Source organism: Bicyclus anynana, chromosome 12, assembly GCF_947172395.1.
Source record: "Bicyclus anynana chromosome 12, ilBicAnyn1.1, whole genome shotgun sequence".
NCBI classification, from domain to species: Eukaryota; Metazoa; Arthropoda; class Insecta; order Lepidoptera; family Nymphalidae; genus Bicyclus; species Bicyclus anynana.
Genome location: NC_069094.1, coordinates 13526416 through 13598504, shown reverse-complemented (window position 1 = coordinate 13598504; position 72089 = coordinate 13526416). Strand labels below are relative to the sequence as shown.

Sequence of the window (72089 nt, the reverse complement as noted above, 5' to 3'; positions counted from 1 at the left end):
CCAATATCCCGATATGATTTAGGGGTATGAAAAATAGATGTTGACTGATTCTCAGAAAAATTTTGTTCTAAGATCTACCCTATATGTATACACACATGAAAATCGGTCCAGCCATTTCGGAGGAGTTTGCTAACAAACACCGCGACACAAGTTAACCCGTAAGTAATGGAACAAGAACTACGCGGTTGAAACGTCCACTATACTTTAAATTCAAATAATTGAAAAATTTTAAAAAACCTTTTAGGGGGTTTTTTCATGAAATTATCTAGAATAAAGACTTTTATGCCCGAAATTCTTTCTATCATCATATTTGAGCCGGACCAAAGAGAATTGTTTATTTTTAATCCCATACAAACAATCGGATTTCCATGTCCTAATTTTTCCACCAACATTTTTCTCATCAAACAAAGCTACATCAAGTCATCAATATTCTCTTTCAGTGCGCTTTCATTTGAGACCCCACTCGAGTATTGCTGACATTTGGTTATTCTTCCCCATTTTCATCCCCCACAACTTTTAAATGGCTCAATTGATTTTCATCAAACATGTCTAAGAACACTCACCCATAAGTCACCTCTAATATAAAAAAACTAAATTGACTTGATTGAACTTAGAACTCTTTTTGCGTCGGGGATTAAAAATAGCCGTGTCTGGTTAATTATTTTAGAAATAAAGCGAATGAATAAGCAAACAAACTCACTTCGTGTTTACAATATTAGTTAGGAATCCAGAATTTAAAAAGTAATTGAGTCAGGAAGCCAGTTTAGCTTCTACTATTAAACTTTCTCTCGTACACCCCAGTTTTATAATAAACTCGAAAATATGAAAACTACATAAACTGGGTCCATTGAAAAAAGTTTAGCTGCAGCGAAGCTCGTTGAATCGTCCACTTCGAGTTCTTGAGTACAGTTTACGTCATCGATTTTATGTTTGTTCGAAGTTTTGATTTTCCCATTTTCATTCCATTGCAATAACATGAAATTGGACATTACAATTCTGCATTGGAAAATTGTACCTACTTTCGTGGCCTTTAAATTATAAAAAGAATATGCGATATTATAAAAAGTTGGGTAAAAGGCGAAAGTTTGTGTGTATGTTTTCGTCACTTCAAGCAGTGACTACTAAAATTGGTATGGAGGCAAATTATGCTCTGGATTGACTTCGATCTCATATGCTACATTTTTACCCGACTGCGTCACAAGGAGGGTAATGTTTTCGATCGTATGTATGTGTGTATGTTTGTATTTGTGTATGCGTGTATGTATGTCCATACATAAAGAATTTAGTCAGAACTTTATACAAATATTTTGACATCTACTTGTTTTTCTCTTTTCAGTTCATTAAGCAGTCGGGTTTTTTGTTTTTATAATATTTTTTTTTTCCTGGATAAAATGTAGCTTATGCTAATGATAATACCTTAATATTGTCTACAATGTCGAGTTGTGTGTTTAGGAAGTGTAAAATTATAGATAAAATGTACACAAAAACAAAATTGTGCATGTGTGCACTCAGTGGAGTCGAAATTCAGATCACTTTTTGTGCGGTGATTTTTCAGGCACGTAACATATCTGTAGTATAAAATAATCATTGGCTTAGGCTACATCTTAACACTTTCGTTGCGGCACTGATTTTTCTGTACTTTCCTCTGGTGCGGTACGAGGTTCTTTGAACTCATACTAAAACATTATGTAGTGCGGTACGAGGTCCATCGACCTCGTAACTCTTGACCACGCTAGGCATACGAGGTCAATTGACCTCGTACCGCGCGAACGTGTTAATGTAGCGAGTCTTGGTAAGGATGGCCAGCGCTGGCTAGTTTAGATATGATGCTTTTTTGCAACACTGATCCAGCCCGAATAAAAATTCAATCTCAATAAATCTGATTAGAGCTTAATAGAAGCCGTATACTTTACGTGAAAGTTCCCCAGAGATACATTATAGAGAATAAGGCAGGATAAATGCGTGAGGGGGAAGCTTAAAATTGGTTCTCAGATAAATATATTAAGTAAGTGATCTTCGTGAAATTATTACTTTATAAATTGATTTGATCAAATTGAAGTTATCATATCTTTTCGCATTCAAAAATTATTATAAACTTCAAAAGTAATTTATGTATTCTTTATTTAGGCGTGTCTATGTTTCATCATCATCATCCTTAATAGGCTAGTTGACACTTTGTTTTAAATGTTCTTAAATAGTTCATTATTGTGCTAATTACGAGATTTTAATTTTTTTTTAAATATTTTTTTGAGACGTGATTACATGAAAATTTTAGTTTTTATTAATAATTATGTTTTTACAATACGAGATAAAACGCCTGTCGGCCATGACGGATGTTTCAACTGTCATGTCGTCACTATAACAACAGAGCGTTTGACAAAATCATTAGTTAACAATTAGTTTGATGTTTAGTACATCAAGTGTGTTAGTGACGTCACAAAATGAACGACAGCGTTTTTGACGTTTGGAAAATTTGAACAAATACGTGATATTTAAATTAGGTTTTATAAGAAATTATTAACTTTTATTAATTGATATAGATTTCGGATTCTTATTCCATGTACTGCACGCATTGTTTATATTAAATTTGATATGAGTGAACTATCATATTGCTAATGGAGATCCACTGCAGGACCTAGGCCTTCCAAACACTTTGAATTTGATCCGCATACAGCGGTTCTCTGTTAGCCACTTGATGTCTAGTTAGTGTCTAATCGAGACAACGAACCGGCAACGCTTTGTCAGTGCTACGTTCCAGAGCTTTATTGCTAACTAAGCGGTAATAAAAGGCGAAAGATTTGTGCGTTTTGAGCCGTGATAGCCCAGTGGATATGACCTCTGCCTCCGATTACGGAGGGTGTGGGTTCGAATCCGGTCCGGGGTATGCACCTCCAACTTTTCAGTTGTGTGCATTTTAAGAAATTAAATATCACGTGTCTCAATCGGTGAAGGAAAACATCGTGAGGAAACCTGCACACCAGAGTATTTCTTAATTATCTGCATGTGTGAAGTCTGCCAATCCGCATTGGGCCAGCGTGGTGGACTATTGGCCTAACCCCTCTCATTCTGAGAGGAGACTCGAGCTCAGCAGTGAGCCGAATATGGGTTGATGACGACGAAGCGGTAATAAGCAGTGCGTTACGTAGTGCTTTGTTGTCGCCACGGGACACTGTAGTAAACCGGTCACGTGTCTCAGATATTGTTCACACATCATTTTATCTGTTAGATTACGGGCCTGTTAGGAAATCACAAAGCTATACATTCCTACAGGTCGTTTGGTAATGTAACCGGTAAACACAATGATTATTTTAATCTTAAATAGTTCTATGTCATTGGCTACAAAAATTCAGTGAGTGGTTGTAATGCAGTTAATGTCTAATTAGCTAACACTTCGCTATTCGCTACGAGGTCGCCATTGTTATCTTGGGGCCGCAAGGTAGATTAGTTTTAGGATAAGAATAAGGAGCATACAACACACTGTCGGCTGCAAGCGTGTCTGGGCCTGTAGCCGTGGTGCGATACTCTTTCTACTAACGCAAACGCTTCGAACATAATAATTTACAGCCTCAATAGCTCAAATGGTAGTGGTTCGATCCCCGCCCCGTAGGTCTATTGTCGTACCTACTACTAAAACAGTCTTTCCCGACTAATTAGAGGGTAATGGTATTGGTCATATTAAAAAAATAAATAAAAAAGATATGGCAAATATTCTTTTAAAAAAAATTAAAAATGTATGGGAATGACATTTGCTATCGACAGGTCGTGTAATCGAGACATCAGATTTGTCAATACTTCACATTCTTTTTTAAATTAAAGGCCTGGTTTGCTATGTATTTTAGGTATGACGTTTTTTTTTCAGTGTATAGGAGGGAGCTCTGACCCTGTAGAGGGCATTCAAAAAGGCTGATGACGTAAATCTAAGAAAATAATTTGAATTTAACATTGAAATATTTTACGATCTCATTTCCGTTAATCCACCTTTGGGAGGATTAAGCGTTCGTCGGCTGTAAAAATATTCCGCCTGTATCGCGCGGAGGCTGCGGGCGGTTAATTACTCTTGAATATTTATTGGTCGTTTGAATAAATCGCTCGCGGCGGATAAGCCGACAATTTGTGTTTTTTGTGTGCTAGGGCACAAGTTACTTGGTTGTTTTATACTGGAACCTAAGTAGCGTTGTCACAGATATGGAAGGTTGACTGAAGCAACAGTACATACGTATCTAAGGAAGCAAGTGATGGACTTGCCAATGCACAACTTTAAGCAATGTGTTAAAAAACATTTACTTAGTCGAGGTTACTATACTATTGATGAGTTCCTTAATGATAAAGGTGCTTGGAGGCCATTGGATCAGCTTCCACCTTCACAAGTAAACGGAAAGGAAAACTATAAGAAATTGTAATTGTTTTCAATTGTAAAATATAATACTGTATGACTTTTTCATTTCAAAAGAGCAAATGTTGAGTTTCTTGCCGGTATCTTCTTAGCAGAACCAGCCTTCCGAACCGGTGGTAGAAACTTTACAAATAGTCAACTGACGTGTCAAAAGTTCTTGTAAACTAAGCCTACTTGAAATAAATGAATTTTGAATTTGAATTTTTTGAGCAACCTATTACCAATCAATGGGATACGTTCGAATCCACAGAACATAAAACATCTCTACATTTAAACAAAATTTAAGTGTATGTCTGCGATTTAAAGAAAACTGTATTTTCTCAAATGCTTGTAGGTATTTTATAGGACACTAAAACACAAACCAACTTTTATTAATGTTTTGTTCGTTTTGTCAGGGCTAATCTCTGAAACAGCTAAACCTATTTTATTGGAACTTACTTTTATCCTAAAAAAATTCGCGATTCCCTCGAGACTTGTGAAAAACCAAACCAAACCCTCAATATTTCAGCATTAAAAAGAGTTTTGAAAGCTCCACCTAATTCCAAATCTCATAATTGCTTACGGTATTTGCCTGTAGTAGGGGCATATGATATGGCATTATAAAATGACAATAGTTATTTATGCCACTGTCATATAATGGCATTTTAGCACGAGTATTACTATACTTTTTCTACAACCATTGGGCATGGCCTCTTCGATTTTTGTATCAGCGCGGCCTCCTAGATTTTTCTTTTACAAGAAAGCCTGAATTTTTGTGGCCAATGACATGAACTATTTAAAAATAAAAATAATTCATAATGGCACGGTTTACTCGTGTGGTAACCTGTAGGAATGAATAGCTTTTTGATATGGTTTTAGGTTTAGTATTGAGTAGTTTACAAAATGGGAGTAGAAACACTCCCTTAATCTTACAGATAAAATAATGTGTGAACAATATCTGAGACGCGTGACCGGTTTACTACAGTGTCCCGTGGCGGCCACAAACGTAACGCACTGCTTATTACCGCTTAGTTAGCAATAAAGCTCTGGAACGTAACACTGACGAAGCGTTGCCGGTTCGTTGGACAAGCTACAGCAAGGGTTATGTGTTAAAAGTAAATAAATAATTAAATCTAAGAGATAAATGATGTGTGAACAATATCTGAGACGCGTGACCGGTTTACTACAGTGTCCCGTGGCGGCAACAAAGCACTACGTAACGCACTGCTTATTATCGCTTAGTTAGCAATAAGGCTCTGGAACGTAACACTGACGAAGCGTTGCCGGTTCGTTGGACACGCTTCAGCAAGGGTTCTGTGTTTAAAGTAAATAAATACCTAAATCTTACTACGTAACTAGCTGTAGTATTTTCCTTTCAAAGAGCCTTTGAAATAAGTCGATTTAGATGATGTCTGATGATGATGACTAGTTTTAATATAGTTTTAAAATAGATAACTCACACGATTTTAAAGACCATTACTCGAGGCAACCTCCTACCTACATCTGTACTACTCATAGTACGTAAGAACAAAAGAACATAATAGACAAAAATATCTCTAATAGGCAGAAGGTTAGACTGCATCGTCACTTAATATCTAGTGATTAGTTGAATTCGCTCATTTACTCTAGCAGGTAAACAATAAAACAAATAAGCAACGCATTATTTTGCAGGCTACGACGTAGCCAGAGGTTACGGCGTAGTCAGAGTGCTACGAACGTGTAGTTAACTAACGCACCGTGTTTATACGAGAAAATCAAATACAGAATTTTATCTATTTTAAAATACTGTAAACATTATACCCTCACTAACAGTAACTATTAATTTTAAACCTTAAAAACCTGAGTCTTGCACTGTTGCGTACCCACCACACTACTGCGTATTTTAGACAAATACGTGTTAATATAATTATCCAAAACATAGATGTGAAAATGGGAGCCAAATTTTATATCACATGTGTGTCTTTATCGAATATGCCAACAAAAGAAATGATATCCAAGTGGGTGCCAAATTCTTTAGAATACATTAAAGCTCAAGATTTGAATTGGCCAGTTTTTATCAGCAAATAAAATCCTTCAACAGTACGTGTAAGTTTATAACAAAAAAAAATTGAAATCAATATAAATTAATATTAATATATTTATATTACCGAATCATTTCACCGTGGCTAGTTGCCCCAACTGGTGACAGAAGGGCTGGCTCATTTTTTGCGCAAAGGATTAGCCTGGCTGTCCAGCGCGGAAATGCAGCCAGTATTCTTGCCAAAATTCCATGTGGGCAAGATTTGTATAGTTATTAGGATAAGTTAGCTTAAATTCCTTATTTTATTCTTTCTCAATAAAAAAAAATATATTAATAAGGATACTTATATGCAAAAATTAGATATATAATATAAAACAAATATTTTCAAAACTACATAAAAGCCAGTCTATTAAAAATTGTTTATTCGACTTTGATACACCCCCAAAGGTAACGAATACACTCAATATTAAATGCCTTAGCGAGAGCACAGTGCACCCAGGTCGCCCTTATAGTTAATGGACTTGTTATTAAAATTGACGGTAGTTCTAAGTCCACGGGGTTCCAATTTAATTTTCGAGGGTCTTTGCAGCGTGATTTAAGAGAATGCTTGCACCCAAACGGTTTCTACTATATATCACGGATATTTTATTACCGTCCTAATAGCCGGTTATATCACTTACGACACCTCAAGCGACGCTCTATCTCGGAACTAAATGAGCGTATTTTTATAGCAACACTTTAAACCAGTCTTTCTCAAAGTGGGTCATTAAGGCCCGTTAAGGCATAACTAGTATAGGTGTCTATTGAAGGAAAAACTAACAACCAGTACATTATATTTTATATTGCTTGTTTATAGAGAGATTTATGAAATCATTTTTTTAACAAGTTCGGTCGTTTAAATTGTATTTAATTCGACCAAGTTAAAACTAGCTGTTTTGCAGTGAGCGTAGAATAAGGTACATACGTGTAAGTGAAATACCAAAGAACATAGAAAATGCTAAAGCTGACTATTTAGTGAACATGTCTAATAGAAATGGTGAAAAATTATTTTTTCTTATACCTAAGTACTTATCATATTTTTGTAATTTAAAATACGAATAAAAAAGTAATATTACGTAAGAAATCAACCATAATAATTTAAGCCTGTGAAGATCATAGTTTAAATACCTGAAAGGGGTGTGGATTTTCATCCTCCTCCTAACAAGTGAGCCCGCTTCCGTCTTGGACTGCATCATCACTCACCAGGTAAGATTGTAGTCAAGGTGTAACTTGTAAAGAATAAAAAAGAATATTTATCGCGATGGTATCGCGATTCTTCACTGATGTGGCCTTTTAATTAAAGTGGGCGTTAAGCGTCATAACTTTGAGAACCTATGCTTTAGACGGTAATAAAAGCCTATTTACGTCCCCGGCAAGACAAACGCCTGTCCACTAAAGAGCGCTCGTTTCTTAGGATTACTCGCCTTATATTACATGTGACATATTTTTTTTCTAAGCATTGTTACTGGTGCCATAATTCTGAGGCTTTTAGTGGGTTGGGTTTGATATCTTGGGGATTGTGTCCTTTTTGTGTTGAGTTGTTAAGACATACATACAGCCGAAATAGAACTTCGTCTTTGGAAGTCGGTTAAAAGTTTTTTTTTATTGTTTACAAGTTAGCCCTTGACTACAATCTCACCTGATGGTAAGTGATTTTGGCAGTAGGGCAGGAGTTAGGGCAGAGGTTAGGGCAGGGGTAGGGCAGTGGTAGTGTAGGGGTAGTTGAAAATTTACATCGAGTTTCACGCGGACGAAGACGCGGACGTCCGCTAGTTATTAATATATTCGACCTTGCGCATATTATGTGATAAGCCCGCTGCCCATTATTTCCAGCTGGAAATCAGCAATGCTTACTGGCAGTAGAATTAAGCATGGCTGCAATAAATTGCATTTACTTAAAAGAACTTTTTTACAAAAAGCTTTAAGCTCTTCTACAAAACCAGCAAGTACTAGAATAGCATTTCTATAGTTTAAATCTTTGGCAAGACGCTTTAAATGCGGCGTAGTCGATCTCGTATGTTATTTGTAGAAAATAAACTCGACCCGAGGCTAAACAAAAGGTTGTTGTGTTGAACAACCACCGGTCGAGATGGCCGGAAGGCTTCGCGCGTGATAGGACTGCGTAAATAGTGATGTGCCTCAAAACATCGGCAAATTGAAAACTGTCTACGAATGAGTCTGTTGAAAATAATGTGTTATATATTCTCCTGGGTTGCCAGGATGTTGGAATCACTAAATTATATACTTATTTATATCTATATTCTATATTTCAACACCAAAATAAAATGAGTATAACTTAGTATTTAAAAATATAACAGAAATATGTAAAAGGAACGAAATACAAAAGCTACTTGCTAGCAATTTCATTATCTCTATGGAAATTATTTCAAAGCGATGCTGTGACTTCATGAATGACGTTGTAAGGGAGTCTATCAATTTTCCGACAGTTCATTAATAAAAACATATTTGTACCTAAACTTTTAGTATATGTTGCCTCATATAGAGTATAATATCCTGCTGTAGCCGGTATATCTAGTTGAATGAAAACCATTAAAAAGTGTGCTCAAAATTTCTACCTACGCTTGTCAAACAGGGGAAAATATTTCATGGAGAGACACTAATTTGTGTTCTCGCCGCGCGATAATATTCTTAGTGAAAATGTTTAATATACATGCAACCACGTTTTAATTAAAATCTCTGTCGTGCTTAATACTGGACGCTTTAGGACGATGATTACGGCAACTTTAGGAAGTAGGGATGGGTACTGAAGATGGAAATAAACTAGAGAGCTAGTGAGCTGTGTCTTTCATTCTAAATATGAATACCTAATATTTTTCTTTCATAGAAATAATAAAAATAAACCAAGTATAAAGGTCGCACTTATTATGTGTTAGTAACCCATATTTGAGCACGAGTCTTCTCTCAGAATGAGAGGGGTTAGGCTAATAATCCACCACGTTGGCCCAATGCGGATTGACAGACTCACACACGTAGAGAATGTATGCAGGGTTCCTCACCATGTTTTTTTAGGTCATATCTACTACGCTCTCACGGCTTTATATAATTTATGTTTATTATTTAGTTTTGAGAATTGATCAACTGTTTTTAACACTAAAAACAGTTGATCAATTCTCAAAAATGCAAAAATGTACCACCAAGAACGCTACATAAATTGAAGTACCTAGTCATAAACAATATAAAATAGACTATCCGCTCAGAGGTTTCACCCGCGTAGTTCCCGTTCCCGTAAAATACGGGGATATACAACTCTCACAAATAACGTGGCTTTCTAGTGGTAAAAGAATTTTTAAAATCGGTTTAGTAAATCCAGAGATTACTCCTACAATACCACAAACTTTACCTTTTTATAACATTAGTATAGATAAAAATGGTACTCTATTTAAATCGCTCATTCAGAGCGATTCATTCTTTGAATAACTCTTTGGAATGAGTCGTTTTGTCTTGTGCACACCTCTAGACATTACGCTCAGAGAATAATGCGGGGACTTTGTTTAATTATCCCCACTCACAATGGGTTTACCTTGCCCAGGGGAGTAACATCTTTCTGCAACAGGTTTTATTTGCATAATGAGAAATTTTTCAATTAAGTTTTTATTTTTGCAACGATGAAAATATTTTACTTAGTTGGTATACATATTTAACAAACAAACAATGCAGTAGTGTAAATTGCAGGAATAACTACAAATAAAATTAAACAATAAATCACAAATACTGTTTATGTAAATTATTTTTTCTCTCACGGAAACGCAGGTGAAACTGCTAAGCATCGGCTAGTGGTGAATATATCACCCCTATTTTTCCACCCTTAGGCTTTAGGTTTACACCCAAACTTTTCTCAAACTATTATGGGATTAACTTTTGTTCATAAGTCCTCCTATCTTATTAAAAAAAGTTATTAAAATTGAACTACCTACACTATAAAAACTTATGCGTGGTTTAACTTTACAATTTAATGGGTAAACAATCAATCGTCTCCTCTTTTCCTACCCTTAGCCTTCCAAATTTACCTTCCAAACTTATATGGTATCTAATTAAAATTATACCAATTAAAAAAAATATCATAATCGGACTAGTCACTAAAATGTTTACACGTTCATACTTAAAAAAAAATATACACGTCGTTTCGTTTTTCGTCGGTTGAAAACCAACAGAAGCGGCCAATTTGGAAAAAAACCCAAATAGAGCTCATTTTTATTTCAAAGACGAGAACTTGTATTTCACTTTGGCTTCTAAGAATAATTTTAAAAGATTTTTATATAACTTGGTTCTTGTAATGTCGGGAAAAATTTTTAATGACTAAATAGGTACTTAGCCTCGCCAACCAATTTTTTCTTAAGTAACTTTTAAGTGACACTAAGTTTGAGTTTAATCTCATTTCAAATTTTAACTCTGTTTTAAGACTTAAAAATTTGAAATGAGATTATTGTTAAAGGCACTTAATAAGGTAGACAGAGCTTATTCCTAGCCTTGCAGAATATGTAACACCGTTTGGTCATAAACATTAACAAACTCCATATCTTTTTTCTTATAGGATGGGTTTGTTGGACAGTTAAAATAAGCACTATACTGTACTAATAAACGTGATAGCCCCGTGTATATGACCTCTGTCTCCGATTCCAGAGGATGTGAGTTCGAATCCGGTCCGGAGCATGCACCTCCAACATTTCAGTTGTGTGCATTTTAAGAAACTAAATATCACGTCTCAAACGGTGAAGGAAAAACATCGTGAGGAAACCTACCAGAGAATTTTCTTGATTCTCTGCGTGTGTGAAGTCTGCCAATCCGCATTGGGCCAGCGTGGTGTACTATTGGCCTAACCCCTCTCATTCTGAGAAGAGACTGGAGCTCAGCAGTGAGCCGAATATGAGTTGTATGATGATGATTGTACCAATTGCACGTAATAATGATAAATTAATGATGCAAAAATAAAATGCAACTCTACTTTACTGTACCATAGATATCTTGGAATTCACCTGAAGGTACGAGTAGGTCTTTATTCAACGACGAACGACGTGGACGACGTTTTATTCAACGAACGTGGTGGATTCAATGTACCCATTTTCATTATTGTCCAAAGAGAGATAAACATAAAATTACAGACGAAATCAGTTAAAAAGCTTTCGGATTCGTCTCCAGCATTCGCGCAGAAGTAAACGTATTAATCACTCCCTCAGACAAGTGAACGGCGAGATATCGTTAATTTAACACTTAAAACGTTTTTATTCGAGTGGATAATTGCGCGAGGGTGCATTAATGGGCACGTACAGCCCACGAGATTGATGACGCCGGGCTGGAACATTCAAATTGGACCGACGGCCTGCGGTGGTCGGACCAACCTCGTTTTAGGAAGACAGAGTTTGTCAGCCTATGCCCCTACCACAGGTAAGTACGCCAGCCAAATATGGAGCTTGAACCGTGGTGGTTTTGGAAGGTTTGGAAAGTCAAGAACCTCAATTGTCCAAGTATTACACGTAATTCTTTGATATTGTCTTCGGGTTATTATAAGGCATCAATTCTCCAGTAGTTATAGACATTTAGCTTCGTAGCAATCCTTCGCTAGACCCTTAACGTCTTGGGCTATTGGGAACTTGATTTCTCATATAATGACGAGGAAAATATAAAAAAATATTTGAACAATCGAGGTTTTGGTCCCTTGAAACTTGCTACCTTAAAAAACAACTAACTGGGTTGGTAACTGATTAAATTGTTCAAAAGATTGGGGAACGCTTTCTTCACTAGAGGTCGTGCCCATAGCAATTAGTCTATTATAAGGATTATAAACAAGGATGATAATATTTAAAACTTCCTCAATGTTGGTTACACTTTATTTTAATTGTGTTCCAGTACGGAAAACAATAAAAATAAATAAACGGAATTATGACTATGAATATTCCCGTTCTTCTCAAATTAGTTGGAGTGTATACGACAATAGTCCAGCAAGTGAAGATCGATCACCTCTCGGTGATTCGGAGTCCGGACCCTTTTTCAATGAACGCTTGAGGCTATAGTCAGCCTATGTCCTAATTACTCTAATTACTTACTTGTAATAGGACAAAAATAGAGCGAGCTGGCGCTGCTTAAAAGCGGCCTAGGTCCAGCAGCGGATTCATAATGGCTGATGATAATAAATATCAGGCTGACTAACTTTCAGCCTCCCTAACATGAGATGTGTCTCGCCATCGCAGGCTCTCGCTCTCAATAGCCCGCTGAACATTTGAATAGGCGCGAGGAAGTTGGTATTATATAGAATAAACATCCTTGATGTTTTTTCCGACCGCGATTTTCGTGAATAATTTAAGGGGAGTTTGGTTGGTGTGTTTGTGTTTTTCTTTCAATTTTTAGACCCTTTTTTTGAAGTCTACGACTTTGATATTTCCAAGTGGATGCTTTATTAACCATCATGGTTCTTTTGGTTTGCGTAACAAACACCTTTCCCACTTCCTTTCCTCTTGGATTTTTAAAATTTTTCAACATTCACTTCCTTCACTTTCTTTCATTCACTTCCTTTCCTCTTGCATTGTTAAAATTTTTCAACATTGGATGATACTTTATTTTCAACTAGGAAACTATTATCGCAATAGTAGAAAGATGTGGGTTCGATCACTGCTTTTGCAACTTTTCTTCCTAAGCATTTAATTCAACTTTAGAAAAGCCCTCCTGGTGACAGAAGGGCTGGCTTATTTTTTGCGCAAAGGATCAGCCTGGTTTTCCAGCTCGGAAATGCAGCCAGTATTCTTGCCACCATTCCACGTGGGCATGATTTATATAGTTATTAGGTTATGTAAGCTTAAGTTCCCTAGTGTATACTTTAGAAAAACTATTTGTTGTAAGTAAATCACCCTCTAGTGCAAAAGTTCTTGTTTGAAGCACGTCCATTGTGGGACTTGGCCTTGTTCCCGTCAATCTGTGTAGATCTTAAGCTACATGACAACTACTTAGTCCGTTACACAGAGATGCTGTGTGTTTGCACAAAATAGCACAGATCAGGTAATACAATATTATTAGACATAGGTACGAACATTTATTTGAATTTTCATGTGTAAAATTCAATTAAAAACCAATTTTGATGACTTTTTAACCGACTTCCAAAAAGGAGGAGGTTCTACGTTCGGCTGTATGTATGTATCTATGTTTTTTTTAATTTCATATATTTGTAGCAATCAACGCAAAGATGGAGCCAAAAGTGGAAATGCGGGTAGCTAAAAGATAATCAATAATATGCATTTACCCTGACGGTCTCCATGGCGCAATGGTATAGGTACACGATGGATTTGTATATTTTAGCTACCCGCATCCCCGGCTGCGCCGATTGATATTTTCTTAACTGGTCAAGGTCTGGCTGGTGGGAGGCTTCGGCTATGGCTAAACCACCCTACCAGCAAAGACGTACGATACCGAAAAGGGGCGTGATAGTAGTCAAGGGCTAACTTGTAAAGTATAATAAATCCCGCGTTAAAGCTGAAATAATTAAATAGGGAATACAGAAGCGGAAAAGGTATTCCATATCTTCGCAGGGTCCATAACATAACGTCATATTTAGTCAGAACGGCTTGATCTATACTAATATTTTAAAGGGGTAAACTTTTATGTTGTAGAAGGTAATCTCTGAATCTACGGAACCGATTTTAAAAATTATTTTACAACTAGAAAGCCACGTTATTTGTGAGTGTCATAGGATTTCTTTTATCCCCGTATTCCCACGGGTACGGGAACTACGCAGGTAAAACCGCGAGGCGTCTGCTAAAGTGTTTTTCAAATAGCATGGCTACGGTGACAGTTCGTTTCACTCTTGAAAGTTTGCCACGATTCACGATAATAGTACGTATTATGAACGTCACAAGGCCACTAAGACCGTACCCATGCTATCCGAAAAACACTTTATAGTCTGGCAAGTTCGTTGATGACACTCCCAAGATATGCGGTTGACGGGGGTAAAGACTGCGCGGGCGTGAAATCGTGCGTGCGGGGAAATGAGGTGCATCAGTCGTGGGTTTTTCATTCATAGCTACACCCCCCCAGACCCCGCAGATCATTGAGAGTTTTACGAATAAATTTGCCAAGATATAGTTACGAATATTTCAGAACCAGACTCTTTCATGATTGTTCATTCGGTTCGAGCTGCTCGTATGAATATTCAGAGCTGGATACCTACTTATTATTTTGTATTGCAACTCTTTACCCGGGCTGGTGATATTGCACGATATTTGTAATACTTATTGGATGCACGAACCTACGCCGCCGGCTGCAATGTAAGGAAAATACCGGAAAGTGCTCCATAAAAGTGTATTGCTGTTGCAAGGCTGAATATTGAAATTCCTACTTATAGAATGTATCCTCTAATATCGGCTTCCTTACATTGAGAGTATTATCGTTGAATAGGTGTTGGATCCGTGTATTAGGTACTTACGTAGATAGGTAGATAGTCCTAAGGAAACTACGTATCTTGGAACGCAGATATTATTACTTTGGCGAAACTATGTAAAAGGAGACGGTCCAAAATTGTATGGAGCCCAGGATCAGTCATTGTACCCTAGCCGAAATAAAAGAAGATATTTTTTTTAACTATTTTTGATTAAACAAATCTACGAATTTACTTTAATTATTTCGAAATAATATTCAATATCTCCCAAGAAATGCAACGTATTAGTGTTGCATTTCTTGGGAGATAATAGATAAAAGAGGGTAATAATGGCGGATAGATGACGTTTTCAATGCAGTAAACGATTTGACGTTTGCTGTCAATTGTCATGTCCTTATGACTATCATGGCTACGTATCTAATATCTACCTACATTTTTTATTAGTAAAATAGGCCTTGCTTCTAATATCTAAATTTGAGTGCAGAGGCACTATTACTTAGCTCAATAAACAAAAAAATTGTTCGACTTTGAAATTTACCTGGTTTATAGCTGCAGGCTAATTCATTATCTCTGACGTATGTTAGTTGATATTTACGAAATTGAGATTTTATGTAACAAATATCATCCGGTGCTTACCGGTGAATATCATTCTAAATATTATTTACCATAAATCTTTTTGTTACCGATGAATATCATAAAGTACTATGTACGTAAGTAGAAGGTAGGGTAGGTAGAACAGGCATTTTGTCAAAATCAAAATTAATTTATTTCAATTAGGCTTAGTTTACAAGCACTTTTAAAAGGTCAAGATTATGTCATAATTTAGCTTAATCTAATGATAGTAATAATAGTCGAAAATTTTACATTAAAGTGACGAGGGTTCCAAACGCGCCTTGGTCCGAGAAGAGCCCACAACAATCTCATAATTTATAGGCTTAGTTTACAAGCACTGTTGAAAGGTCAAGATTATGTCATAATTTAGCTTAATCTAATGGTAGTAATAATAGTCGAAAATTTTACATTAAAGTGACGAGGGTTCCAAACGCGCCTTGGTCCGAGAAGACTCAGCCAAAGATGTCAATTGATTTGATGTTTATTTTAAAAGGTTGATATTAAAGACCAAAATAGTGAATAGGCCAGCTGGACCACTCAGCCCAACCTACTTGTATATTCAGCGTTACATAAGGTATCTAAGGTCGTCAATGGTGTGACAGCTTTCTTTTTCAGATCTTTTTCTTCCGGATTACAATCCCTACACAATAGGCACTATTAGCTTAACTAAGTCTTTTAAAAGTTGCATATAAGCCCGTTTAGCAGTTTGAGGTTTTACCAGATTAGGATTATGACATTGTAGATAGATATAGGTATTTAAACTATAGGTAAGTATAGTAGTTACATCCTCTTCGATTAGGTAAACCGTTAGTTATAATACAAGTAGGTACCTACGTCCGTATTTCTGGCGTTCAGCACATAGGTAAACTTTGTATATTCTTTACTTTTCTATTAAACTTTATTTTGGTTTCGGCGCGGGATGAGAGGCTGGTGTAGATCTATTTACGCGATACCGTTTTATTTGCGCGGGGGTAAGGTAGCTAAATTGAATTTGGTTTTCACCTGAGGGCGGAAGCCGCCAGTGCCCTTAGTGTAAGATATGCGTGCTTGCAAACGAACGAGTTTTTACTCACCACCCTTTTACCTAATGCCTCGCGTCAGCCCCTTTACCACTGCGCACTCAGGGTAAGTAGCTATGGGCTCTGCGATCGATAAGCAACGTAAGTAGATTCACAAGTAGGTAAATACTATAATCGGAGTCAGGATACGAAAAGGTCTGGTTCATTCTAGTGTTATCCAAAAATTTTGTCCATTAACGACTGAGTGCTCTCGTGCCCATTTTCCTTCCACGATTCATCTTCGAAATGAAATCTGAACTACTTTCTATAAGTGTCCAAGGTTTCCTCTCATCATCAACCCATATTCAGCTCACTGCTGAACTCGAGTCTCCTCTCAGATTGAGAAGGGTTAGGCCAATAGTCCACCACGCTGGCCCAATGCGGATTGGCAGACTTCTCACACGCAGAAAATCAAGAAAATTCTTAGGTATGCAGGTTTCCTCGCGAAGATTTTTAATCTCTTTAAATGAACATAACTAAAAAGTTGGAGGTGCATGCCCCGGACTAGATTCGAACCTTCACCCTCCGGAATAAGAAGCAGAGGTCATATCCACTAGGCTAGGCTCTAAACGCAGGCACTTGGTCCATTATAACATCGCGTTTTATAGTTCAGTGTATAGAAAATGAAACATTTCATGTAGGTACTGATTTTTATGTATCTACCCTATGACTAGAAAGTTTAATCGGGCTATGAATAATTCTCAAGATTTGCTTCTACAAGTAAAGGGGATCGATCAAGCGTTGAGCTGTTTCATTAAAAAAGTTTGCTAATTCTGGAGATTCGACGATAGGTTAACTAAAACGAATAGGGGAAGTTCCCCTCAGAAATAATAGCGTCTCTACAAACACGAGGGGCTTAGCGGAAGTGCCTGATAATCTGTAGCTGAGTGTACAGATTTGGTGCACCCCTCGACTTGTTATAGTGATATTGATGTTTATGCAAGAGTACCTAGTACCTACTTATTTATTTATTTATTTATTTTTATAGGGTACCAACAGATTATGACAATTAAAATCGAGTTTTACAAAAACATAGATTAGTGAAGTTGTTGTGTCATAGACCCATATACAGGGTGATTCGGACTTTAGTGCGGACATTTTTTTTCGTGGTTCTGTATCATTAATAGAACATAAATCTACAAACAGTTCGATACATTTTATGTAATTTTTTTTTTCAATTTATGTCTCAGAAATAACAAAATAATGGACACATTCCCAAACAAACTGCGCAACTGCTGGCGGCACTTTGTAAGACGCCGACAAAGAAATACCGGCAGTAGTCATATCGCTTCGGCTTCGGCTGACGGGGGTGGCAGGGGTGAGGGGATCGAAAAATCCCTGAGGACGCCTGCCGAATTGCCGATGGGCGACCAGTGACAGACAATCTGCCGTCGCTTGCGCATTTAAGTCGAATCATCCTTTAATGCAAAAGTTTGCGTAATAATAATCATCATTTGTATTTCATTATTCCAATCGAAAGTTTATAATTTTTATTATTACTACGCATTATTGATGGTCCTAAGCCCAATAAAGTATGAAGGGAAAATCGATACTCAACTCAAAAGTGACGACCTTTAATTATTATAAAAAATAATAGGTACAAAAATAAACGTAGAAAGGTCAACGGCCCTCGGCGCGGGCGCTCGCTAACCTAGTACCTACCAGCTGATTTTGTAGTTGCCTATTACTGTGCTATTACTTAGTACAGCGATAGGGTGACCCTCAAATTCTGTTTAAATGTTTAAACTTTAGCTAACGATAACTTTGTTATTGTTGAGTTAAAAAAAAAAAGAAAAAATACGTGTTCATTAAATTTTGTTTATGTACAAAATATAAAAATATCCGTACTTGAAAAAATTTCTTCCTGTATAGGTTACCTCAACATGCGTAATTTAGTACTCGAATAGATACATAAAAACAAATAAAAGAATAATAAATAGGTTAATTAGACTAATTAGGGAGAAAACTGTTTTAGATTTGCGTTTGAAAATATAGATATGGATCTATCACACAATTACATTATTAACAGAATTAAACTAATATAACCATAAAAAGAAAAGAAAACAGTATAATCTAAAGATAAAAATAACATTTAAGAGGTATCCCTTTTGTACTGAGTTAAAAAATATTTTTCTAGTTTATTTTTGAAAATAGGCAAAGTGTCACCAGCTATATCAATATTTATTTCCTTAGAATATAGGTATATCAAATGTTACAACAAGATTTTAAGTTTATTCTTGAAGTTTTCATATTAAACTAGGCACCCGGTCATGCTTCGCTCTGACTTGTGCACTTCTTCCATACCCTTAACTACCCTACTCCTACCCTATCCCTACACTATACATATTAAAATTCAAATTATTACGGATAGTTTGTATGGGAGTATAAATTATTTTTAGTTTTTTTAAATTTTTCTCGCCGTAAAAACCATCCTAGAACTTCAACGAACATTTAAAAAAAATGAGGCGTTGTTGAGTTCTGCGCTTACCAACGCATTTTGCGATTCATTTTTATATTATAGATACCAGCGGGTATCCAGCGGTTTTACAGTACCTAAACGTAAACAAAGCCTTTGGCAAACTATCGGTCCCGTAAGGCCGCAACACACATCAACAGTGGGAAGTAGCAAGGGAATTGAGCAGAGACACCGTGCGTCAAACTCCCTGTGCATACTTCATTCGAAACAAAAGGATGTACACAAAAATGATAATACAAATAAAACGCAAAATAATTAAAGAAATGTTTAATAAATTGCTCATTCAGATTCGTCGTCGCTAATTACTCGTAGTTTTTTGCGTCTCCCCCCCGCGCGAGCCGCCTCGTCTTCCCGCTCGCTGTCATCTGAAGCAAACGAGATAACTTTCACATTTCTTTTTTAATTAAGACTAGACACCGGTTCACAGTTTGTCGTGATGATAGCTTATATACAAAGTGAATTGGTGTTCGTTGGTTTCGCTGCAACTTGAAAATTGGTTGATCGATTTGATTTTTATAATATCGTAAATAAAATATACTCGTATATGTTACAGAAATTTTCTTTATAATCCACTTGGCTTACGATGTCATTAAACTCAACCAGGCAAACTTAAAACGATTTTAGAACTAATAACAGGGAACTGCTCAATAAATACACATCTTTCGGTTCTAGGGTGTGTCAGTATCAGTCGTCTGTGAAGAGAAAGAAGGAGGAAGAAGAAACACCGAAACACGATATGCGTAAATGCAGAGGTGTATCTGAACAACGCACAGCATAAATTAGCTCCCCAGCAACACTTAATTTGGCGATCGGTGACCAGGGTGGCCTGCTAAGCTTCTGAAGCGAGCTCAGTTGACTGGAGTGACTCCAGCGGGGACCAGCACCAAACAGACCTATGCACAACTTTAATGCCCAAGTGCAAAAAATACCCAAAAAAGAAATAGAACAGACTAAAACTAGGCAATTAAGTAACTACTAATTTTAAATTTATAAATTCCTAAAAAATCCATGTTGTGTACTGAATTTTTTTTATTAAATTCAAATCGCATCGATTTGCTGCAAACTTCATGATCGTCACGATAAAGTGTAAACGGGCTCTGCAGCGTTAAATTACTGTTGAATCCTTTTCTTTACAAGGGAATCTCCATACTAATTGTAGGCACATTTGTTAAACAAATATAATGAAAAGAAAGAAATTTACCTAAATGGACTTATAATTTTACGTTGGTTATTTTGCGGACGTATTTTGGTGATTTTGAAAAGAAGTATTTGTGTTGAAATTTTTGTATGTAACATGTTGATAAATATAGTTTATAAAGGTACTCAAAATGTTTTGAAATTATTGTGTTTACAGATTTTATAAAACAATAGAATCTAATATCTTGGAATGTAACTGGCCCATTAAATGCACAGTGACGCTTTTTTGGCACTGATTAACTTTCATTTTATTGTTTATTTAAATTAACAGTTTATGTTAGAGAGACCAATATAGCTTTAGTGTATTTAATGATCGTTTGCTATCTACTATTATAAAAACAGTACGCAGAAATAAAAAGAGACGTCTAGGAGTTTTTTCCCCTTTTCTTTTTGCCTTTTTATTATTTATTTACTGATTTAGAAGTTATTTGTAAATGAAATACTCACCACTGTGATGCGGGAGTCCACTCAGTATATCCTCAGTATCAGGCAAATCAGTTTGCAAAGTCTTCTTGGCGAACGACAAAATATCTTCCTCCTCATCATTAACTTCCTCGATCCTCTGCATCTTTCGATTATTGCCTTCATCGGGATCGTTACTTCGACTTCGTTTACGATTCGATGTGTTTCTATTATTCGATACACTTTTATTTGACACATTATCACTTATAACCGGATTATTATCTCGTATTTTACGCAAATTATCGAATAAATCATCGTCATCGCTCGATTCGGCTTTGTCTATTGGCTCTTGACTATTTGCGGATTTTGGAACGACTGTATTTGTAATTGAATTGTCAACGATGAGTTCTTTGTTAATCGCTTTTAAAATTATTTCTCGTCTTTTACGAATGGTTTCATGGTGTAAGTTACTTGGTATTCTCCAGTAGATTTCCTAAAAACAATAATAAGTTATGTTTCTATTATAATACTTTTCTTTTCTTAACCAGAGCACCGAAATTTAAAAAAAAAAAACTTTGTATAAATAAACAAAACATTTAATTAAATGTATGTGACAAGTGTTAATATTACCTGTTCATCACTAGGCGGTGCAATACCAATACTCTTCAATACTTCAAGGAATAAAGCACTATCCATAGCTTCAATAGATTCACTCGATATGGGAACTAGTGCAGTACCTTCTGCTGTAGGATCAAAACCTTCAGCTTCCTGATCCAACGCTACTTCTTCTAGATTTTCTGCTAGCCATCTTAAAGCTTCTGTGAAACCTAAAAAAGATAACTTAGAGTTAGTTTCTTTTTATCACCATGCGAATAATCCGATCCGATCGTAGAACTTTCTTCGTCGTCATCAACCCATATTCGGCTCACTGCTGAGCTCGAGTCTCCTCTCAGAATGAGAGGGGTTAGGCCAATAGTCCACTACGCTGGCCCAATGCGGATTGGCAGACTTCACACACGCAGAGAATTAATATAATTCTCTGGTATGCAGGTTTCCTCACGATGTTTTCCTTCACCGATTGAGACACGTGATATTTAATTTCTTAAAATGCACACAACTGAAAAGTTGGAGGTGCATGCCCCGGACCGGATTCGAACCCACACCCTCCGGAATCGGAGGCAGAGGTCATATCCACTGGGCTATCACAGCTCACTTTCTTCATATAATCCGAAAAACGATATCCAAAAAACGGCTCCTCCGTGTGGAAACTACTACGTAGCACACAGACAGACATATATTCATACACGCAGTAAATCTTTTCTGAATCGAGGGTTAGAAAGGAAAAATCATTGGGCTCTATTTGTTTTTTTTATCGCTAAGTTGATGATTCTGGAATTTCAGACTCAGCGTATTTTTTGTCCGTTCACCGTTAGAATAGCAGCCAAAGCCAAAGCACCTTTTCTATTCCAAAATAAAAAAATACCCTAAAAAGTAGAAAAACACGCTTGCAATGGACGTAAAAACAAATAATATTTATAAAAAAAAGCCTCGTTACCTAATGGGGGAGCGAAAATTGAAAATCGCAATAACGGCATTATTAAAAAGCAAAATACGAGCAAAGTTACCCTCATCGACAGCTTGCACCAGCAGTTTTGCAATTTCATTGGCACTTAGCTCCACACTTTTAGCTCCCTTTTTATTTTTAATTTGTTGTTTTTTCCCAGCGTCCTTTTTGTTGGTTTTCTTCGGTTTGATGTTTATTGTGGGCGGCGGGGCGTCGCTGTCGGAATGTGACGCCTCACTTTCAGACTCTGAAGAACTTTCTACAATACAAATAAATAAAAATCTTCAATGGCTAATTCGGTTGGCATCAGTCTTGATTGAAGTTGACGTGAAAATTGTGCTATATTCTATCCAAATTAGAGACAACCTTCATCCAACTATTTACTGGATGAAAAGTATTTTATATCAATTAAAATATGTCAAAAAAAAAATATATTGCCAATAGTCTCCTTTTCTATATGAAATGAGTTTGGGCAGAACTTAAGAATTTTTTTATTTAATCAGTGAAACGATTTTAATCACCAAGATGTTTTATAGCTCTTGTTAATACAAACAAAATGAATGCAATGATTCACAAAAACAGTAAAAGATTGTTTTACTGTAAAAGATAAAATAAAGATGGTAAAATTTTTCCGAAACAAAAATACATTGAGACTGGAAAGAAAATAGTGCAATACAAGTCACCGGCTAAAGTTCAATTGCTTAGAAACTCGACTCACCGTTCGATTTGTCGTCATCGGCGGTGCTTTTAGCTTTCCTTTGTTTCTTCTTGCGACATTGTTTCCTGTCCTGTACTACGCCGAGCTCTAGCATTCTGTCTACGAAACTGCGCTTAGATCGCTTACGAGGCATTCGGGGTAATATCAGTGCCATTGGATCTAAAAGCAACCAAAATATATTGTAATTGTATCGCTTTTTTAATTTTTTTTCATTTTCTAAATCTATACTATAATATTATAAAACTGAAGAGTTTGTTTGTTTGTTTGTTTGATTGAACGCGCTAATCTCAGGAACTACTAGTCCGATATGAAAAATTCTTTCAGCGTTAGATAGCCCATTTATCGAGGAAGGCTATAGGCTATATATTATCCCTGTATTCTTACGGGAACGGGAACCACGCGGGTGAAACCGCGCGGCGGCAGCTAGTGTTATATAAATCCGTGGGGATTCAGTACATTTGATATTAGCTGACCACATTATCAGTGTTTTTTGGCTTATAATTATTCAGACGGAAGCACACAAAGAGATCATTCATTTTGGGACTTTTTATTAAAATGCCAGTTAACAAAAAAAATGGCACGAATCGTTAGTAGTCATTAGGAGCAATAGTTAAAATGGCACAAATGTTGTATCCTACATGTTGTGTCAAAAGTGCCTCTTATATTATACAGAATGTATAGAAATGACGAATCGTCAAAAATGTATCTTGGTTCAGAGCCATCCGACAACTTTTGTGCCATATTAGCTACTAGCGGACACCGCGCGGTTTCACTCGCGTGGTTCCTGTTCCCGTGGGAATACGGGGATAATATATAGCCTATAGCCTTCCTCGATAAATGGGCTATTTAACACTGAAAGAATTTTTCAAATCGGACCAGTAGTTCTTAAGATTAGCGCGTTCAATCAATCAAACAAACAAACAAACTCTCCAGCTTTATAATATTAGTATAGATTGCTCCATATGGCTAGTTCTAACTAGACGTTTCTTTTTAGTTGGCCGGCACTATAAAAAAGAATCCAATAATAAATGGAGCGTAAATGAAATTTTTGTGTTTATCTCCTCTACTAACTAAAGCTTATAATTGCGATTTCTTTAAAACTTTAGAACATTAATTCAAACTTTTATCATTACTTTAATAAAACATTTATATAATTCTTCCTTTGTGATAAACTGCTGTGTAAAAAATTGGTATACGCAAATTTTCTTCTTGCCCGAGAATAATAATATGAAAAATCAGATCCTTAATCGCCATGTACTTAACTTCCATCCCCAATCTTAGCGAAGGCTTGCCACAAAATGGCGTATGAGGATGATTTCTTCACGAAGAAAATAAAAAAAAATTACGCTTTATATTGGACGATTGAGTGTTCGGACCTTTGTTACCAGCTACCTCCAAAATCAGCATCCAAATACAATACGTGCCTCTGTTTACTATGGTATAAAATTTTTGACGGTAGGAGTATGGGATGACCTTTCAGCTTTTATAGAACAAAGAAACATCCATCACTTATCTATTCTACACTTACATTGAATCTTACTTTAATAAATGAGCTTTACACATTTAATATTTTACGTAAGCGCTTAGATTTTTGAATTTTGAATTCAGTGTATGAAAAATTCGGTGTAAAATGAAGAGATTAATATGACAAAACACTCCCATACTAAACTTTCGCTCACTTTACGGTTTTTAAATGTTTCATACACAAATCTTGTCCAAAATGCGACTCGTATACAGCGAATGTTCGTATAAATCTAAATACAGTTTTAAACGGCACAGACAAAAAGCTTCCATGGCTGGAAACTAGAACATTTTAAGCCCGTAAAGCGGATAAAAATAAAATATTGAATGAAAGTATTGTCCCAGAACCGTAGGTGTAATAGGGTTGGTTGTTTGGTTGCCAATCAAAATACATAAAAATAAATCAAATACATAATTACACATCTACATTTTGTGATGAATGTTTTACTATTTTTTTTATTTGTCTGTCACAAAGAACAACCAATGAATCTTAAAGATAATTATTGTATCATATGCTAATGCGAAAATGATACAATACTATGGTAGGCATTAGCAAATTAAAAATAACGAAAAAAACATTTATTTAAAAAATTGTAATGCCTACCACTTAGGGAAGTCAAAAATCAAAAGTGGTCTAAGCAGTAGACAGCACTATGTCATATTTGGCACAACGCTGAAAAACGATCCAGCTCAGTATTGTGCTGCATGTATCAAGCAAGTATTGGACATACAGCGCTGATCTAAATCTAATATATAAAATTCTCGTGTCGCGGTTTTCGAACTTGAACTCCTCCGAAACGGCTCGACCGATTTTGATGAAATTTTTTGTGCATATTCAGTAGGTCTGAGAATCGGCCAACATCTATTTTTCAAACCCCTAAATCCTAGGATAGGGTAGTGGTAGGGTAGGGGTATGGTATAGGGATAGGGTAGGGGTAGGGTAGGGGTAGGGTAGGGGTAGGGTAGGGTAGTGGTAGGGTAGGTTTATGGTATAGGGATAGGGTAGGGGTAGGGTAGGGTAGGGGTAGAGTAGAGGTAGGGTAGGGGTAGGGTAGGGGTAGGGGTAGGAGTATGGTAGTGTAAGGTAGGGATAGGGAAGACGTGCAAATAAATAAATTAATAAGTCAAAGCGAAGCTTGAGCGAGTCCGCTAGTTATCTATAAAAATTAAAATTGACCTTCACTGAAAAAATAGAATCATTAAGAAAATAGCTAACAACATAATTAACAAAAATTATAATTCATAAGACCCATTTACTTATGAACTTTAATAAAATAAACTGAACAATTTAATTTGAAAAAACTTAAAGAAAGTGACCGAACAACTACGAGTTAGTAATTAAAGATACATTTTGTGTTTACACTATATTTATGTTTTCCATTAAAATAACCAACTTTGTGTATTTAATAAAAAAGGACAAGTTGGCAGCCCTGTAAATAAAATATTTTATCTCGCGGACTCATTTAAAGTTCCTTTGGAGATTTTTCTCTAAAGAGCCGTAGATTTATCCAAAGCATTCACTTGGTGTACGTTTTTTTGAGTAACGTTCTAATCCAATTTGCTATAAAATAGATTAGTTTTAGTACTTTTTCGCGCCGGTCTGGTGGAGTTGGGAATATTTTTAACTTGATCAGAGTAACTAGTTTCACCAGCCTGCCTCAGTGTTTGCAGATGGTCTTAATTTAATTGATGTTTTTTATTTGTTACAGTTACTTACAATGTACGCGATTGAAATCTCATTTGCTACCTACATTTCATCGAATAGAAAAAACACTATTGCTCATGAAAAAATATAACAAAATGGTAAGAAACGCTTGGATCTTTTAACCTACGCAGCGGAATGTAATGCGGTTTTTATAATAGGGTAGTTGACTCATATCAAATTATAGTTAAACAATATTAATTTCGTATAGTACATGGAATACTACGAAATGTATCGATAAAAAATTTAAGTATTTCAAATAAAACTCAATTTAAAAATTATGTTGTTTTATTAAACTTTTCCAAACGTCAAAATAGCTGTCGTCCATTTTGTGACGTCATGTACCTACCCAAGGAATAAACGTCAAACTAATTAATAACTAATATTTTTGACAATCACAAAGCCTTAACCGTAACCGTTAAACCGCTAATACTTAACTGTTTGATTAAGGTTTAGTGTTAACGTGACTTCATGAAACCATATATAGATGGCCGACAGCGTTTTGTCTTTTCACGGTTAAATTAAACGGTTTCACTTCCGATAGATTTTAATATACCGAAAAATAACACGTTAAATTGTAATCAGTATTTTCAGTTTACAATATGACGGCAGATTATAATATCACGAGTGAGATTATAAACTTACGTATTTTACAATCTAACGGTGACATATACATAATTATCAATGCCTACTTACCGGTTGTATCGCCAAATTGTTGCCACAGTTCTCTTAACATTTCATCTTCTTCCTCGCTGAAGTCTTTCGGGACGTGTTCCCTTTTCTCACGGTTTACCTTCTTTGTCGGCGCTTTGAATATGAGGCCGAGCTCTTTCAGCTTCTTGATAACACTGCGACGGGTTCTGGTTTGGTCGATTATGTTCTCCAACATCCAATCTATTACATCTGCGTAGTAAATAGGTTATATTAATGCCGATGCCTGCCTCGTTAGCAGTAGCGTGCACTTCATAGGTGCAAAAATGCACTGACCCTATAGACTCAATACGAACTTATGTTGGACCATAGGGTATTATTTTTTTAAAAGAATATTTGCCATATATTTCATAATATGACCAATATTCACATTCACCCAACTAGTCGGGAAAGACTGTGCTAGGAGTGGGTACGACAATAGACCAACGGGGTGCGGATCGAACCACCACCCCTCGGTGATGAGTCCGACCGCTCTTACCGTTGAGCTATTGAGGTTTTTCAATATAAAGTTAAAGGACAAAGAATTTCCCAAATTCTACTTATAGTGCATACCCTAGTGTAGTATAGGTCAACAGCTTACGTTGTCAACAGATTAGTCTATAAATACAGGCCTCGGATAAACAAGGGGGCAGTCACACTTGGGTGCTACAGTAGTACACGCCACGATGGTATTATTGCTATCGTGATAGATACAGTGTTCGTTCGTCTCATTATCAACCCATATACGGCTCACTGCTGAGCTCGAGTCTCCTCTCACAATGAGAGGGGATAGGCCAATAGTCCACCACGCTGGTCCAATGCGGATTGGCAGACTTAACACAGAGAATTAAGAAATTCTCTGATATGCAGGTTTCCTCACGATGTTTTCCGTCACCGTTAGGTACACGTGATGTTTAATTTCTTAAAATGCACACAACTGAAAAGTTGGAGGTGCATGCCCCGGACTGGATTCGAACCCACACCCTCCGGAATCGGTGGCAAAGGTCATATCCAATGGGCTATCGCGGCTCTTTTAACCGAGTGCAATTAATTAACCCAGTGATTAACTGATCATCAGATTAAACATTAATTAAAGAAAACAAAAATTAAACCTAGTTAAAAGCTTATGCACGCCACTGCTCGTTGGGCCAGTTCGATTTGAGTTCGAGCTATGAAATACTGTACTTTTCTTTCTTCTTACAATTTTTTAGCAAAAATAGCTTTCACACGCTGCTCTTAAGAGCGCGCAGCGCGTCGGTACGATATGGATAAAATTCGAAGCGCAAACGAAACGCCGAATTATGACTTTCACGTGAGTGAAAAGCTCGGAGCGATTGACGCGCGACGCAAATTTTATGACATGAGCGCTAAAACTATTTTTACCTAATTGCAAGTAAATTAAACAACATAACGAAAAACAAAATGGCCATATTCAAGATACATACCTAATTTTCTATACAAAACAAAAATTTAAGAAAATAAGTTTGCTTTTCCTGAGATTGAAAGCAAAATGTGAACAAAACATGTATTTTTCAAAAAAATAAACTATCGAGAAAAGTTTTACAAATTGTGTATTTTGTATAGTCATAACGAAGCTAACACTTTGAAATATCATTTACCCAAATATCAGGCTCCTAACTTTTCCAGAATCTGAGATCCAGAACCATTTGTAACCACCAAATTACATATTGCACACTCTTAAGCGGATAAACAATTAATATTATACCTATCTCAAATAAACATTCACGTAATATTCAATTATAATATTAATTAAACATCCTAAAGACAAGGTCAAGCTAAAAGGCCGAGCCAAGAAATAATTATTACCCGCAATCTGATTTTCTTAATTAAATTCAGCTATGATCTAAAGATATTGTGACAGGCTAACAAGATGAAACATTATTCTATAATTCTAGGTTAGACAGAGAAATTCAAATTGTAGTACGGGTGGGTATAATAAAATTATAATTATGAAAATGGGTTCGTAGTATGCGTATAATATAATTCCATTTTGGTGATAGCAAAAGTCGAATAGAAGGTAAAGCGTAATCTTATAATGTTTTATGAGAATGAGCCGCGGAAAATTTCATATTTTATTATCCTGTCGGCTTTGGAATAACGAAGGTTACGTCGTCACTAATATATAAAAGACTTGTCTTGATGAAATTCTAACGGTATGCTTGGAAATAGGTTTCTTAAAACTCCTTTGTTCTCACGGTATTCTACATTAAACTTTGGGATTTGTTTTTATCCAACTATTGGACGAAAAAATATCTTTAGCCATGAGTGGACATTATTCAAGTTAACATTTGTAAGTATGTATAAAATGGTGTTTAATTTTTGATTATGCGAAAGGGTCGGATTAAAAAGGTCTAAGGGCGGATGCAAACAATGGGCCTCATAAGAAGGCTCCGAGTCACACAGCGAGCGATGGAACGAGCTACGCTAAAAGTATCTCTGATCGAATCAGAAATGAGGAGACCCGCAGAAGAACCAAAGTCACTGACATAGCTCAACGAAGCTGAAGTGGCAATAGGCACATAGTTCGAAGAGCCAATAGACGTTGGGGTCCCAAGGTGCTGGAATGGCGACCCCGCACTAGAAAGCGCAGTGTTGGTCGACCCCCACCACGTTGACTGACTACATCAAAGGAGTCGCAGGGATTCGCTGGATGCAGGTGGCTCGTAAAATCGTGATGTTTGGAAGTTCCTACAAAAGGCCTATGTCGTGCAGTGGACGTCCATCTGCTGACATGATGAAGGGCGGACGAAGTCGCGGGCGACTGTAAGGCTTAGATATAGGTTTTATCGTACAAGATTCTAGTTTTGACACTCTTTAAGTTAACCAACACTTATAGAATACTTTGAACTTAAAGAATTGACCAACCAGCACTTAAAGAATTGACAAGAAACAATATCTTACCTACTACACAAGGGGGAATAAATCCTAAAACTTTTTTATATGTTGATGTGACTATACAATTTGTACAGAACCCTCGATGCACGAATCTGAGTCGCATTTAGCCAATTTTAGCTAATCCTATTATATATTTTCTTAACATTACAAAAGTAACTCTATTACGTAGATTCAAGACACCAATTTGCCTGTGTCCTAGCATGAAATATTCCGCAAAAAAACTCTTATTGGGTATATTTTCCCGTTGAATTGCTGCCTATTTACGAGTATAATGAACGTCCTCATTTTCATATTGATTTTTCAACAATATTATCCGAAGCCAAATAGAAATACGCCCACGACTACGATTTACAACCCTTACCCAAAAGTTATTTTAATAACAGCTTAACCCTTTCCTAATTATATGTGTACGGGGTCCTATACATTGAATAACTTTAATCATCTAAAAGTATGATATACGAGGGAAATAATACCACATGAAACAATTTAGCCAATGAATTTAAAAGTCCAATGTTGAAATAATGAAAAAGAGTAAAAATAATAAACTCTAGACTATTTTTCAAAGTCACCATGATCTTAACTCTATGGTTGCTTACTGTACTGAAGATAAGAATATTGGTTGACAAGATATTCTAAAATCATAAAGACTACCACAGTATTCTATTTGATTCGACACAGAATAAACCATGTATTCGTACCTTTTCAAGACAATCGGAACTATCTTTTGTATCGTCATTTTAATATGAGAGAAAGGTAGTATAGTATATGTAGATAAAGATTGAGCGCCAGCATCCAGCGAATCCCTGCGACTCGCTTGATGTCGTCAATCCACTTGGTGGGGGGTCGAGCAACACTGCGCTTTCTAGTGCGGGGTCACCATTCCAGCACCTTGGGACCCCAACGGCCATCGGCTCTTCGAACTATGTGCCCTGCCCATTGCCACGTTGAGCTATGTCGGTAACTTTAGTTCTTCTGCAGATCTCCTAATTTCTGATTCGATCACGCAGAGTTACTCCTAACATAGCTCGTTCCATCGCCCGCTGTGTGACTCTGAGCCTTCTTATGAGGCCCATAGTTAGCGACCAAGTCTCGGAACCATAGGTCATCACTGGCAACACGCACTGTTCGTAGACTTTTGTCTTCAGGCACTGAGGGATTTAGGGGGAAAAGATATCACTCTTTTAAGTTTCTACATATAAGAGTGGGGATATGGAGCCAGAGACCACGCTGTTCCAATGCGGGCTGGTTTAAATATTAAAAGAAGTTTATTCTTAAGTATATTGCAGCTGTAAAAAATATCCCAGCAACGTCCGCCCTTATAATAAATAAACAGGGGATTATATTAAAATTAATTCGCACTCACCCTGATCCGTTTCAGGGTTGCTTTGGTTCTCCATATACAGTTGGCGAAGTTCCTCCTCCTGCGCCTCACTCCACCCCCCCTTGCCGGGCTTATCCCTGAAAGGTTTCAACAATTAATCACCATTTAACCTTTCGCACAGTCGAAACTTTCGACTGGCTTGGCAGTTTTCCTCAACAAGTTAAGAATGAAACATGTTTGTATCTTCCGCGTCTTACATTTTGTTTCATTTGTATTTCCACAGTCAAGCACACAATCCACAGATTAATCAATAATATACAGATGGAGCGTACGGAACACGACGGTGTCGTTCGAGCCGCTCCAAAAACGACATTTAAAAACGAATACATTCTCGAGTTAGTACAACACGAAACGTCGCATAAGTAATTTCCATGATGTTATTCAAGAAAAAATACTTGGAGTTTATCAGCGTGATCGAATAAGAAATGAGGAGATCCGCAGGCAAACCAAAAAATTATAAGAATTCCAGTAGACGTCTATCGACTGGTAATGATGATGATAATGAATCATCACCAAAATCTAATTTATTTACAACAATGTACTAGCATTTTTACATGCTAGTAGTATTGTAAATAAATTAGAATAAATTCAGCACTCTAGGACAGGAAAATAAAAGTCTGTCAGTGTGTAGAGTAGGTACTAGTTACTCAACTAGTTTGGAAAGAAGATTCCGGAGACAAGAATCTCAACCCATTGTTTTTAATGAGTACCTACTCATTAAAACAAATGGGCTAATTAGTAATTCCAATACGAGTAAAAGGGGTTACCGGTGTTAATAATGTTTCAATCTCTCTGAAATTTGTTGATAACAACACCGACGTCACGACTGCGAAATGCTTCGAATGCTGATGAGCATTTCTTGGAAGAAACACCCAGTTGGAATGAATGAGCTCTGAAACTACTGGACTGATTAGAAAAATTCTTTCACCAATGGAAAGCTACGAGTATACGCCATGGAGTAACAGACTATATCTAATCCCATGGAAATGGAAACTACGCAGGTGAAACCACGGTGTTTTGCTAGTACAAAATAAAATGGCCTGAAAATGGCGTACCCTATATCATTCGATATCACAGACATTTTGCCAAATCCATTAGTCCCAGAAAACCTGAACATTTATTTTCCGATGAATCACCTCCTATTATACGCCTAAAAAGACCCATTACCTAAATATTCGAATAGATGTTGACGAAAAAATGTACGACTTAGACCTTTGAACATGACGACATTTTACGCACAGTCACCGCCAGTCTATGCTAGCAATATAAAAAAAAAGAAATTCGTCCTATCAAAGCTGTGACTATTGTTACGGGAGACCAGAATATGTATACTTGACCTTAATAAGAAAATTCACAGGTGTGCAGGTTTCCTCACGATGTTTTTCCTTCATCGATCGAGGCACGTGAAATTTAATTTCTTGAAATGCACATAACTGAATAGTTGGAGGTGCATCCTCATGTATTGTTATGCAGATAGTTTTAGGTGCGCTTGAATTATTTTGCAAAGGCTCCCCGATCTTGCTCTACTTATGTCTATAAAGCCAAAAGCAAGATCATCCGTTAGCCTATAAAAAGGTGGGCGTTTTATAAATATATAAAGAGAGTCAGATAAGACGTATCAATCAATGTCTGAATGTTAAACCATGTGAAATACGGCTCTTGGTTTTTTCCTCCGAGTATTTAAGGTAGATTCAAATTATTGCTGATCAAGATCATCTATAAATTCAGAAAAAATATAAGAAGATACTTAAGAGTACTTCCGAAGCCTCATCAGTTATTATATATTTCAAGATTATTGCTGAGGTCGATTAAGGAGCCTAAGGCACTCACACAATCAGAAAAAAAAGCTACTTAAAACCTTAACTAATTTATTATATGTATAAAACTGTAAATTTTTAGTTGGTGAAAGCTTTAAAGAAAATTTGAAACTAATGAATGGAATGAGTACAAAAGCCAATTACGACGTTTTTTCGAATTGTATCTAAATTTTGGTCAGAGTTTTGTTTCACAATTTTGTTCATTATTTTTACTCCAGAGTAACAAAAATTTTGTATAATATTTTTTTGCATAAAATGCCTCATTTAGTCAAATTAAGATAGGAGGCTTACAAGAGTAACCGCGAAGCTTGACACTAATTAGGAATTTGGCCAATAAAGAAGTTCCAAATGGGATTTTTATTTACTTTGTCCCGTCCTTCTTGTGATTAAATTCTCGGTGGTTGGGGACATGCCCCGGGGAGCGTTGGAGTTTCATTGCCCGGTTTATATCTGCCGCTTAATGTCGATCACGGTCGAATATTTGTTTACTGGAGACGATACCACGATATCCTTTTTAATTTTTTTATAATACTCAAAAAATATACAACCATTACTTTGCAAGGAATGCACGCCACAAACATTTTTAATGTGTACATGAACAGTCGGATTTTTCGGACAAATTATTATTTGATGCCATAAATATTAAGGTTATGGTTCACATAAATATTTATGGATTCAGTTAACTTAGCTCTTCAAACATGTTTCTGTTCGAGGTAAAAAAAAAACATCCTCCCCAAACATCGACCAAACAATAATAGATAGACACTGGTCTAATTTAGCTGTAGTTGTCTACACTAATATTATAAAGAGGAAAATTTTGTATCTGTTTGTATGTAACGAATACTCAAAAACTACTGTACCGATTTAAAAAATTCTTTCACCAACAGAAAGCTACATTATCAGGGAGAAACATGGGCTATATTTTATCCCCGTATTCCCACAGGAACGAGAACTACGCGGCGTTTGCTAGTGATTTTATAATTGACTCCTCTATAAGTCGGTTAAGCGAGCGACTCACCTCGGGTCGCTGTGAACGTCGTAGCCGTGCTCAATTTCGACGGCGTCTTTAGAATTTTTCCAGAACAATAGTTCGATGAAAACTTTGCCGCTCTTCGACGCTATTTCGGTAAATTTCCTTAGAACGTACACGGCGAACTTTTCTAATTCCTGTTAAAGAATAGGTAATAGTAAAATTTTAAGTCGTTTATTTTTCTACTCGCCACAACTTTAGCAAGTGAAATTGAAAAATATAATAATTGTAATTACATTTTCGTGGTATTATCGTTCTTTATTTATGTTATTGTAGAGGGGAGGTGTACGTGTTGGTATAAATAAGAGGGTATTTGATGAATTGAGCTCAGTTGTTTGTTAGGCAGCGTAGACGCCGTGCCGCTGCCAGTCGCGTTAGTGATTTTGTGCAATAATGTTTTGTGTTGTAATTATTGTTTATCATAAATTGTTTAGTGTGGGCATGGAGAACATGTCGGGCAGGGAATGTGAGTGTTGGCTAGTCGGAAGGGATCCCTTAAACCTACTCTCAAGGTCACAAGTCCTGGGAACCTGCTCGAGGTGTTTCCTCTACCACATAGTAATGGTACAATCACTGTCGCTACTACCCGTCACATTCGGTAATGAAAATTAATTTATAGTAGGTACTAGTTATTAGTAGTCAGCAATTTTGTCTTCATAGATTAATGTTTTTAGGATCCTTGAGATAAATCTTCTGTTATTAGTCACGAGATTTATGGAAAACGAAGTCGCGGGCGTCCGCTAGATGAGAAAAAGAGCGGAGAAAAGCACATTACAGTAGGTACCTACCTATACAAACATCATGGCAAACTGTAGGTACCGATAAGAAATTGGATTCACACCACATCGGATTTGTTCTATTTCCGCAGATTTGCCAATTGGCTAGACTGTTCGACTGCAATTTCTTCCCCTCTGCGCATTTCCTTGACTTATTTGGATGAAGCGGTAATAGGCGGGGTTTTACTAATAATGTTATTCTGGATGTAGCCAACATAACCTGAGCTTTTAACTAAACGTTTTTGTACGTAACAGCGGGTCTCGATATGTTAGAGCAATTTCATCCTGTGTAGGCAAGGACATGTCTAACTTATGCCATACAAATGCTTAGTAAAATTCTAAATATCATGTGTTTAAGAACATAGTTAGTCTATATAAAGCCTAAGTATATATTTAATTTCCAACCAGACTTAACGAATGGGCATTGATAAATGAAGAAAATGGGCAAGAAACCAACCCAAGTATAGTATTTAATATATATATAACATTTACAAGTATTACTTGTAAATGTTATTTTTGTAAACTAAGAAACTGGAATGTGGATGTAAGGAACTGGATAATTCCCTCTTTTTAGGGTGATTAAGGTAGATGGCTCAGAGGGCGATGGAACGAGCTATACTCGGTCTGATCGAAACAGAAATAAGTAGATCCGCAGAAGAATCAAGGTCACCGACATAGCTCAACGAGTCGCGAAGTTGAAGTGGCAATGGGCGGGGCACATAGTTTAAAGAGCCGATGGCTGTTGGAGTCCCAAGGTGCTGGAATGGCGACACCGCACTAGAATACGCAGTGTTGATCGACCTCCCACCAGGTGGACTGATGACATCAAGCGAGTAGCAGGGATTCGCTGGACGCAGGCGGCTCAGACTCGTGATGTTTGGAAGTCCCTACAAAAGACGTATGTCTTGCAGTGGATATTGTCTATTCTATCAAATAATAGAAAATTATACATAACATGTATTTTTCCGTGTATTTACGTAAAACACATACACACAAAACCTATAAAACACATGTCGAGTGTAGTTAGCGTATCAATATTTCTCATAAAGAAATTATCATATAAAAAACAGAGAGAGTACATTTTTATACTTTGCCAATACAGAAAGCTTTTAACCACGTTCGTTCGTTATTACTTCCATTAATACACAAATAACTATAACCCATTCCATTAGCTATAAAAGCAAAATTAAAAGAGAAAAAGCACCGCAAACAATATTTACGGTAACATTTTGTAGCGAGCTGAGCAAAAATTTCTAAAATCCGGCTTAAGGGCTTTCGAAACTTTGGGCGAGTTTCAAAATGTGTGCCTACTTTAAAACGGTAACGCTTTTGAAGTGAAAATGATAATTTTTAGCATTAAACACGTAAAAAGCGTAAAAAACACAACCGCGACTCGTTTCGCTGTGATAAACAAATTACAGTTTAACGTTTAGAAAACTTAATTAAGCATATACCCATTATTCATGAGCGGTCCAATTAAAAACGAAACGATTATTTGGCCGTATTTGATTTTTTCAAAAACTATTATATTTCTAAAAATCTTGCAACTTAAGCAGATAAAAAAAAACGATTAGTCTTCCTACAGGACATCTTAATGGCACATCCTGCTCCCACTGACCGTTGCCAACCGAGACGAAACATACGGCTCAGCAACCGGCGTGTGCCTCCGCTTTTAAATATCTGATATCTTTACTACACTATAATGTGTATATAGGTACATATTACACATATACCTACCTCTTGAATCACTCTATCTATTGCAGAAAATTGTATTAAAATCTGTTGATTAGTTTAAAAGGTATAAGCGAACAAATATCGGAAGCGACTTTATTTCATACCATGTAATGACAAACGAGTTTATTTATATATTTTATATTGCAACACTAACCACAATCGGTTTTACTGTGCACTGGCTATTTTAATTAATTATACAACATTAAAAAATAAAAAAACAAACAAAAAGAGAAAAAAAAGTCAATCAAATCATAGTCATATAAAAGATAGACCACCTTTGCGATTTACAGGAATACCAACTACGAGCTACATTACCTATTGGTGATTGACGATACTGTATAGAAAAGCCGATTTATTGAGCCGATTCACAGCCGTTAATAATCCCGTCTATTTGAAAAGCCACGCATAAATGTTTTAAACGAGCGATCAATTTTGTTTCATCTGTTTACAATATTCTTTTTATCTTATTTCTAACAAGCCTAAAAATATTCTCCAAAGAACACTTTATAAATATAATCATTTTTATACAAAAATAACTTCATAAATCACAAATAATTATATTATTAGCAGCCATCATTTCATTTCAAATCAATGCTCTTACATTGATTTACAACATTAAAGGCGAAAGTTTGTGTGTGCCTAAGTATTTTTTTTTTACTTCTTTACGCCTCCTACCTAACTACTGAACCAATTTAGCTGAAATTTGGAATGGAGATCCATTTGACACCGGATTAACACAACGGCTCTTTTTTATCCGGAATAAATCCACGATTCCCGCGGGATTTGTAAAAACAGTATTTCAAGCGAACGGAGTCGCGGTCGTCCGCTAGTTGTCTATAAAAGTTACACTACACAGAAAATAAGTTTATGTATTTACAGTTTATTTTCTGTAAATATCACAAAACTCCTGAAAACGAATAGTCACACTCCAAAAAACAAAAACGATTGTTTGACGATGCATTGACAAGTCATTCCCTACAAAAGTTACACTCCGAGAAACACGAATATAGAAAGAAAGAAAATACACTTTATTGTACATCACAAAGAAACATACAATACAATAAATACAAAAAAAATACTAAAAATGCACAATCGGCAACCTTATCGCTAACAAGCGGTCTCTTCCAGGCAAACTAACAATAAAAAAAATTATAAAGATATAGGGTTAAGGTGTACAGAAGTATATTACTTTATTACTATGTTTATACTAAAATTTATTCCCCGCAAAATGTCACAAAATCTCCTAAAGCGAAAAGTCACACTTCAAAAAACACAAAACTTATTCCATACAAAAGTTACACTCGGAAAAACACAAATAGATGTATTTACCTTTAAATGCGGTACTGGGTTGTGGAGGATCCTCTGGAATATCAGGAATAGAGTGGCTTGGAACATCATTGCCGGCCGGTTGCAGTCCCAAGCGATCCTGTGCAGCATTTTCACGATGCAGTGGTTCGTGTGTGTTGTGTTTTTGTCGTAACGCTCCAAAAGACACACACAAGCGCTGACTACGCGCGGGTGACAGAACCTGAAAGGACGCTCCCGTTTATGCCGTGCTGAATACTGCCTTTTAGGAGTTTTACTGAATAAACGGGATTGCATAAACTCCGCATTTGTACACTATCATTATAATTTTGTTTTGGGGTTTCTGTGTTTAAAAAATTACAGTCTTTAAACTGTATATTTGTTAGAATGGTAGGTAGAAAACAAACGATAGTGAATTTTCTCTTTCTTAAGGGGGTAAACTTTACGATAACACTGATTGTTTTGATTTCTTGTCAAGAATCTGATGCCCTATTTTAGGGGTTTGTGTTTAGTTTATAAAAACTGCAATTTTGGCGTGCAGAAAATTATAAATACGCCTTTTTCAAAATTTATTCCGCGTCGAATGAGGTATCGCTTGTATTTTTAGATCTAACGAGATAATAAGGTGCAGTTGGCCTTTCCAAATGATATATGAATATTATAATATAGTGTTCTAGAGTGCAAAAAATATAACCTCAACGACTAACGAACTATTAAATAATGTATTAGCCATGTCTTTTAACGAGAGTAATGTTCCGATTCAAATTAAAAAAAAAAATTAGGACAGAGGATAACAGTCTAGAAGAGCGGAGATCGAAACTTAGAGTTGCCAAATTTCAAATCCAATGAAAATGGATCCAATCATCCAAAAGTAATCTTTACGATGGGTATAGAAAGAGTTCTGATTGCAACAATTACAACAAAGTAAACCTAGTACCAAATAGTACAACAGTAATTTCAGCATGTTTTTTGTCGTAACAATCCGTTGGACGCGGACGCTTGTGTAGTGCTCTACATTCAAGTAAGCCTTTGAATGATCCCCTTTCGTACTGATTTTTGGAGTTGCAAAAAAATATTTCGTTGAAGAATTGTTGCAGTCCATATTACTTTTAGTCAAAACTACTTATTTTTTAATTTTTTGTTTTTTTTTTTTGTTTTTTTAAACCATAACTTTCTAAGACGGTTAAATTATCTTGGGTGTAAACAGAAACAAAAAACCTTAACGACTGGTATAGAAACAGTTCTGATTGCAGCAATTACGACAAAGTAAATCTAGTTTCAGTTAGTACAACAGTAATTTCAGCATGTTCTAAACCTAGTTCCAGATAGTACAACAGTAATTTCAGCATGTTCTTTGTCGTAACCGTCCATTGGACGCGGACGCTTACGCTGCGCGGTTGAGAGAGTCTGAAAGGGAGCTTGTGTAGTGCTCTTTCGTACTGATTTTTGGAATTGCAAAAAATATTTCGTTGAAGAATTGTTGCAGTCCAAATTACTTTCAGTCAAAACTACTTATTTTTAATTTTTTGTTTTTTTTAAACCATTACTTATTAAGACGGTTAAATTATCTTGGGCGTAAACAGAAACAAGAAACCTTAACGACTGGTATAGAAAAAGTTCTGATTGCAACAATTACAACAAAGTAAACCTAATTTCAGTTAGTACAACAGTAATTTCAGAATGTTGTTTGTCGTAACCGTCCGTTGGACGCGGACGCTTACACTGCGCGGTTGAGAGACTTTGAAAGGGAGCTTGTGTAGTGCTCTACATTCAAGTAAGCCTTTGAATGTTCCCCTTTCGTACTGATTTTTGGAGTTGCAAAAAATATTTCAACGAATAAACGAAACGAAAATCTCGAATGAATTGCCACTTTGGTGACTTGTCTGTTTTTTTGCTGCAATTATAAAAAGAGAAAAATGTTTGTCAACTAGTTATCTATCTCGTTTTTGTATGGCTAGTATACTCTTAAACCAAAATTGGACATAATAAAAAAGATTATTTATGCCACTGTCCTTTAATAGGGCCATTATAGTAGAAGTATGTTTCGTGCATTAAGGCAAAGCCGAATTACACAATAGACAACACGAGTACTATAATCGCTAAATACGTGCAGTGGCATACAATACTTTTTGTATGACCATGATAAACGAAATAAAAGAATTAGCAAAACTTGGTAAATAATTATAAATGGCGTTGGCCAACTCGGTGTTGCATGGATACTACATACTCTTAAACCAAATATGATCATAATAAAAAAAACATATTGTGATATTTTTTACGAATTCATCAATATAACTAAAAAATACCTACCTAAAATGAACAAGTCAATAATTAAAAAAAATAAAAATCCCGACTGCCTAACCTGTTCGTACCTAGTCATCCGCCGCGCGTATTTTGTATAGCGATTAATAAATAACGTTTTTCTACTTGTAGGTTTTTTTTTTAATATGGCCGTGATATACCATTTTGAAATCCTCTTGATGAGCCCTTGGATTTGATAAATATATCGCATATTTAAAAAAAAAGTTTTCAACTAGAGTGTATAGCGTCTGACATCGTCGTGTTGCTTTTTTTTTACCTTTACCTATCTAAGGACACTTGGGTTATTAAGACAAGTCTAACGATATCTTAATTACGTAAATCTGTTCAGCGGTTTGGTAGATATGAGGTAATAAAGAATATTACATACATACATACAAGACACGCGCGAAAAACATAACCTTTCTTGCAATTGGGTGAAAAATAACCTACCTAACCTCAAAATTGTTTAAAAGGAATTATCCTTTAGTTAATAAATAATTTATTTATTTATTATCATTATAATTGTTTATTGTTGCCACTTTTGGCATATCCTAAATAAATAGCACGCATTTTATATTACCTCAAAACAAAGTCTTTAAAGTCAAAGTCTGTCTCCACGACGGCTGTGGACGGTTCATCTTCTTCCTCATCTGAAAGATTAGAATTTTTATACAAAATATATATAGTTTTACATTAAAAAATATATGCATAATTAAATTAAGGTAATACAAAATATTTTTTAATAAAGTAATAGGGTAAATTCCAAGTTCAGTTTTTTATTTATTAGAAATTCGGTTATGTTATCTTGGTGAATCATAAAACTAAACTTATTTCAATTAGTCACTAAATTTTGGAAGATTCTTAGTTTATTTTTGTTTAGTTGGTTCAGTAAACAGTTTCAAAGATTTACCTTCTTCGTCGTCATCAGAATCATTGTGCGAGTCCTCTTGATCGATTTCTATAACAAAAAATATATATAATACAGAATCTGAATATGTATACACTATGTATTGTATATTTGTTAAACTTGAAAATTTGAATACTAATATAATATAATATAAATAAACGTTTGTTAAAAATATACTAATATTGTATAGAAGTAAATTTTGTAGTATTATAGGAGGTAATCTCTTTTACCACTAGAAACCCACGTTATTTGTGAGTGTCATGGGTTATATTTTATCCCCGTATTCTTACTATGCGGGAACTATGTGGGTGAAACCGCGGGGCATCGGCTTGTTATCAATAAAAGTAATTAATTATTATTAACAGCACAGTAAACGTACTCAAGAGTTAGGAATTTGCTAATATAACAAGTCCGTGCTTCAGAAAGCATATTAAGCGTCGATCCAGGTCATTATCATTAACATCTGATAGTGATCGATATACGAGTAGAACCAAACATAGCCAAGCTCGCCAAACCGCGTGGATTTAGCAACATCAATTTTTTTTATTGGTTTACAAAACTGGCACAATTACTACCTATATTACATCGATCTGCTATTAAAAAGTGAATGCACAATCAGCGACCAAAAAACGTTCCCACTCAATGAGTGCCAAACACAACTTCTTGGCACTCAATTCAAGGAATCGCATTTGTATATTCAACTTTAAACTCAATCCTTAAGGTTGAATATTAGACTATATAAAGGTCTTTAGGTATAATTTTCTTTACCAATAATTCTAAAACTGCCAAAGCAAAAATGCCCAGTCTTTAAGTGACGTTTTCTACGTGATAGTGAGTCTTTTTATTATAATAGGTCAATGCTTCATTATTAAAAAAAAGTGTGTCAGCTCCGTCGCACGAATGGAGTTTACTCTTTTCAATAGCAACGCTGAAAAGTGAAAGGTGCGCAACCGAGGTGCAGCGCTGCGTGCGCGCCCGCCAACAGCGTGCACGTGCGTGCGGACGCGCTAGGCATGTGCACGCTATGGCGGCTACGTACGGTGAAAGGTGCGCAGAATAGGTTGCGCACAAAAAACGTACCGAGGGGTATAAATGAAAAATCGATTGTTAAGGAGTAAACTCCAATAAGTTATGAAATGACATGCGTTACGTTTTTTGTGCGCAACCTATTCTGCGCACCTTTCACCGTGCGCTGTGCCGCCAACAACTTGCACATCGCACCCATGTGCACGCTGTAGGCGTTTCACTTATAAGGCGCGAGTATTGAGACGTGCTTCAAGCTAACTTTTTGTTTTTTTTAACATACACACTTTTTTTTTGTTGGTAAACAGTGCACATCGAGTAGGGCTTTAGTAATACTTATGTTAAAGAAGACTAAATGTATAGAATTGTAAAATAACTAATAGACTTTATAATATACTTCACATTATATATTTTACTCTTACAATGATATAATCATTAAACAAACAAGCCCAATAACATATAGTATATAGGTATAGTCGCCTATACAGCATACCCTATGTACGTCTCAATACACTCACAGCTAAATTAGAAAGTTGCGCACTAAAGGTGCGCACCAAAAACGTGACACTTTTTCGTTAGTTCAGTTGGTTTTACCCCTCGGATTTTTCTCATACCGGGCGCCTTATATATAAAAAATCGATTCTTAAGGAGTAAACTCCAAAAAAAGATACTACACATTCTCATGTAATTGCGCCTACTTAATGTAAACACGTCATCAAGTATTTCTATCCACTCTCAGGCAAGGAGAAGTACCCTGTCTGTTGAAGGCTTACTAAGTTCTTGTTGAATTTCGATGATGAAATAATGATGAATATTGTAATATAATGAAAACATATACATTCATTATTTATATTTTATATTTATACATGTAGTATAAATAAATATACCTTTTCTTTTTCATTTGTTGCACTATCCCACATTTAATTACATTAATTCCTTTATCCAAAGGTTGTCTGGCAGATATTGCTATAAGCAATAAGACCGCCTTTGCACATACTTGTTTTCTATGTTTTTTTTTTGTTTTCTCTGTTGTTGTTTTTGTTTTTGTGCAATAAAGTATGAATAAATAAATAAAAATAAATGAATCATTAGAAGAAATAATTAAATGTCCACTAATAATAAGTACCTGTTACTTCCACTCCCATGTCAGTGTTATAGACGGTTTCCAGCATGTCCAATTCCTCATCTTCTGGTATACCGGCCACTCCGAATATACCCTCCTCGGGCCATACTTCCCTGGTAATATCATCATCATTGTCAACCCATATTCGGCTTACTGCTGAGTTCGAGTCTCCTCTCAGAATGAGAGAAGTTAGGTCAATAGTCCCCCACGCTGGCCCAATGCGGCAGACTTCACACAAGCAGAGGATTAAGACAATTCTCTGGTATGCAGGTTTATTCACGATGTTTTCCTTCACTGTTTGAGACACGTGATATTTAATTTCTTATAGCACACAACAGAAAAGTTGGAGGTGCATGCCTCGGGCCGGATTCGAACCTTCGCCTTCCATAATTGGAGGCTGTGGTCATTTCCACTGGGCTATCACAGTTTTTATGGTAATATACATATAGTTAAGTACTTCTAAAGTACTTAATCAAATCGATTACTAGTAGAAATGTGAAAGTACAGATTTGCACGTAAAAACCAATTCAAAAGAAATTGTAGTAATTAAAAAAACGTGTAGCTTATATCACAACAGACGCCTTCATCATAATATATGTGTAGAAATATGATTACTTTAAATTTACTGCTTTTGTATTCTTTATTTTATAATTTTCGGTGTAAAATAATAGTAGATTGTTATACAAGGGGCTAAAAAGGCTTTTTAGGGCTTTTTAGGGCCTGAGACGTAAATCGAGGGCCGCCTAAATAGAAACCGAGTATATAATGGGTTTAGCCCCACGTGTTACACTCTGCTTTTCACTACGATTGCGAGAAAATAAAATAGTTTAGTTCAATATTCAATGATTTATTTAATTGAAAATTAAATGTACAAAGTCTACAATTTTGGATATTATGGGAGATGCTTTTACCCGGTAACATAATTTCCGACTACTGAATAACCAGTATATGAGGTAAACGTGGGAGATAATAGTTTTTAAAAACTCCTTTCGTAAGTGAATCCATTTGTTGTTGTTTTCTTCACTTATAAAATTTTTCGTAGGTAAGTATTTAAGTAAATGCGTCTGGACTTTGATGGTAACAGATTGAAAATTTCATCCATCTCCAAATTAGGATCACTATTCTCAGTAGATAAAGACACTAATAACAATTAATGTTGAAATATATGAAAGTTACAGTCACAAATTTACAATTATTTTCTGAAATAAATCAAGTATGTATTATTTGTTTTTTAAATTTTCGCTTTTTAATTTTATTTTTTCACATGAGAAAAAGGCAAAGGTATTACACCGTAAAGGATGTCCCATGTCTTCAATAAAAATTAAATAAAAAAAATGAACGCATTCCACAGACAAGAACGCTGCATTTATTTCCCATTTAAAGTTTTTTATTTATTTTTCAAAACAATCAGAACCTTACCTATAATGATTCAATTTTCGAATAAAACCTCCTCCGTTTTATAGTAGGCTAGTACTCGTAACAGACAAGAATTAAAAAAACAAAATTACTTTAGCCCCTAGAGGCTAATATGCTTGTTTAGCCCCGCTGTGAAGTGGTAATAGGACAGTGTTTTTGAGCAAGAGTAGTGAAAAGAGTATTTTCATTAATATTTTGAAATTTGAGACAGTTTAAATTGAAAATAAATTCCGGTTTATTGTTAAACAATAGAATTGGATATAATAAATAGAATATCATAAATTATTTAAAAAACATTTTTTTGAAATTAAATTCATACTTATATTCATAAAAGTTTAGACTTTCAATATATAAAAGTTCATACTTACAATTAATAAAGATAATATTGATAAAATCTTACCTCGCAGCCCTGAACGTTCCAACTGCGTCTTCATATTTGTGATCGCGCATTAATTTCTGTATTTTCTTCATGCAGTCCTCTCTGTGATGACATAAAAAAGGTTTTAACAATCATACATCTATAAGATTACCGTATGATATGTTAGAGTCAACTATTATTGTTCCGATAGTCCTTTCAGTCAATGGTCCTATAGCAAAAAGCTTTGCCCAGAACTTTAAAAAGCTTTCGCTTAACTATTGGATCAGGGGTCGAATACAAAAAGGCCTAATTCTTTAAAACGACGCGCATTATGAGGAGATTCCTCACTCTGGGGCCCTGACTACCGGTTGCTTGAAAATTAAAAATTGACGAAACCGGAAGAGCAGATTTTATACTGATATTTTTTATATGATTGTATCAATTCGCGCTATTCTGTAAAGCTATCATCTCTATATCTCTCTATCTATTGTATCATAATAGAAAGAAAGGGACTCACACTGTCGAGTTATAAAAGATATCGTTATAGAATAGCGTTATAGACGTTGGACTTCTATAGGCCTATGATGCACACCAAGACGAGAGAAGAAATATGTTGACCAATAGCCACAGATTCGAAAACATCGCTCGCAAAGAAATAATATTTTAAATTTCGTATTGTTGTGGTGTTACTGGATATGCTTGAAAATAATTAAGTACGTGTAATAAACATCTTTAATAAAATAAACGGTCTCAGTGGTTAACATTTTCGGCTACGAATCACGAGGTCGAGCTAAGGAATATTGAAATCACAGGTAAAAGTACACTACAAGTAAACAAGTAAAACCCCTCTCCTTTAAAGGGGGGTTAATAAGCTACAGATTGCCACTATCAAATGTCAAAAGGGTTGAAATGAAATTCAAGTAATTTATACAAAGAACTTAAAATCCTTTGTTCGATTCTATCATCAAAATTAAATGTCTAGACTACACAGGCTCCTCGGCTAAAAGCGTCTCTTAAGCGTAATAAATTTTAGCATAAGATTTTATGATGAAATCTTCCAGGCATCTAGACTATTTGCTTTGATGTTAGAAAATGGTTGAATGGAAAAAGTGGAATTTTAACGATGCACCAACAATTTTAATAGACGAAAGGAGTCCTGGGGCTATTTAACCGAATTTGTCAAAAGATCCAAAATTGGGTTTTCTTAATATTTCTTTAATATTCTTGGCAATATTCAATATCACCCGTCAATACTCCGGTATTAATGCCTGTATTAAAAGTTCTTTCATGAATTTATATGACGTTGTCACATGGATTTATCAAGTTTTTGCAATAATTCATACACTTCCATTGTTATATTATAGGTAAATGTGCATTACATATTCGTGGCTAAGCCGCTGAGTTTAAAACTTCTTTAACCAACGGAAAGATACAAAGATAACTATTATTTATCTGAGTATAACATCTATATTTCGTCCCCGTATTATCTCAAGAGCATCCCATAGTATTGATATAAATAGTAAATGCTACGCAATTAATAAAGGCCCAAAATACAAGTCAAAAAGTAAAAATATGAATATTTTCTTGGAAAACTGTTTATTTTAAGTGGGTTCTTAAATTATTAACAAACCAAACATTTTAAGCTACGATATTTTTAAAGGATAACGTTTTAATCAACAGAATGTATTTTCATTCCCCTAACCATTTCCCTAATGAAATGAGGAACGCTTGCCATCTCTAGAGAAGTTTTCACTGCTAAGACCTCACATTAAATAGCATTAATTATTAGTAAGTGGTAGTTTTATTACTAAAGTGTTTTTCAGATAGCATGGGTATGGTGACAGTTCGTTTAACTCTTGAAAATTTGCCGCGATACACGATATGAATAACACAGGCAACTGTTACTGTACCCATGCTTTCTGAAAACACTTTAGCCTACGAGTATGTTTATTATTCAAAGTTTTAACTGGGTCTTTGTATTAAAGTTTGCAAAGATTTTCTCATCTAGATTTATAAGCTTTGACGGTCCTTGCTCTCAATATAATGTTTTTGATAAACTTAACATCGATTTGTTTTTTTATTATTTAAAGTATTAATTTAGTTGGTTTAACTTAAACATCTTGAAAGTAGTGTAAATTTAAAATTTTAAAAGTATTTATGTACTTTGTTTAAAGGCTGTTTAAAATGTATAGGCATAGTAGCTAACTTGCCAAACGATGTTCTATTATACAAAAAATAACGAAATTGCTAGTTGACGATGACGAAGACAATGACATTGACGGTGACGTTGACGATGGCGATGGCGATGGCGATGGCGATGGCGATGGCGATGGCAATAACGATGACGATGGCGATGTTGACGATGAATGACGATGACGATTACGACGATGACGATGACGATGATGATGGTTTTCACTTACTTTTGTTGGTCGATCGGTACATCGGAGGCCGCGTCGAAGGGCGGCGGGTAGTGGTCTACGCCCGCGCTCAGTACAGCCGCTAGCTGAGGCCGAACCTCTTCCCATACGGTCACCGGTGCTTCTTTAGGCTTTGAGACACGGGGTTTTGATTCTATACACATACGACGAACTTAGTAATACATATCTAAAATTGTTTAATGACTTCTTTAACACGTTCGCTGCGGCACTGATTTTTTTATACATTTTCCTGGTACGGTACGGGGTTTTTTGACCTCGTACTAAAACATTCTGTGGTGCGGAACGAGGTTTATCGACCTCTTAACTCTTGAAGACGCTAAAATACTTTTTTAGCTAGTACGAGGTTAATTGACCTCGTGCCGCAACGAACGTGTTAAGCATGTTGGGCTTTTGGAAAATACACTGAACTCTCGTGATCTTCATTAATCCAAAAAAAAAAATAGAAAGGAGGAACCCAGTCTCCGTACAAACTCGGGCCCAAAAAATTTAAACGAACCTCTTCCCAATGGTCACCGGTGCTTCTTTAGGTTTTGAGACACGGGGTTTTAATTCTGTACACATATGATAAACTCAGTAATATCTAAATTAGTATAAACATGGGTTCTTTTTGGGGAAAATACACAATAAACTCGCTTGACCTTCACATTTAGATACAACAATATAAAAAAATTGTGAATCTAAGAAGTTTTTAATAGTTTTATCTATACAGTAAAAACTTGACAAGACAAGAAGATAGCCAACTAGATGTTATCAGATCTTTCATAGCGATGGGACGAAATGTGATGTTACCGTTAAATTGTAAAATACGTTAGTTTATAATCTCACTCGCGATATTGTAATCTGTCGATATATTATACTGATAACAATTTAACGTGTTATTTTTCGGTACATTATAATCTATCAAAGTGAAACCGTTAAATTGTCAATCTGGATGAATTTACCATAGAGTTACAAAAATATTATAGCGGGCATAATAAAAATAGTAAAAAATTACAATGAACAAATCAAAGAAAAAAGAAAAAGAAAGAAAATCGGAGGGGTGGCCAGTGCGTTTCTTGTTTTTTTTTTTTAACTTTACCTACTAACGTATTTTACAATTTAACGGTGACATATAAACTACCCATGAGCCTAAGTTGCTCCGGTTTCGTACTAAAAAGAGTATTTTTGATTGCATTTAGATAGTAATTCCACGTGGATTCGTTGGATTTTTGCGAAGAGTAGCAAATTATACAGTATTCTATATTCATGACTCCATTCTACACATTAAACCTCTATGCGAGCAAATTGCTTAGTATTTAAACGCTCTCTCTGCATTTAATAGGATTCCATAAATTCTCGCCCGCAACTAATTGCGGCCACTAGCTATGGGGCGGAATACCATCGGTACTAATGTCTAGACAATAATAGAAAAAAGCTATAACTGTTTGCCTTACAATATAAGAAGAAAACATCTTTTTTGTGTTATCAAGTTTGTGTACTTATACGTTTGCCTAGTCGTATGTTGTGGGCTCTTCTCAGACCAAGGCGCTTTTGAAACCCTCGTAACTTTAATTTTAGGTTTTCGACTATTATTACCACCATTAGATTAAATTAAATTTTGACATATACCTGACCTTTCAAATGTGCTTGTAAACTAAGCCTAATTGAAATAAATGAATATTGAATATTGAATATATATTTACTTATACCAAATTTAATATAAACAATAAACAATATTAATTTCGTATATTGCCTACATGGAATAAGAGTGCGAAACACATCGATATTAATAAATAAAAGTCAAGGATTTCATAGAAAACTTAATTCAAAAAGATATTAAAGATCATGTGTCTCAAGCGGTGAACGAATTTTCTTAATTATATTCGTGTGTGAACTTATTGCCAATCCATTGGGCCAGCGTGGTGGACTAAGGCCTAACCCCTCTCATTCTGAGAGGAGACTCGTGCTCAATAGTGACCCGAATATGGGCTGTTAATGATGAATGGTACGTTAACGTGCATGCCTTGCAACACGGCAAGCAGCCCGACACAACCTTTGCGCTGTTAAAGCAACCTGTTCACACTCTTGCGGGCATAGTAGTGAAATTATGGGAGAATTTGTAATGGCTTCGAAGTCATCAAAAAAAGTTGTTCATAACTTACTTTTAGACTTTGCCTTGGCCTTTTTGCGTACCTTCTTCTGCACCATGAGGCCCGTTTTCTTGCAAAAATGTTCTAACATCTTCAAGAATAGATGCACTGTTTCTACCAGATCCACTAAATACGATCTAGAGAAATAGAAAACCAGTCTCTAGAGAAATTACAAATTGCGCGAGGACTTTTTCTGGATTAATACATATACAAACCTGCAAATGCACGCACACTTACGCACGCACACGCGTACTTTCGACTTCATAATATTAGTGCTAAGACCAATTACCTCCTAAAAGACCTGCCTCGCTAGAGGTTACCTCTCTGTCAAAACTATATGATCATGATCTAACGTGTTCATACAAACTTCGTCTATAGAATCGATGTTTCATTGTGTAAAAATTACACCTGTGTGTATAACGATTTAGAATTTATAGTTGTGTGTAGTGTAGTTTACATCGTCCCCCTCAAGACAAGCGACAGACAATTTTGACAAGGTAATTGGCCTGCTTTTAGACTAAAGTAGAACTCATTATAATAATAATATGTAAACATTGATTATCAATATAGTAAACGTATTACCAATAAGAACAACTACTTAATTCATTGCTAGGTCTTGTAGAATTTGCCCTGCAAATCGGTAGTAGAATCTAAAACTACAAACAGACATGACAGACAGACATGAACTCTCCATATTCCAGTACATAGAATATTACTCTTTAACAGTCAGTACTTTTGTCCATAGCTCGCAAAGTATGGAGAAACTCTTTGTATGCTCTATGCGATAGGTGAATTCAACGGAAAATATCAGTCAAGGGCTAACTTGTTGATGCAAAAAGAAAATTAAACTCATCTGGCCAATTTATTTTCATGTTAATTCAGGAAAATAGATATTTTGAACTCTTTATTCCAATACTTAGAATATATTACTCTTCAACACCTTTGCTGATTCCTTAACACCTTCGTCGGTACTTTTGTCCATTGCTAACAAAGTATGGAGTAACTCTTTGTACGCTCCAAGCGATAGGTGAAGTTAACGAAACATATCAGTCAAGGGCTAACTTGTTGATACATAAAGAAAATTAAACTCACCTGGGCATTTTATTTTCATCGTAATTCAGGAAAATAGACAATATGAACTCCCTATATTCCAATACATAGAATATATTACTCTTCAACACCTTCGCTGATTCTTTAACACCTTCGTCAGTACTCTTGTCCATGGCTAACAAAGTATGGAGCAACTCTTTGTAGGCTCTAAGCGATAGGTGTAACCTTCGTACCCAAGGTGAGAACTTTTTCTTCTCAACTGATATCATGTCATAGTATTTTTCCAACTGCTGTTGTACGTAATGGAACATTGGCACTGACATTGTTTCGCTAGAAATAGTTTTTTTTTTATTTTAAACTTGTATAAACGTAACATCAATAGTAACATTATAAAAAAGCGCCATCTATTGGCACAGCTGTTTAAATTCCATATAATTTCGCGTTTACGTTTACGCGATCGTCAGTATGAAAACATTGAAAACTCCCACTGGGCACCCATGACGCTTGTAACTATAAAACTATTACTATAAGATTTGAGTAGAGAAATATAAATAATTTAAGAAAAATATATATGTTATTTATATCGTCGTCTGCTAGTACAAAATTATCACTAGATAAAAAAAGTAATTAAATAAGGTAACTTATTAGATACCTGACCAATCCGACTTGAAAATTGTGTCCCCTATTGAATTCCATAAAGAATTTCATAGCCCACAGATAGTACGACTCGTCGTTTTGTTGCGCTTTCGCTCTGACCAGCACATCTTTCACGTAGTGCATCATCGGGTTGTATGATGTGTTTAGAAACTCTATACAAAACTCTTTTAAGAATAATCTGCAACAAAATTATATATTTTAACACACCAGCCATAAGTGCCAATTTGTCAATAGGGATAGGCTGATAGCTGACGTCAAAGCCTACTAAAATAACGTTATATACTACTAATATATGTTAACCGAAAATTTACGGTTTCTAAGTTATAATGATTATTCTACAAAATACAAAAATCCCTACCTTCAGTGCAGTTTAGTCGTACCATGTACTGAAAAATTACTTATAGCGTCGATTTTATGCTTGTTAATAATTTTTTAACAGTTGTTTAGCTAATGATAAAGTATGTTTACAGGACACCCATTTTCTTTTATTGGGAAAAAGAGAAATATTTTCCAGCTATTGGTCGACAATGTCTATTGCTCTTTGCGAGAAATGTCGCTGACGCGTGCTAGGGCTGCAAATCATAAAGTCTAGCTATTATGGTTTCGTAATACTCTTGTCAAAAACCTTTTATTTGATACCTGTATCGGATGAAATATAAATAAATAATAGTTCCTCCATATTGGATTCTAAATGACGTCACTTACCATACAACGCAACCTAAACTAAGTACCTATACTACAGCCTTTCTTAATAAGTGTTGTTTGCCAACAAAGAAATTAGAAATTAATGTAGAAAACGCATGTAATTTCATAACTTATTTATTTAAAATTATGTAAGGTTTGTTTATAAAATGTTATATTAAATATATTAATAATATATATTTTATATAACATTAGTATGCCTCTCTGACAGAATGTTACATATTTGTACCTTTTGCCGTGGAGACCCTTGGGCCATGGAGTAGCAGTGCTAACAAATTTTACCGAATCATTTCACCGCGGCTAGTTGCCTGACTGGTGACAGAAGGGCTGGCTCATTTTTTGCGCAAAGGATCAGCCTGGCTGTCCAGCGCGGAAATGCAGCCAGTATTCTTGCCACCATTCCACGTGGGCATGATTTGTATAATTATTAGGATAACTTAGCTTAAGTACCTTAATGTATTCTTTCTCAATAAAATATATATATTGTTAGGATTAGGCAAATTAGCTTCATAATTACATTACATTTTTATTTTCATGCTGGCAACTTTGTTTTTAAATGATCTCTCAGTTGTCATTCTGTGATTGGTTGACGCCGGTTGACGTAAAATGGCGGGAACCAATCAGATTTATTTTATCAAAACTTGAAACCTGCAACTTAACAGGAGACATTATTATTTTCATGTTGGCGGTCGATTATTCTCTGTTGAGCGAATCACGAGTTAAGTCGAGTTGAATTTAAACAGTTTTATAACCAACATTTTTTGAAAAGAGCTACTGTAGAGTTTCTTATCGACTCTTCTCTGCAATGTCTGCAATTCCGAATCGAGAGTAGTTTCACCACCAATAGAAATATCATAAAGTAATTGAAATAAAAGGTATTAAAACAATCAAGAAGTTATTATTACCTGAATCCTGAGAACGCCTACAATATAAAAAAATCATATCTAATTGTTCTAAGATTATTAATCTTTATTTTCATTAATTAAAGAACAAGTTAATTATAATTATTATTAGGTGTCAAATGACTAGCGATTTATACCCTCGTTTTTAATTTGTTTGTTGGTAAACAGTACTGATCAAGGCTGTAGTATAAATACGTGTATAATTTTTTTTAGCTCAATTATCATTTTAAAACAATTATTTTTATAAAACACTGTTTCAAGTTTACACCTTCACAAATATACCTACATGGCTGATTATATATAATAATATTAATAATAATATTTATTGATTCACTAGTACACATAAAAATTATTTACATAAGTCTGTGATCTCCACACTAGGATTCCCTGTATTGTGGTAATCACTTTCTTCCACAGTAGTGAAACAAGACTATAACAGTTTATGAAGTGTGTGACAAACAAGTTAAATTAGGTAGTAAAGTTAAGTTAGGTGGTAAGTTAATGCTAAGTATATATAATTCAAAATAATTACAATATATATTATGTGAATATGCGTGTGTGATGGTGGGTTTGTATGTGTGTGTATGTGTGTTTGTGGTGTGTGTGGGGGAATGTGTGAGTGTATGTATGTTAATAGATTAATCCATGCGCTAATCACATAGTTTAATTTAATTTCAGCAATTTTTCGGTTTCTTCATAATTAATTTCCTCAAACCATTTGTTTAAGAGTTTTACGTGTGTGATTTTAAGTGCTCTGTTGACTTTAGTGTATATGAATGGTCTGGGGGCGTAACACAGGACATATCCACCTTTGAAGACGAAAGCGCTTGTTTACTGTCAAAGCTGCCGTTTTGTGAAACCTCAAAACGACACTTATATAAAAGCAACGAGTAAAACGTTTTGTTACAACTCACCAGAAACTGTGGTTTCAAAAATAAAGCAAAATGTTTTGTTTTAGTGTTGTTTGGCTTTCTACCGCATTTGGAATTTTTGGGCCGTGAGTGCGAGAAAGGGTTAACCAGTGATATTTTAATTTAACCCCAAAAAAGTTACCTTTGCGAAAATGGACATAACAAACCTAAAATTGGGTCAATTTTGCAGCGAGGACAGTGGATAGCAGAAAATCTCGTTTTAATAGTATTAATTCACAGAATAATCAGATGATCCATCTGATGTGGATAATCCTACGTTTTACTGATAGGTATAGTTACTTTTGATGCGCCGTATTTCACTATTATTTCGTAATAGATATTAGTAATTATTGTAAAAGGATTTACTTTTGTTGATAAGCCACTACAGAATAGGTGATTGATATCTTAAAACCTCAAAAGAAGATCATTCATTATATCATAAGATCCATTGGATCATAATATAAAGTTAAAACTGAATGTCTGTACTATGAACAGAATTACCAGCCAAAGAAAACAATAACCTCTTCAGTTTATTTGTTTAGGTACCGGCGCAAATACCTAGAACTACTAAACCGTTTTTTCTGAAAACCTGTTGGTAACAATAGGGATGAGGACAGTTTTTTAAATTGTATATAAATTATGAGTACGCTAATAGTAAAGCAATTTTGTAAAAGTAACAGGATATCTGCGATCATTACTTTCGGAGATACAGGGATTTAAAGGGTCAGATTTGCGGCGCTGCCGCGGATCCCTGAAAAACGCCCCGTACAAAATGGTACGAACTTATGACGTCGTAGGCAATTAATGATCGTTACATTTGTATGGGCGTTTAAACAAAATTACTAATATCTTTGTTATTTCTGCGTTTATTTTTATAGTTCATTTATTAAAAAATGTCATATTTAATGTAAGGAAGCTAAAACTGTATGTATTTTCATCTAATTACGATAAAATATTTTTAGTAGATTTTGAAATTTTATAATCTTATTTATTTTGCAAATATCCAGTCAATCTTTGCTTTTTATGTATAAATTAGTTAATATTGACCTTATTTACCCTAATATATCATAAAAATCAATATATTCAAACCAAGTCATCATCCCCATTGACTGATATCCAAAATAATATAATATTAATTTCGTGTAACACATGGATTAAGGGTCCGAAATATATCGATATCAATTAATATATAACTATATTTAAATATCACGTATTTTAAAAAAAATTTTAAACATCAACAACGCTGTCGTCCTTTTTGTGACGTCACTAACACACTTGGTGTACTAAACGTCGAACTAATTGTTAACTAATATTTTTGCTCTCTGAGCTGCAAACGCTCCATTTGTATGGGAATTAATATAGTAACGTCATGAAACAGTTGAAATATAGACTGTCATGGCCGACAGGCGTTTTGGCTCTTATTCTCAAAAACATATTTAAAAACTGAAATTTTCATGTCATCACGTCAAAAATATGAAAAAAAAATTCAGACTAGAAGAACGATAATGTACTATTTATGACCATTTAAAAAATGTGTCAACTAGCCTATTGATTAAAATATTTCTATGAAGTATTTATCGTTTTTCTAGGTAATGTATAATAATAAAATTTAGGGAATGAGATAGTTTCTCATTCTTTTTATCCCTAAATTAAGATGAACTAAGAAGTATCAAATTGTACAAACATGTATATACCTAATAGCAAATGCTGATCTTCGTTCCATGAATCCACTCTCGACAGGCCTTCTATTCTTTGGTTTCACCAGCTTGGACTTCTTGCTGCCGTTGAAGTCCAAGTTGGATATCTTGTTGAGTGGCTTTAGGCTGATGAGCTCGTTCTCTGATATGGACTTCATATTCTTCACAACATATGTACCTCCAAATCGGGAATGCCTAAAATATACAATTTTACATTAAAAGGTGCATACATAAACTTATTCAAGTTTTTCTGTGCCATTGATAATTCTGTATTAAATCTACTAAGTACATAAACAATAATGTAAAAAACTATTATTACAATAAAAAATACACATAAAACATACAAAACACTAAGTTTACCATATTAGGACAATAATTAAAAAACAAAAATAAACAAAAACAGAAAAGTATGACGTGAAATGTAATTCGATTCGACGAAGTGATACTTGTTTAAACAGGCTGTTAATATAATAATTGCTGATGTGAATGTTATCCATATTTATCAATCTCATAATATTTTTTTAATGTATGTTTAATGTTTTTTTATAGTTAGTAGTATAAATATAAATCCAAAAGAAGAATATTGTTACCTTGTAGCAGAGTATTGTTTCACTTTGTTCAATCTCTCTTTAGTCTCTGACATCCTAATCATAAGTAATTCCTGATCATCCCTCAATTTCTCATCCACGCTTCTCTGAAGAGCTGCATCAGCCAAACTGGTAGGATTCTGTTCTCTTAACAGGTGAGATATTATTTCTAGTATATGCATGAAGTATTGCTTCTCATTTTCAGATGACATATATAGGATTATGTCCAAGATTCCAGCTTGGTTTAAAGCCCATAAAACCTGTTATTAAAAAAAAAGTAAAGGTATTTGTTTTATTTACATATCTGTGTGTCTGTCTGTATGTGCATTTGGTTATTTTGCATTATATTATTAATTGATATAATATATCGATACTAATATTATAAAGAATAGGCTCCGAAGCTACTAAACAGATTTGAAATATTCTTTCACTGTTGGGAAGCAAATTTGAATTCTTTTGTTGTTGATGTCCAGTCGACTCGCACAAAACGTTTCTCACCAAGGTTTCCCTTCCGGCTTCTGTGTTTCACTTTGTAACACTTTGTTTGTGCACCTTCAAGACAAGAGTGAAGAGGCATTTTCTAGGCAAGCGCGCTTCATTGCTTTCCACCAGGCATGATTGCTACACTACCCCCAAGATAGTGGTGTGCATAAAGTTGTCGATCATGTTATGCACTTGATAGGCATTACAAAACATCTCTTAGGGTATGCAGAACTTTAATGCATGTATGAAGAGCACGCCACTGGCTATAGACTATATTTATTACCCATATTCCTACAGGAACGAGAATTACGCGGGTGAATTAAAAATTACGCATGGTGCCTGCTAATTATAATATAACTTAATAGTACCTGATCATGGATGCTAGCATCATTTTCTGGGCGTCTCTCTTTATCAAGGTCAGCAGGCACATGTAACACATTTCTGATCAATATAAGAATCCTCTCTATGATCAGACCTGTATCTTCATCCCTTTCTGACCAGTCCTAGTATAAAATACAGCAAATACAAATTATAGTAGTCGCAATCTTACAAATAAAGATTTTTTTTCCGGATGTTGACAGTATTAGCAATTTACTACTACCAATGAAGAAATAGTATCAAGTCACTTAGCAGACTCCAGACAGTTATGCTTGGAGGTCCATGCAATAGGCCTATGTCCAGCAGTGGACGTCCATCAGCTTATAATGATGATGATGATGAATTTAGTATTTCAGGAGGCCTGAACATTGTTTCTTTTGTCCTATCACAACTAAAGTAGAAAGAATTGACTTTTGTCTTTCTCACATTTCAAGATGTCAGGTGTGGACCTTAATAATAAGAGCCTATACTATATGCTGCACAGAAATCAGTTAGGCAGTATGGCTAAACTAAACTCGTACCTGTTCAAAGATAGACTGACATTTATCTATCTATTTGTTTTACTTTTTTTGGAAAAAATCTCAGCAATGTATAACACATACAATACAATAGTACATCAACATGAGAGAACCATAAAACTGATTATGAATCTGTGACTAATTCATTGGCACTTTTTTTTTTCTATAAATAACAATTTAGTTTTGATTAATCATCTTCAAGTTTCAGTAAAAATCATATACTTATTTCACTTACTATTTCTAAAACTTTAGCCAACTTCTTGGCAAACACCTGCCATGTTTCAACTTTGGTGAAAGCCTCCTCCTTGTACGACTGCAGGTGTGAGAGTATTTGCATATAGTTGTGCCGAGCCGTCCTCTCTACGGGCACCTCCTCTCTGTATAGTAGGAGGGCTGGATTTGTTAAGTTTACAATTAATCTGCAAAATAATAATAGGTTAAAGTTCCAAAGTTAGTTTTACTAGTCATAGATATTATTACAGGATTACAAAAGTATGGAAAATAATTTTATAAAATTTTTTAAATTAACTACCTAAATACTACCTACATTTTATACTTAATACAATAAAAAAAAGAATATACTATGTACTAAATCTAAAGATTTAGGCATCAAAGAATTGCTCTGAATCGATTTCAATTGGTAAAGCAAAGTAGTCACTTACCAATGAAAGTCTGCCAATCAGCATTGGGCCAGCGTGGTGGACTAGGGCCTAACCCCTCTCATTCTAAGAGGAGAAAACGTAAAAAGTAAAAAACACTCACCTTAGCGTTACATCGAAAAGTTCCTCTTTCTCCCAATGGTCAATCAACATTGGCAACAAATCCGTTTGTAGCACTTTAGTTTGTCCGAAGTGTCTGCGAATTTCGTGGTCTTCGCCATCACGTCTCAAATATCTGATTAGATCTTTAACTGTGTTAAGTGTAAAATCGTCTATTAAATACTTCCCAGTCTTTTTATTGAAGGTTCCCAAAGCATTGCAAGTGGCTGAAAGTTCGGCGGAAAGTAATGAACTCATGGTCACTTTTAAGCACTTAAATCACTCCACAACCTTAAATAATTAACGTAGGTAATTAAGTAAGTTTCTCTAATACATTTTTCTTAATTCTAACAAAAGTTTTCTCAAAATATCCCACTTTTGAAGTAGTGACATAAAGTTTTTGACATTTGCATTGACGTTTAAAAGCCCGCGAAAGTTTTTTTTTTAATTTGTGCTGCACCTTCTAGGCAAAGATCTCTTATGATTCAGCCAAAATATTTTTTTGTATTACTAAATTATAAAAGATGAATGATATTCCATTGCTTTACCATTTTTTAGGGTTCCGTAGTCCACAAGGAACTCTTAGAGTTTCGCCATGTTTGTCTGTCTGTTGCTTAATTACTATAATATTATCTCGTTCCGACGCTCAGAAATTTTTATTAATAGCTACCAGAAGCATTTAATAAAAAAAAAAAAGTAATCAATTGTAAAAATGTTCCTCGATTCCTGGGCTGGATAAAAAGAAATTGGGGTTTCCTTAAATGAGGATGAATTTTTTGTCGTCTATACCATGATGTGGGTTATCGTTATCGGTATTGTTGTGCATTACGAGATTAAAGTGATAACTTAATCTACGGAACCCTACACTGCTTGTGATCCGACACGCACTTGGCCGGTTGGTTGCCTTGGTGTTTTTAAATACATTATTTTGATAATTCGTTGCCATTTTGATGGTTACTATTTTTACATCCGTATCTTTATTTAATTTAATATTAACAAAACTAACTGCATACGAAGTCGGGCTTATTTCAAAATAACACAACATTACAATGAAAATTTAATTTAGCTAGTTAGGAGTTGGCGGAATTTTGTTTGAATAAGGAGTTGGTATTACCGCCTTTACGGCTTTTGTTTTCCAAGTTTGTTTTGTCTTGCGACTTGCTCGTTTGTAATTTAAGTAGAAATTCTAATGAGTTAAGAGAAAAGCTAAATACAAGTAATTTATATTTTGATTCCTTTAGGATAGTATATTCAAGTTTCCTTTGATATCGAGTTTCTAAAATGTTTTGTCAGGTGAGGAACGTAGGGTGACTTGAGCCACAGTTTTCGTAGGGTTTATGGAGGGATTTCTGGCCCTATAGTAGCTTCGTTTATATTATTTTATTTGTTACTTTATTTTTACACCACATTAAGAAAATACAAGATGAGTACACGCCTCGGGAGGCAAAAGACGAACCTCAGGCGGGCAGCTTTCTCGCATAAAGAAATTTCAATTGCAATTCAACGCGGGAATACTGTCAGCGTGATGGGCACCCTACCAAGGGCGGCAAATTGTTTGTTATTATATTAATATTATATATTGTTAAGTATTTTCAAGTATTAGTTTTCATTTATTTTAATTTTAAAGACTGCAGTCGACTGCGGTCATCGGTAGAGTTCTCGCTCGTGTAAATGAACCCTTTTAACACATTTACACACTCGCGCGAGCGGCGAGACGAACCGCGAGGCGAAGTATGGGGCGAGTGTGTAGACAGTGCGCTCGTAGTTCGTCTCGAGTTCCTCGTACCGTCTCGTTCGGTACGAGACGATACGAGGCGCGAGTGTAACTGAGCTATTAGAAAAGTCTAGTTGACAATATACGAAATTAAGATTCCAATTATGTAACAAATATCATCCGGTGCCTACTGGTAGATACAGATGACATACAGTAGGTATATTCGTAGTTGACATTTTTCAATTGGTTTGATGTTTATTTTATTAGATTGATAATAAAGATCAATATAGTGAATAGGCCAGCTGATCTTGTGTAAAAGTAAAGACAAATCGAAATGTTAACATCGTCATATTTAAACTTCGACGTACCACATCCATTGATTTTTGTAGAACGCAATCGGAAAGGATATCGCTGGCAGCTAGCCAAGCAACTAACAGAATTGTTTCGTTCTTAGCTGCTATTGTTACCAGAAATCAGGGATTCAAGAGTAAACATAGACATAGATTTTTATTAGTAGTAGAGTTTTTGATGCTTGCGTAGAATGCCCAGCCGTCGGAGGTCGGAGGTCATATCATAAACCGACGGCCGAAGGCCGGAGTACAATAAAGTGCACGGCTGGAGGCCACGCGTTTTTCGTGCTTCGGTAAAATGCCCAGCTGAAGCCACGGTCGGAGGCCTTATCACAAACCCCCGGTCGAAGGCCGGTGCACAAAAAAGTACGCGGCCGGAAGCCGCGCGTTTTCGTCCTTGGTTAAAATGCCCAGCCGAAGCCACGGTCGGAGGACCTACCACAAACCCCCGGCCGAAGGCCGGTAGCCGCGCAATTTTACAAATATAACTTGATAAATGGCTGATTTTTATTTATATTCAAACTTGAACCCCTTTTAGCCCTTCAAGGGTTGAATTTTAAAAATTGTTGAATCACATTACATTTCCCATTTTTTTTGATTTATGGACACATTTTTATAATTGTAACTGTAAAAATGGAGAACTTTCCATACAAAATTGCAACCCCCATTTTACCCCTTCTGATTTTATTTATACTATAAAAAGTATCCCATATCCTGCTCCGTATTATGTTCTCAAACCTTGCTAAGTTTCATTCAGTAGTTTCAGCGTGATGTCCGGTCAACAAAAAATACAGAGAGACAGACAAGAAATCTAAAAAAAATATTTTTGGCTTCAGTATCGATTTTATAATGCCGTCGAATAAAAATTTTCAAAATATCTTCAATGTACAGAATTTGACCTGTTACAGTTTTATTATAAGTAAGTATAGATTGTTTGCCATCGGGGTTACCAATTTGCCGGTTATAATATGTTGTTACGGTTAGATGGCATTTAAATAAAAGGCGTGTTCACGTTAGGAGGTCTACTGATCGACTATTTTTATTTTACATTACATGGATCTACACTCAACAGCGAGATGCGTGTCTGTACCATATTGTTTACATAAGACTACGTCATTTTATTACATTCACTAACAGCTAACTTACACGTTTAATTAATTCTAGTCTACACGCTACAATTGTATGAGAAACCGGATTTTTACGGCTTACCTTCATCAAAATTCCATCCTTTGTCACTGGAACGAACTAGAATTTTCAACATTAATTGTCAATGTATTGACAAGCATTTAGTAGCAATGCAAGCAAAAGCTGCGTTCCCATTGATCTCTGTCGGACACAATCGTAGCGCCAACATCTGGCCGTCAGCCAAATACACTGCAGGACACGTTGGCATCGCACCAACTGACGGGATTATTTTGCTCTAATAGCGAATGTCGGCTCGAGTACAATTCAGGGGGAAGATAACGCTTGATATTAGCAAATCAAGCATAAGTCACGTCCCTAGTCACCCCTGGACACTGTCTAAAGGGCAAACGTTATAGGTACCTCCGGTGTCTCGACAGCACTTTTTCATCTGTTAACAGTCTGAGTTTTGTATCTAATTTTTCATTTTAAAAGGCCAATTAGTAGTAGTATATTTACTTTTATTTATTTACTAGCTGACGTTGCGCAGTTTTACCCGCGTGGTTCCCGTTGCCGTAGGAAAACGGGGATAATATATATTATATAGTATATAGCCGTCCTCGATAAATGGGCTGTCTAACACTGAAAGAATTTTTAAAATCAGACCAGTAGTTCTTGAGATTAGCGCGTTTAATCAATCAAACAAACAAACTATTCAGCTATATATATTAGTATAGAAGTATAGATTTATTTGGTCCACAAGTGATTGTTATAGTATTTAAACAATTACAATCTAAAAAATACAAACACAAGGCTCTGTACAATCTTTAAGTAGACATTGCATTTCCATAATATTAAAATCCGTTTACAGTTTACATAAAAAAGCAGTTTACAGTTAACCAAAAAAAAACATTTTATAACTACGAGTAGGTACTATTTGAGTGTTATACAAGTAATACAAAGATAAAATAAAATAAAATAGGCATAAACAAAATGATACGTCATATTAATGTAGGTACAATAATCAAGATTTTTTTAGGCCAGGGCCGAGAATTGTCCTTTATACTGAAAGCTTCTAAGAACGAAAATCTCAGTTTTACACAGTTTGACCCAGGACTCGAACCCAAGACGTGACACAAAGCTAACCGCTGCATCAATAATCAATAAGGCAGTTAGGAGGTCTTAGGTTCGTATTCGCTATTGCAAAATATACATGAGACAATAAGGACGTCTTCATTAAAATGAAAGTAAAGTCAAGAAAGCATTGTAAACGACTTCCTCGTACCAAAAAATGTTAGGAAAGCAAAGACTGTTTCCTCTAAGCGCATTACTCCGACAGTACCTTGTTAGTTACCTCGCCCCGCCCCTGGTAAATCACTGATGTAAGCCTGGGAACGTTGTTTGAGAAATTGTTCTCTGAGGAGCCGCGTACTAACCTTTTTTTTCCTATTTTCTTACGTACTGTACAAACTACATTTTACTCGATTTTCTCTGAAGTGGGTACTTTGTTATAAGAGTAAAGTAAATATAGTTTTTTTTTATTCTTCACAAGTTAGCTCTTGACTACAATCTCGCCTGATGGTAAGTGGTGATGCAGTCTAAGATGGAAGCGGGCTAACTTGTTAGGAGGAGGATGAAAATCTACATCCCTTTATAGAATATACCTTATTTCTTTTAAAAAAAGTTGGCAACCTTAGAGCGAGGGAACGACGCATGACGTCATCTTTTTTCGGATAGATTGGCTCCATTGAATTATAAGACGTTGTCATGTCAAAAAAAAACATACGCGTCGAATTGAAACCACCTCCTATTCAAAATACAGAAAAATGTATCAACATTTTCATATAAACAATCGGATGTTATAATATCCGCAGAATGTTAAATCTACTTTTCATTCCGATTTATTGATGCAATACAATACAATAGATCAAAAATGCTATTCCGAAAACACGATTATCGCCATAATATTTTCTGCTTGCCGATATCTATTTCATAACACATTGGTTGTTGCCATTTTGAATATATCGGTGTTACGTTCTGGCTACATTGCACATTAATTTATAAGTGCTGTTTAAATTATTGCGTATTTCACCGATCATTTCGTACACGCGTTGACTTAATTTATAGTTCATTTTAGTCAAAATATCCAGCATTATTTCAGTATGCTCAATTGACATTTGAAACTTATCTACTACTAGCAGACCCGCGTGGTTCCCGTTTCCGTAGGAATACGGGGATAATATATAGCCTATAAGCCTTTCTCGATAAATGGGTTATCTAACACTGAAAGAATTTTTCAAATCGGATCAGTAGTTCTTGAGATTAGCGCGTTCAATCATACAAACAAACAAACAAACAAACAAACTCTTCAACTTTATAATATTAGTATAGATAAGCATTATGATCATAGCTCACTAGAACCATTAGAATTTAGCCATAGAATTCTACGAACATATTAGACGCTCATTAAAGATCACTATCCTAAGTTGAAACCCGCGAACATAAATTTTAATAAAAATATCGTGGAATTTGCACGAAAATTGCGAAATACCCTAATTTTTGGTCGTAACTGAACAAAAAATCAATAGGTACGCAAATAGGCCTTCAATTAAAATAGTTTTTACTAAATTAAAAGCACATTTTGAGATTAAAAACGGAAGGAAATCCACAAGCTAAGCTTGGCTTAACCTGTCAGTTAATTAATTCGACCCATTTACTTTATCTATGAAAAAGATAAGAAAACTCTATTGCAATAAAGAGAAACATTAATTAGAATTAAGATTAATTCAATTGAAATAAATACAATTATTTATTTATTTCTATTGAATACCTATTTATCTATTTCTAAATTAAATTCTATTCAATACAAAAACATAAACCCAGATAAGTACATATTTTTATCTTAGAACAGACTTTACAAAGAAAGACTAATGAAGGTTAATTACGAAACTAAGAGTAGAAGATAATATTTTGATAAATAAAACACCTGAATACAAGGTAATTTGGTGGCGACGTATAGATAACCTAGATAAATTGGCACATCGATCTGTCTGGACGTGAGATGACCCGTAACGCGCTCTATGTGTCACATCGCATCAGCGAATTTTCTGCCCTGTGTAATACATACCTATTGTACTGTGTATTACTTATAATAGTAATATATATCGGCGGACAAAATCTTACTTCTGATAACGGAGAAGCCGTAGTCTAAGACCAGGTTCTAAGCTTTACGTGTCAAGGATAGCAGATACATAAAGTAACACTATCAATCATCACCGAATCGATCATTTAACTTACTAATAAAGTTCTACCCTGTAACTACAATATTGATCAAGTACAGCGCTGATACTATCAGATGTAAACCAAAATTAACTAGCATTGGCAGTAAGGCAGTTACGAGTGAAATTACGGGCTGGCAACCGCCAGTGGCAGGGTTAAAACATCCTGTTACAGTATACTAATACTCCCCTCCTCCACTCGTGTAGCTTTCCAGCTAAGTAACTAACAATTCAATGTTATTATTATAATGGCCTCACTGTACGGATAACTGACTCACCGAATTCCTTCACTCACCGCTAAACTGACCAGATCCAGCTAAAGCGTTCAACTGAATCAACTTGAAATCCACCGCGAGCTCTCTCAGAGATCGTCCACTTACAGATGTCCACAGACAAACAACTGATAGATAAACGACACGCACTCCTTAACCCTTCCAACAGATATCGGCACCCCATTTAATTACTCTAATTAATGTAAGATGGCGCTACTATCTAATCCTCCGACATATACATATAGTAGAAGTCTTTAAGTCGAAGTTTCATATCACCACTCCTATAAGGAAAGAGTGGTCTTGTAAGTCGCAGGCATCATCTGTATTTTTGCATTAAATAATAGAACGAAACGAAATTAAACAGGTAAATAAACAATATTAATTTCTTTAAAGTTTCTGTTCTGTATAAATCATAAACGAGGCACCAATATAAATTAGCCGAAGTTAAATTTTGGGTTAATTAATATCGGTCGATCGCGTTTTAATTAAACAGAATTTAACGAAAGCTGAATCCTGTTTGAATAAATGTTGATTGATTTGGAATAATTTCGGTTTGAAACGTATACCTAAAGTGTTTTTCAGATAGCATGGGTACGGTGACAGTCGCATGTATGACGTTCATAATACGTTCATAATACGTACAGATTAACAAGAATCGCGTCAAACTTTCAAGAGTGAAAAGAACTGTCACTCTCACCATCCTACATGAAACGAACTAATACCTACGAAAATCTTCTCACTCATGGATGTTTTAACCTTGGAGTTCGCACGTAAAGCCGTCGGGCCTGCATCTGATCTCTCACCGGTCGTGTCAGTCCGGCGTCTCATCGGACTATGAGAGGGAGGGAACAGATAGAGCATCTGTGCTTGAGCACACACTTGTGCACTATTATATCTCCTGCGTATAGTTAATAGTTAATCTCAACATGAAGTTAGCGGCCATGGTCGAAAAATTCGGTCGGGAGGATATTATTATTATAACGTGACCTTAAGGGTGCTTTTTCACCAGAGATGTGATTCGCTACGTTGCTATGGATGCGTTTGATATCCACCAATCATATTCAGTGGTGCACATAGCGTAGCACTGGTGGAAACGGATTCAACAAAGATATTTTTTTTATATGAAAAGATGCGTGCTATGGATGCGTGCTATGGATGCGTGCTATGGATGGGTGCTATGGATGCAAGCTATGGATGCGTGCTATGGATGCGTGCTATGGATGCGTGCTCTGGATGCGTGTTATGGATGGGTGCTATGGATGCAAGCTATGGATGCGTGCTATGGATGCGTGCTATGGATGCGTACTATGGATGCGAGCTATGGAGGCGTGCTATGGATGCGTGCTATGGATGCGTGCTATGAATGCGTGCTACGGTTGCGTGCTATGAATGCGTGCTATGGATGGGTGCTATGGATGCAAGCTATGGATGCGTGCTATGGATGCGTGATATGGATAGGTGCTATGGATGCAAGCTATGGATGCGTGCTATAGATGCGTGGTATGGATGCTTGCTTTGGACAGTCGCGAGTGGGTAGCTATGCCCTCACCACTTACCTACTATCGATACATCGCATACTCGTAGCTCGAGCTGCGTATCTTCAAAGCGTATCTTCCTCGCACATCTACATAGCTTAGTATTGGTGGAAATAGTCACATAGTTTCGTAGCGTAGATTTCACATCTTCGCATCATAGCTGCTTAGCACATATCTGGTGGAAAACATCCTAAAGATGGAGTCCTATGTTCAACAAACCCGAAAACATGCCTTAAATGTTGTTAAAAAAATATTGTCAATTGAAATAGTTTGTTAATGATTGTTTGATTGAAAAGCAAAAAAAGTACCTATTATTCGTAGTAGTGCAAAGGCAAAACTTAATCTTTAATTAATTTAATGTTAAAAATTAATTATTCAACTAAATAATTAATTAAATATTTTCCAAATATTGCTTTTTCTATTCAAACTCTGTCTTGTTTCTTGTTGATTTTATGAATACAAAAGGGCGATAACAATTAATACTTCAGAGTGTACTTTGTATTCAGATTACGAAGTAGATTGTTGTTTTTAATATAGACTCGTGCCCCACAGTGTCTGCTAATGGATTCTCAATATTTGTATTGACGGACAAACAAGGAAGGCGGAGTGACCTCTCGATTCGCTTCGTGTTCTAGATTTCACAAAGTTTGACTGAAATATTGACAATATTGTTACTAAGACTAATTACATAGGGATAATATCGCATCTAAACTCACGAACAAAATTGTTTGTTATTTTTTGAGGACAACGAGCTTAGAACTAAACTAAAAATTGTTGATCGTTTTTCAGTTACACATAAAAGTATTTTTACGGAGCTCTTTAACACGATTACAACTATGAAACATCGATTCAATAATGACAGTTTTTATAATCGAATTAGATCGTTGATTGTATACTTTGACGAAAAAGTAACATCTAGCGAGGCAGGTCCTTATCTAATTAGTCTGAGTATTGTTATGACCCTTTAAAAGATCACTCCGTGAGGCCGCTGAAGTCCTGTTAAGGACTCTACGGCACTTAGACAATCATAAAAAATCGCCTGTCTGGTGCATGGTGGACTACTGGCCTAACCGCTCTCATTCTGAGAGGAGACTCGAGCTTAGGAGTGAGCCGAATATGGGTTTACAACGATAATTTGTCTGTTTTTCGCCAAGATTAACAATGCCCTAGTTATATATAAAAAGTTCTCATATGTTACAATGGGGAAAGAAACCAATTTACCTAACTCAAAGAATTTATTAAGAAACCTGTACACATTTTTGTTTTTGTAATCAAATAATCCATTCTCAACCCCGATGGTATTCTCAATTGGCTCTTGTCTCGGATGCTGCGGGAAACTAAAAGCTTCTAGAAATAAATTGTTGCATTGTGGTCGGTCTAATTAGAGACATTCTAACTGCGGCTAGCTGGGCAAATCAGGCGGTTTGAAGTGCCTATACGGATAACTAACATAACAAAAAAGCATTTAAAGCATCTTCAAACTAAATAACGGAATAGCACGGATATTTTCTCTTCATTTGCCACAATTCAAAAGAGGTGTATTGGACTAAGAGCCTGAGATGCCAGACTTACCTGATTTGATGAAGGTTAACAGTTTGTCCATACTAGGGTAGGGTAGGTAGGTTGGTAGGGTAAAGGTCCAATTTTTTCTATTTTTAATCATACTGGCAAAACCAAACCACTTATAATAGAACACAACACATATCAAACGGACAATTTTCGAACTGTGTTTAGCTTAATTCCCGGTTAATTCGTCATTATTGAAATGTGTTTTTTACTGTGTTTCTAGATATTGTCGTCTGTCCCTTTTTACCCCTACTATGGGGTAAAAAGGGACAGCTCACGTAGCCGGCACAATACGTACTGAGATGAATAGCTACTCAATATAGACGTCCTAATAAGGCAACACAGAGGTATTTAAGTAACTTGTCGTCGACATCTTTTAAAATATATATAACTAGCGGACGCGGACTTCGTCCTTGTGGACGCCAGTTTTTCTTAAATCCCTCGGGAACCATGATTTTTTTGGGATTTAAAGCAGCCTATGTGTTAATCCAGAGTAAATTCTATTTCCATTCCAAATTTCAGCCAAATCGCTTCAGTAGTAGCAGCGTAACGTAACCTAACGTAACAAACATCCATACAAACTTTCGCGTTTATAATATTAGTAGAGAGTAGGATAGTAGGAAATAATTCTTGTAGGCCTAACATATTTCGAGACTAGAAAAACAAAATGTGAACAAATCGAAAGTATCTCTGTTTAGTTGTCCACGGAAATGAAAGTGATATTTAAACTCTACCGCCATTGGTCGACAGTAACGTCTATTTCAGCGTTTATTTTCTTCTTTATTGGTTTTTTTTATTAATTTACAATATCGTTGATAGTTTTAAGTAATAGTCAAAAAGTTGAGGTCCTATTTCAGGGTTTCGTTTTTAGGTTATAAAAACTGCAATTATGGCTTGCAGAAATAAAAATATATGCCTTTCTCAGAGTTGTATTCAGCGTCGAATGAGGTATGGCTTGTATTTCTCTTTCTATTCTAACGATTATTATTAGCAGGTTAATTTTTCCTCGAATCGAAATCATTGTGTACAAAATCAAAGTGTGATAGCAAAAGATCCCTGAATAAGTATTCTACTACAAACACGATCGTATAAAAACATTGCGAACCATTGTTTTGAAGAACGTTGAAATTTACATAGGACAACGAAACAAAGGTCAACGCGAGAAAGCTTATAAAACATACATCCCGATCTCCCCCAAAGGAAATTCGTGCATAGAAACTTTTTTTATTGATGACAGGTTTGATTTCCTTGTTGAATATACAGGCTTCTTTCTACTTTGGCAACGAACAAGTTCTGATTATGGTATCTTCACATATTCTGATGTGGACATATTACACAATAACCTTTTCGAGTCTATTGGACATTAGCGACTATATGCTAAAATGAAGGGCTGATACGTGAAGGGTAGAAGCAACAGTGATTGTACAATTATTTTGAGGCAGAGGAAACACCTCGAGCAGGTCCCAGGACTTGTGACCTTGGGAGTAGGTTCAAGGGATCCCTTTAGAATGCATTAACAATTCAACACTCACCTTCCCTGCCCGACATGCTCTCCACGTCAACTTAATCACTAACGCGACTGGCAGCGTGACGGTGTCTACGCTGCCTAACAAACAACCGTGCTCAACCCATCAAATACCCTCTTATTTATACCAACACTGATACAACATAAATAATGATTAATGAATGTTAATGCCACCTGTAATCGAGGAACTTGTTACAGGGTATCTACGCTAGCTATATGTACAGAGGCATCTAAATGTACATCACTATTTGTTATTAGATACTTCCTAATTTAGCCATGTCAAGACATTGGCAAGCCGAGTATCACAGGCTAAAATTAATTATATATTATATAGTAGGTATCCTGGCGCGTAGTATATCTAGTATTTCTAGTGTTGGTCGAACCCCCACCAGGTGGACTGACGACATCAAGCGAGTCGCAGGGATTTGCTGGATGCAGGTGGCTCAGTATCGTGATGTTTGGAAGTCCCCACAAAAGGCCTATGTCCTGCAGTGGACGTCCATCGGCTGATATGATGATGATGATAACATTATTGCACAAAATCACTAACGCGACTGGCAGCGTGAGGGCGTCTACGCTGCCTAACAAACAACTGAGTTCAAGTCATGAAATAGATCAAAATCAGTATCTACAAAACATCTACGCTATATTTATAAAGGCGTCTAAATTTAAATAACTATTTGTTATTAGATACTTCCTAATTTAGCCAAGTCAAGACATAGACAAGCCGAGTATCGCAGGCTAAAAATAACTATACCTACCTATAGTAGGGCCCTTTAATGTTCACTGCTATTTGTTATTTAAATGATAATATCTTCATAGTTAAACGTATGGAGATATCACACAGTATCCCAATTTAGCCGAGTCTATTTGGCATTGGCAGGTTGGAGTATCACAGGCTAAGATGAAGGATCTGGTATATTTAGCGGGGCGTCTAATGTTCACCGCTATTTGTTACCGTCGGGCGGCGGGGGCTGGGTAAATAAATTGTGGCGTTGTGGTAACTCGGAATGGACGTGAGATGACTGCGAGCGGTGAGGCTCTGTGTGGTAAATCAGCTGTATTTTAGCCTCTACATTTAACTACTCTGTACCAAAGTGTACTTAACACTCTGAAACTGTTTTTTTTTATATTCTTTAGAAGTAAGTAGACTACAATATCATACAGATGGTAAGTGATGATGCAATCAAAGATGGAAGCGGGCTTACTTGCAATTCCACCGCGCATACCACTGCCACGGAGGCCGTCAAAAAATTTGACGTTTATGAGTTTGAATTTTCAATGTTTGATATGACATTGATAGAAAGTTTTTTTTTTATTATTTACATGTAAGCCCTTGACTACAATATCATATAGATGGTAAGTGATGATGCAATCTGAGATAGAAGCGGGCTTACTTGTTAGGAGGAGGATGAAAATTCACACCCCTTGCGGTTTCTACACGATATCGTACCGGAACGCTAAATCGCTTGGCGGTGCGTCTTTGTCGGTAGGGTTATATTTAGCCACGGCCGAAGCCTCCCACCTGGACCAATTAAGAAAACCTCAATCGGCCCAGCCGGGAATCGAACCCAGGACCTCGGTCAAGTAAATCCACTGCGAAAACCACAGTGCCACGGAGGCCGTCAAAAAATTTGACGTTTTCGAATTTGAATTTTCAATGTTTGATATGACATTGATAGAAAGTTTTTTTTATGGTAAGTAAAGAGTTTTATGACGAGAATTACAATGTCAAAAATTTTCATAATATCTGCAATATATAGAATGTACAAAATGTACACAATACGTAATAAAAGTATAGATTCTAGATGGCGCTAGTAGTACTCTATGCCACGGTAACGTTTGTTGTGTAAAATCACAAATCGCGAATAAATGTACCTATAGAATTCGACCAGTTTAATTTAAGTATAGATGACAATCGACGTGTCAATAGGTTGGTTCAGGAAGGGTTACTGCAGTAAGTTAGTTAACAAGTGATATCCTATCGTTGTGTGCCTGCATTCGGGAACTAATCCTGTTACGGCGCTGTTGGCTGCGAGCGGGCCGCAACGCCTTGCCAATGTGATTACTCGCCGCGTCGGGTGAATTCAGGACTAAGTGATGGGAAAATAACAATATATTCGCTGGATCCTCTATACTAGAACAAGGGGATGTAAAGTGTAAAGTCAGCCATTGACGGTCAATTATTCTCATTTTTCTGCAACGCAAACGGCAGCGAAGACGCTTCATAAGTCGAGCCGTCATGCACGTAGTGACCAATACACAATCAGTTATAGTCGTGGGTGCTGCAGAAACGTGAAAATAATTGATCATAATGCTACTATAATTATTATTATACCAGTCGCGAAGGAAGGAATTTTGATGAATATAAGCCGTCTCAAAGAAAACGAAATGTATATCGCGTGATATCGCAATTCCTCCAAACTCCTGTTTCTCATACATTCATACCTATTTAATCATTAATTATATATTCATTACAACAATAAATAAGTATGTATATATATTTAAAAGGTAACCGGGCAGGAATCGGCTTGTATAAACTCTTATTTCTTCATAATATACCTAGTAGTCTAGGTGTCATTTGAGTGGCTCCTAAATTCTAGAACCGAATTAGATTTGGTTTCTTTTTAGGGTTTCATAACTTAAAAGTATATCAACAGAACCCTTATAGGATAACTA

General features: G+C 35.7%; 1 protein-coding gene across 1 annotated transcript; it reads right to left on the bottom strand.

Moving 5' to 3' along the window:
- Positions 1 to 19209: 19209 nt before the first annotated feature.
- Positions 19210 to 58451, bottom strand: LOC112055811 (protein timeless homolog). The gene is made up of 22 exons (XM_024096020.2): positions 58053 to 58451; positions 57526 to 57709; positions 56763 to 56897; positions 55915 to 56171; positions 55322 to 55519; positions 51108 to 51290; positions 50498 to 50785; positions 49418 to 49542; positions 47259 to 47409; positions 44881 to 44961; positions 43068 to 43177; positions 40922 to 40969; positions 40592 to 40661; positions 37735 to 37933; positions 33884 to 34032; positions 31031 to 31125; positions 26758 to 26964; positions 22839 to 22997; positions 22182 to 22379; positions 21187 to 21383; positions 20602 to 21049; positions 19210 to 19322 (listed from the first exon to the last, which is right to left on the bottom strand). The coding sequence occupies exons 1-22, from the start codon at positions 58304 to 58306 to the stop codon at positions 19237 to 19239; spliced, it is 3822 nt and encodes a 1273-aa protein (XP_023951788.2). The 5' UTR covers positions 58307 to 58451; the 3' UTR covers positions 19210 to 19236.
- Between the last annotated feature and the right edge of the window lie 13638 nt (positions 58452 to 72089).

What these genes read in the sequence shown, in the direction of transcription:
- LOC112055811 (XM_024096020.2), bottom strand. Translation starts at nt 58,306, where the DNA reads ATGAGTTCATTACTTTCCGCCGAACTTTCAGCCACTTGCAATGCTTTG. An exon ending in TGGCTAAAGTTTTAGAAATA is followed by an intron (nt 56,898 to 57,525) that starts GTAAGTGAAATA and finishes ATTTTATACTAG; the next exon opens with GACTGGTCAGAAAGGGATGA. An exon ending in GGTGCAAGCTGTCGATGAGG is followed by an intron (nt 21,384 to 22,181) that starts GTAACTTTGCTC and finishes TATCTTTTTTAG; the next exon opens with GTTTCACAGAAGCTTTAAGA.